We start from the raw sequence: 72,089 nt of genomic DNA on the forward strand, positions 1-72,089 counted from the left end.
CAGATGTCAGCCATGATAGCCCTTCTTTGACATAATCATCTAAATCTGGTTTGATTTTCTGGCAGTTCTTTAATGATGTACTGATGCAATTGTTTTTGGATTATCTTTGAGATAATGTTGAATTTTACTTAGATGTGATGTTAATGATAATCAGTATAGATATATATGAACATAGATTAAAGCCTTGGAAACCTTTTGGGGGCATGTCTACTCTGTCTTACAGGGTAGCTATGAGTCAGAATCCATTCCATGGGAAGGATTTCATTGTATTGTATAACTACAAGGTTGGCTGTTCAAATCCATCAGATATTCCATAGTTAAAAGATGAGGCTCTCTGGATCCATAAAAGTTACAGTGTCAGAAACTATGTAAAGTTGTCATGAATAAGCTCTATGGCAATGGGTTTGGAATGGGATACTTATTTCAAATAGCAATACTTCTTTTAAAAAAATTTAAAGATCATTTCATTGTGGGCTTTTATAGCGCTTATAATATAACATACATCAATTGTATCAAGCATATTTGTACATATGTTGCCATCATTAGTTTCTAGACATTTGCTTTATCTTCAGCCCTAGGTATCTGCTCCCCCTGCTTCCCCATAACCCCTTGATAAATGTTGTTTATCCCTCTGGGGTGTATGTCTATGTGGTTATGTGTCCATCATCGCAATTGGTTCCCCCTTGCCCCCATTCTTCTCCCCACCTTCCTCCTATACATCTGGCATTGATACTCCCATTTCTGTTCCTGGATTCTGTGTGTTGTGGGCTCTTATCTCTTAGCTGTACCTGTGCACATGCTCCGGTCTAGCCTGCAGTGAAAGGCAGTACCGGGGTCATGACAGTGAGGGGTGAGGCAGCCTCAAGGAACCAGAGGAATATTGTGTGTTTCATTGGTGCTTTATTGCACCTTGATTGACTCATCCCTTCCGTTACCCCTCTGTGAGGGGATGTCCCATTGTCTACAGATGGACTTTGGGTCTCTTTCCTGATCCCCCTCTTTCTCAACGATGCTTTTTTGCTTATTTGTTTTTGGTCTTTTGATGCATATTACCAGTCCTAGGGACACTTTAGGATTACACAGGCTAGTGTGCTTCTTCCATGTGGGCTTTGTTGCTTCTCTGCTAGATGGGTACTTACTTAATTTCAACCCTTTAAGACCACAGATGCTAAATCTTTGATAGCCGGGTACCATCTACTTTCTTTACCACATTTGCTTGTGCACCCTTTTTGCTTTCAGCGATTGTGCCAGGAGGGTGAGCATCACAGAATGCCGGATTGTTAGAACAAAGTGTTCTTACATTGAGGGAGGGCATGAGCAGTGGCCCAAAGTCTGTCCAACACCTCGGTGTATTGCCTTATAAATAAAGGTACATAGGCCAATACCTCTATTTTTATGAACTAATGTTTTGACATATGTACACACTTATGCTTATACCTCTACCCATAGCTGTTTCCTAGACCTTCCCTCTGTTTCCTTTTACCTTCTTCCTGCCCCACCACCACACTCATCCTACTTACTTAGTACTTACGGTCAGCAAGATTGGTACTGCTCCAACCTCCCCAGGATCTCTTCCTCCTCCTTGTTGATCTTAATTTCTCAGTTGTTCTCCTGTCTATGGCCTTGTTTACCCTAGCAATACTATCTTGATACAAATGAATGAGGCAAAATATTAAAATTGTTGATCCATCCATTCATTCATTCACTCACTCATTCATTCATTCATTCATCCAACAGATATCCACAGTCATTCTTCCAACACTTATCTATTAAGTGCCTACAATGTGTCAAGAACTGTTAGAGGTACCACACCAGTGAACAAGAAACAATTGTACCTTTTAAATATGATCTCTCAATACTATATAAATTAATTACTTTGTGAAGAGCTCTATGTATTATAAAGTTCCCCACAATGTCGACACGATGAGTTTCAAGGTCCACATTAACATGGCGATTTAAATGGAGAATCGGGTGCAGCACCAGCCTAGCAACCTAAGATCCCAACCATGCACCCTGAGAGGGTCAACCGGGGTTGGGAGATGCCACCAGCAAGATCACTTCTTGGAGCTGGACGCGCTCGCGATCATCGCTCGCACAGCGTCATGTCGCCCCCTGCTGGTCGCTCTGAGGCCGCGCACCGACAGGACCGGAAGTGCCGCGCGGAACCTGCGGAGCGTGCTCGGGGTTCCGGGGGAGGAAGGCCGAAAGGGCACGTGAGCGCGGCAGGTCTCCGGCGGCGATGGAGGCACTCGCTCTGGGCCCCCGGGGTCTGCACCTTTGGCGGGCCGCCCGTGGCGGCGCGGCCGGGTGGAGTGAGTCCCAGGGGTCGCAGGGACGGGTAGCGAGGACCAGAGGGTGGTGTCGCTGGGGGTCGGGCCCGAGGCAGGCCTGGGCGTCCGGCAGCCCGCAGCGCGGAGGTTGGAGCGTCTCCCGCGTCGCGGGCCGGGAAGGGCGGCCGGGGGCGCAGGGGCGCGCTCTTCCAGCGCCCACCCTCCGTTCCCCTGGGAGCACGCCGTGCCGCCCGCGGATGCGGGGTCGGAGACTAGCTCCACCCTCCTCACCCTCGGTGGAGGCGGACTGTGTCGATGCGGGAACCCCCGGCGCCCGGCTGTGCCCCCGGACTCCCTTTAACACAACAGTGGTTCCGGGTTACTTGTTGCCCCTCACTGAAGCGCAGACTTCACGGAAGGAATTTTTGAACTTCGGGATGTGATATAATTTATAAAGGCATGGGTCTTGGCCAACTGCTATTTTCATCTGGCATTTTGTTTAATTAGTAGTGTTTGAAAGTGATTAAGTTTACCCTCCCCCCCCAGTGCTTTTGTTTTTTTTGCAAACGGTGGGCCCCCTGCACCCCCCTTTTAAATCATTTTATTGGGGGCTCTTATAGCAATCCATGCATCAATTGTAGTAAGCACATTTATACATATGTTGCCATCATCATTTTCTAAACACTTGAATTCTCGATCTTTTAACAAACCCACCACTGGCTCTCCTACAGGAAATACTAGCCGAGCTGGAGACTGAACTAAGTTTTTTCATCTTTCCGGTTGCAAGCTCTAAGTTTTCTACTATCAGTCCAACAGATCCACTGATTGAACCACCCAAGGAATTGGGAATAGGGTGGAGGGGGCCATTCATATTCTATATCATTCATTTCCCCCAATTTTTATATTTCTTGTAATTGTCCCCCAGGATGTATAGCAACATCACCAGCTTCTCAGCTGTCACCAACTAAATTGACAGAAATGCGAAATGAACTCTTCAACAAAGAGAAAAGCAGGCAATTATCACTAACTCCTCGAATTGAGAAGATTGAAGTTAAGCATGTTGGGAAAACTGACCCTGGCACTGTCTTCGTGATGAATAAGAACCTTTCAACCCCTTATAGTTGTGCTATGCGTAAGTAATAGAATCAGGATACCAGTTTTTGACCATTTTATGACTTACGTCTAAGAGCGTGTATAGAAACGGCATGTTTAATTGCTTCCTGAACTTCTCAAAAGTACTTGTTCACATTTTTTTTTTAAGCTCTAGGGGTTCGATTCCTACCTCAAAAAACCAAACACACTGCCCTCAAATTGATTTCAATTGGTAGTGACCTTGTAGGACAGGGTAAAGTGCCCCGAAGGATTTCCAAAGCTTTACAGAAGTAGGCTGCCTTATCATTATCTCCAGCTGCAGTTGGTGGATTTGAACTGCTGACCTTGCAATTAGCAGCACAATGAGCCCCTCTGCAGCCCGGAACCTTGTGGGTATTGTTGGAAAGGGTTGTCTTGTGACTTGTTTGAATTTGCCTAAAATTACCCAAACCAAACCTGTTAAAAGTCCATTCTGACTCATAGCGACCCGTTACAGGACAGAGTAGAATTGTTGTCTAGCAGGCTTTCAGAGGGTAAATCTTTATAGGACAGATAGCCTCAATTCTCTCCCTCTGAGTGAAGAGTGGGTTTGAACTGTTGACCTTGCAGTTGAAGTGTTGCTAGAAGGGTGGGCCTAAATGCATCGCTACTCATGTGCTTTCGCTTTCTGATCTGCTGGGAGCTGTGATCCTGTAGTTGGTCTGTAAAAGATTTTGGTTAAAGGTTTTGAGACCCGGCTTCATAGTTTGTTGTTCTTTTCTTTTCTTGCTTTTATGTGCCAATTTATATTGCTTACTTGCTTGCCCTGCGCTTCTTTGTGTTTATTCTAAGCATGTCTTTACCTTTATATGTGCTTATGTGGCAAATGTGTGAGTGGAAATGGAGTGATTTTGATTGGGGTGAAAATATTTTGTTTATATCGGAAGGGGTCACTGTCCTGTGTGTATTTAGTGTAGAGATGAAGGAAGCAAGGTCACTGTGTATTGTGTGTGTGTGTGAATATTTAATTTTGTTTTAGGTGACGTTCAGTTCTCATTTTTAGCCTTTACACAGGCTGTTCTGTGACATTGGTTGCAGCGTGTCAGCATTCTTATTGTTCCTATTCTAGTTCTTTTTTCACGCCTCCAGCTTCCTCCCTGCCTTTCCTTGCTTTCTCATCTTTGCTTGTTCATCATTTGGTCTCATGTGGTTGATTGTTTCAGGGAGCACGTTCTTTGCAGGTGATATTTATTTTATAAGTCTATTGTTTGGTTAAAAGGTAACTTTTTCAAGTGGTTTATTCCAAGCTAAAAGGTATTTTGGGTTGATAATCTCAGGGATTCCTCTAGTTTCTGATCAGTCCAGTAAGTCTGGTCTTTGTTACAAATTTGAGTTTAGTTCTACATTTTCCTCCAGTTCTGTCCAGGGCCTTTATTGTGTCCCTGATCAGTATAGTTGGTAGTGATAGCTGGGCACCATCTAGTTCTTCTGATCTCGGTCTAGAAAGGTTGTGGTTTGTGTGGGGGTGTTTCTATTGATATAGTTGGTTTCAAAAGACCAAGTTCTTTTGTGGAAATGGGCATTGTCGGAAAATAGAAGATGACTGTGTCAGTAGTTAATTGTCAAGTTACAATATTGCATAACTGTCAAACCACTGAGAAACATGGCCCAGCCAAGTTGATACATAACTTTAACCACCACAGGCAGCATTACTTTAGCCTCACACCCTAACGTTCGCTATTGCCAGATGGATGTTGGTGGTGAGAAAACACGGATAGCAGTTTCTCACTGCTGCCCAAGAGAAATGTCAGGTTGCGAGATAAGTGCATTCGTGTAGACTGGTATCTTCTTGCATCTTCTTTTGAGTTGTTGATTTTCTTCATCCTCTCTTTTTCCAGATGTGTAGGGACCAATAGTTCGTTGTACCTCAGGTTACTGCGCACAAGTTATTAAGACCCCAGACTCCACTCACTAAACTAGAATGTAGTATATTATCTTTCTGAGCTATGTTTTGATGGTTGATTGAATTGTACTGACCCAGTAACACCCCCCCACAAAGTGCTTGACTCTATCTTGAAGTCTCTAACTAGGCCCCTATGTTCTTAATTTTGTGGATATGATTGTAAATGAAGGGACTCCAAAAAACTTAGGAAACAATTCCAGTCTCTTTTGATTCAAATGCCCAGGAGCCTTTTGGAGCTCCTTCCTTTGTATCACACACACATATGTTTATACATGTGCCTAGGAACAATAGTTATACATTTGTGTGCATGTACTCACGGCGGCCTTCTGCACACAAAGACATATCTACCTGTATGTCACATGCTTAATTTTTGGTTGTTACTACTATTGTTGCACAGTTGCATGTTACGGCATTTACTGAGATGGTGTTTTCTTCTCATTCATTTCTCATTGTACTCATGTACTTTGGTCCAACTGTGCTGATTTTGTGGATTGGGTGTTGCCTTTCCCGTCTGCAAAAATAACCACTGCCTAAAGCTAGAGTGTGGTTCTCTCTTTCCCCCTCCCATCCTTGGAACCCATAACAGAATGTTGCTTTCTGTGTATTTCTCTATTCTTGGCTTTTCATAAAAGTGGGGCCATACACTATTTATCCTTTTGTGGTTAGTAACCTGTTTTACTTACAGTAATGTCCTCCAGATTCATACATCTTCTAACAGATTCATGGCCTCTTCATTCCTCTTTATAAAAAACCTACTGCCATTGAGTTGCTTCTAACTGACAGCCACCCTGCGGAATCATGCAAGACTGCTGCCTAGGGTTTCTGAGACTGTAAATCTTCATGGGAGGAGACAGCCTCATCTTTTCCCCATGGAGAGGCTGGTGGGTTCAAACTACTGATTTTTGTGGTTAGCATCTGAACACCTAACCCACTAAGCCATGAAGGCTCTGCTAGTTTTTATCATCGCATAGTATTCCAAGGAGCCCTGATGTCATCATATTGGTTAGGCATTGGGCTGCTAACTGCAAGGTCAGGATTTTGAAACCACCAGCTGCTCTTTGGGAGAAAGATGAGGCTTTCTACTCCTGTAAAGAGTTACAGGGTCAAACACCCACAAGGGCAGTTTCACCCTGTTCTGTAGGGTTGCTAGGAGTTTGAACTGACTCAGTGGCAGGGCATTTGTTTGCTTATTGTGTATAGTATTCCAATGAATGTGCATTATATATTACTTACATTCAGATTGCTTGTATTATAGCTTTGATAAAACTGGCAGTACGTAGTTTGAAACGTCCCCCAAATAGAGCTTGGCATAGATGCATGAATAGGTACACACGCATGCGCACTGTATCGTTTTAACTTGGAAAACAGTAATGATTCCATTTATGTAACAGCTTTGGTTACCAGCTGCCTTCCTTTCCTCTGTTTCCTTTTATTTCCAGCTCTTCAATTAGTTCTCGTGGTAATTGTTTCTTTATTGGTTTTGAGTATTTATTGAGCCTAAGTTATGCGACAGGTGTTAGTGTAACAAAGGAAGCTAACACGAAGCTTAGGCCCTTACAGAGCTGTGTACACATTACATGTAGAGAGGAAGCATTTGAACCATTCTCAGTGTGTCCTGCACCTTGAGATTTGTCATTCGTGCTTTTAACCATTCTGTTTATTGAGCACCTATGTATTTGTGCTCATCACTGAACTCAGAGTACACTGATTAGACCTGGCTTTTGCCTAAATGGAACTGATGCTAGAAAACGAACAACCAGCTGAGCAGCTGCCATTGTGTCAATTCCAACTCATGCCACCATCTATAGGGTGTCAGAGGCTGTAAAGTTTCATAGTAGAAAACGTCATCTTTCTCCTGCAGAGTGGCTAGTGGATTTGAACTCTTGGTCTTGCAGTTAGGAGGTCAACACATTACCCAGTAGGTCACCAGGACTCCATAGAACTTACAGAGTGACTGATAATGTAGACTGTATAGTTTGACTGCCTCTGTAATTAGCTGTAAGTTGGTGTCAACGTAATGGCAGTGAGTTTGGACTTTGGTTTCATGTATACACAGAACATCTCACCAGGACTGATGCCATTCTTGGTTTCTGGAACAGACCAGAGCTGGCTGCCTATATTTGGATTCACATTAATAACTAACACTGGTAACTATGAACGTGAGCATAAAGAAAACAAGATGGTTTGGGAACAAAGCCTAAAGCCCATATAGACTTACTGTGGGTCTATATGAGTATATACCAGATATACTCATGTATAAGCCGAGTTTTTCAGCAAATTTTTTATTTTAAATCATTGGAGGCTTGTACAACTCTGATCACAATCTATAGGTACATCCATTGTGTCAAGCACATTTGTACATTCATTGCCCTCATCGTTCTCAAAACTTTTGCTCTCCACTTAAGCCCCTGGCATCAGCTCCTCATTTTTTTGCCCTCCCTCCCTGCACTCCCCTCCCTCATGAACCCTTGATAATTTATAAATTATTATTTTGCCATATCTTGCACTGTCCGACGTCTCCCTTCACCCACTTTTTTTGTTGTCTGTCCCCCAGGGAGGAGGTTATATGTAGATCCTTGTAATTGGTTCCCCCTTTCCAACCCACCCTCCCTCCATCCTGCTGGTATTGCCACTCTCACCATTGGTCCAGAAGGGATCATCTGTCCTGGATTCCCTGTATTTCCAGTTTCTATGTGTACCAGTGTACATCCTCTGGTCTAGCCAGATTTGTAAGGTAGAATTCGGATCATGATAGTTGGCAGGGAGGAAGCATTTAGGAACTAGAGGAAAGTTGTATATTTCATTGTTGCTACATTGCAACCTGACTGGCTCATCTCCTCCCTGTAACCCTTCAGTAAGGGGATGTCCAGTTTCCTACAGATAGGCTTTGGATCTCCACTCCGCACTCCCCCTCATTCACAATGATGTGATTTTTTGTTCTTTGATGCCTGATCCCCTCTACACCTCGTGATCATACAGTCTGGTGTGTTTTTTCCATGTAGACTTTGTTGCTTCCGAGCTAGATGGCCACTTGTTTGCCTTCAAGCCTTTAAGACCCCAGAAGCTATATCTTTTGATAGTCGGGCACCATCAGCTTTCTTCGCCACATTTGCTTATGCACCCATTTGTCTTCAGCCATCATATCAGGGAGGTGAGCACACGATAAGATTTTTTGGTTCTTTGATGCCTGATACATGATCCCTTTGATACCTCGTGATCACACAGGCTGGTGTGCTTCTTCCATGTGGGCTTCGTTGCTTCTGAGCTAGATGGCCGCTTGTTTACCTTCACACCTTTAAGACCCCAGACGCTATATCTTTTGATCTCTGGGCACCATCAGCTTTCTTCACCACATTTGCTTATACACCTACTTTTTCTTTAGTGATTGTGTCGGGAAGTATTCTTGCATTGATGGAATACTTGAGTGGAGGCCCAATGTCCATCTGCTACCTTAGTACTAAATCTACAAATATATGCACATAGATCTATTTCCCCATCCGCATATATAAATATATTTACATATGTACGTGCCTTTATTTAGACCTCTGTAAATGCCCTTTGTCTCCTACCTCTTTCTTTTGTTTCCTTTGACTTTCCTCTTGTCTCACTATCATGCTCAGTCTTCATTTGGGTTTTAGTAATTCTTTTTGGTAACTTTACCCTCGATCAGACCCTACCAGATCTCCTACACCCTCCTCACCACCGATTTGGATCACTTGTTATTCCCTTGTCCCTGGGTTTGTTAACACCACTACTTTCCCCAACCTCCCCCACTCCCATGTCCCCCCGGAACCTTCGGTGGTCCCGTGGTTTTCTCCTCCAAGAATGTTCATCCAGCCTATCTTATTTAGACAGACCTGTGGAGATAATAACATGCACAAAAACAAGACAGCAAAACCAAGCAACAAAATAAAACCACAGCAACAATACCCAACAAACCAATGACAAAAAACAAAACACAACAAGAAAGAAAAACTTGTAGTTATTTCAAGGATTGTTTGTTGACCTTTAGGAGTGCTTTCCACTCAAATGTGTTGGGGCACCATGCCCTGGCCCCAAAGTCTATTTTTGGTATTCCCTGGAGACTTCGTTGCTGTGTTTCCCCTTGCTGTTATGTTGCACACCCTTAGTGTTTTGCCTCGGTGTGGTGGGATCAGATCAGACAGAATTCCCACACTGTGTCTCCAATGTTGTCCCCTGTAGGGCTATGAGTCATTCATAGATTTTGTGTCTTGTAGTGGGGGCCGGCCATGTGGTCTTCTTTGTGGATTGGCTGCTCTGAGCGGGAATCTCATTGTCAAGGCTTGGTGGGCCAGAATGTGCTCCACTATCTCTTCCTTCCCCTTCATTTGTTCCTGTGTCTTAGCACATTTTGAATGCCAATTTTGTGGTAAAATTAGGTGCCTTGGTTGATATTTGGGTCAGCTTATACTCAAATATATGTGGTATTCTTTCCCAAATTGTGTATGCAAATATCCAAATATGAGGGGAGTTCAAAAAATTTGTGGAAATATTCCATTATCTTTTATTTCTGATATGCCTTGAATTTTCTGTATATATCTTTGTGTCTGTGGATATATCTCTCCATGTATATCTGAGTACTGTTCTAGTAATATTTAAATATGCAATTTTACATAATTGTCTGATGTCATTGAACTATGGAATGATATATATATATATATTTACTTCAAATTAAATGAAGTTAAATTAAAAATTGAAAAAGCTCTTCACAAGCAAACAAAAACCCATTTAAAAAATCATCAGAATTTATATACAGCTAGATTTCTTTTGTTAATATTCCACATTTTGGGTATGTTGGGTATTACTGATTATGATGTAACCCGTAATACATTTCTCCAAAAGACAACTTGTAAAATCTTGCCTTTTCATTGGTTTATTTATTAATACAATAGTTAAAAGTGTAAAACTTCACTTTGAGCTTTGATAAATTTCTCCATCCATTTTAAACTTCTAGATTTAAGTGAGTGGTACTGCCAAAAGTCTATACTGGCTCTTGTTGACGGACAGCCTTGGGACCTGTATAAGCCTTTGACCAAATCCTGTGAAATTAAATTTCTAACTTTCAAAGATCGGGATCCAACAGAAGTGAATAAGGTATTTTTGTCTGTACATCTCTTCCTTCCCACCCCTCACCCGTTTTATTCCATTTGTAAAAGCTCATTTTCTATGGCATATTGTATTAGTCTGGGTACTTCAGAGAAACAAATTCACAGCAAGCCATGTATAAGAGAGAGTTTTATATACAGGTTAAGTGTGCATCAAGAAAACATACCAACACGGTGCTGCCCAAATCCACAAGTCCAACATTAACCCATATGTCCACTCCCTTAAGTCTATACTGGCTCTTGTTGACGGACAGCCTTGGGACCTGTATAAGCCTTTGACCAAATCCTGTGAAATTAAATTTCTAACTTTCAAAGATCGGGATCCAACAGAAGTGAATAAGGTATTTTTGTCTGTACATCTCTTCCTTCCCACCCCTCACCCGTTTTATTCCATTTGTAAAAGCTCATTTTCTATGGCATATTGTATTAGTCTGGGTACTTCAGAGAAACAAATTCACAGCAAGCCATGTATAAGAGAGAGTTTTATATACAGGTTAAGTGTGCATCAAGAAAACATACCAACACGGTGCTGCCCAAATCCACAAGTCCAACATTAACCCATATGTCCACTCCCTTTAACATTCAGTCCCAGAGAGGAGTTTTCTTCGTGGTTCCAGATTTTTTCCAGCTTCTGACAAAGACTACTGGTTCCTGAGTACTCCAGAGGACTGGGTGGGGCATATCTTTTCAAAGCTTTCTTTACAGGCATGGCCTAAACCAATCTAAAGACCAAATTTTAATGGCTCTGAGCAACTGGGCCTACAAACTCTTCTTTCTTCCCTTATTTTCCCCAGAAAACCGAGTAAATAGTGTGGCTTTATCTGACCTCTGGCTAGACAAGAAAAACTACCACAAGGGAGAGGTCAAACAAACATCTTATGATTTGTTTTTCCAGTACTCCACTCCCAAGGTACCATAAGGGATAAATGGCTCAGTGAGCCTTGCCTTTCGAGTTCTTTGGTCTCTTGCTTTCTGATGGTTGGACAAGGATGTTGCTGCCTTAGCCAGTTCTCTGCTTTAGCTGGCAAGGTTCACTTCCTGCAAGACATCCCTGAGGAGAAGCCACATGGACGTACCCTGATGCAGCCCTGGGTGCTGGAGCAGCCGTGTGGAGACCTCTGCCAGTGCTGAGATGTTTACACATTCACTGATTCTACTTTCCTCCTGCAGTCGGCATCATAGTGTCTGTTTTGTGAGATGGAGGAGGACTTTGTGGATTGGTATCGGACATATGGGCTAATGGATTAATGTTGGACTTCTGGATTTGGGCAGCATTGGGTTGGGATGTTTTCTTGATGTGCACTTAAAACTCTTATACATGAGTTTCTGTGGATTTGTTTCTGTAAAGTCCCCAGACTAACACATATGAAATGTTAAAACATAGCCAATGGTCAAATGTCTTACACTGGATAGTCAGGGTTTCACTTGTTAGGCTTCAAAGAAGTTTAATAACATATTAAAAACACGGGCCTCAAAATAAAGTTGTGCATGAACAGTAACGCTTTCTGTTGATTTACAACCACTGTTGTGTGTGGTAGCTTTTACAGAAACATGCCCACAGCACGAGCCTGGCACTTCTTTTGTGGAGTTTGCTTTTATGAATAAAAGTAGAAGTAATGCCAGGGCCCGATGCTAACTATTCATACAGTTTGAGAAATATTTCTTGAGTCAAAGTTGATCCAGATTTTTAAAATGAAAGAAAGTATAGTGAATCTTAGTGCGCGTTAAATCTGTTCTCTTCCTTTCCCTTAGGCTTATTGGCGCTCTTGTGCCATGCTGATGGGCTGTGTAATAGAGCGGGCATTTAAAGAGGAGTATGTGGTCAATTTGGTCAGAGCTCCAGAGGTGCCTGGTATGTATGAAAATATATATAGACCTTCTGTAATCCTTGAATATAATTTTAAATAAAATATTCCCACACACAGCTTGCATTTTTTGTGGGTAACTGAATCCACCATATTGATGTGAGGTGAAGAAATTGTTCCCACTGCCAGTGTGACAAATCTGACTCATTGCAGGTCAGCCATCAGTGAAGAGCATTGTCTTTGAATGTGTGAAGCCGGGGGCCTAGGAGTCTAAGCAGGTTGCAGGCATGAGCTGTTGGTGTTATTTTATAAGAAGCACCCATGATGCTAGAAATGGGCTCCCCTGGAAGGTTGTAAGGTGGAAAGGTGGACTTTTCCGTGTTCTGGTTGGTAATCCATATTAACTTTGCTAATGCAGATGCCAACGCTTTTGTTAAAGACCATTTGTACATGCATATGGTAAACACTTAATAGAAAACGAACAATGTGAATGGCAGTTTCCAAATTGAAATACTTAATTTCATTTAAATGACATAGTCACCACCAATAAGATAACTTTAGCAGATTGATAAAAGTTATCTTTGATGACAGCTGTTACTGACAAAGATGTGACAAGAATATTACTATACACAATTGGGTGGAATTTGAAAACGGTGTGCATTAAGTCCCTGAATGAAGAATTGTCAGACAGTTTGACCTTGCCCTTTTCTGTTTTGTAAATCTGTGCTCTCTGAAACAGTGGCGCCAGCCCTTGCCATTAGCAGCTCAGGGCTCTGCACTGGCCCTACTTCAGCAAATTCTTCCCCACAGTCACCGTTTAAATCATTGAACCTTTTCTTGCACTAAAACCTGTTGCCACTGAGTCTATTCTAACTCATCGTGACGCTGTATAGCGTTTCCGAGGCTGTAGAGTTTATGGGAGCAACAATTCTATTCTAACTCATCGTGACCCTGTTTAGCGTTTCCGAGGTTGTAGAGTTTATGGGAGCAACACGCCTCATCTTCCTCCCTCAGAAAAGTGCGGGCTTTGTGTCTAGGAGCCCAATGCATATAACACACGCACACCACCAGGGCTCCTTATTCTGCACTATGTACCATGTGCACCTGTTCCAACTTACCCACAGATTCTTAAAGACACAGGAACATGTAAGCCAGGGATTGCCTTAATTCTTTTTGGCTTATTCTTTGTTTTACATTAAAAGTGTACCTATTTGTTTTATAGTTACATAAGAAGTAAAGTGATATGAATAAAGATAATAATTAAGATATTGAATACCCAAACCCCAAAATAATATAAATGTGCACACATGGGGTTTTGAATAAATAAAACGTGATAAATCATTTTCGGTGGAATACTGTTTGACTACCAAAAAAATTAAATAAAACTACTGGTACAGTTATTGTGTGATGCTGAATTGGTTCTGATGCATAGCAAACCCTATAGTGATCTCTGTTTAAGATCTCCTGAAATCAAGATTTACAGCAGCATGTAGAACAGGTCACATTTTTTAAGGGGGAAGTATATACAACAAAAATATTTGAAAGAAAGGCAAAAAATAATACATAGGTGTTGATTTTTCAGGAATGGGAATGATGGAGAGGGAACTTAATTTTTCACCTCTAACTTTGAATCCTTTTTGCTAATGTGAATGTGCATATATTTTTTCTGGTTGCTTTTTTTTAATCATTGGGAGCTCTTACAGATATAATATTGTGTAGGTCAGTCACATCAAGCAGTGTTGCACAGTTGCTTCCTCAGTTTCAAAACCTTTTCTTCCTGATCTCCTTAATAATAGCTCCCCTTTATCCCCTCCCTCCCCTAAGCATACACTTTTATCAAAAGAAAAAATATTGAAGACATTTAGAAGATTTTAAAAAGAAACTTATTCAGCATTTCATGCCCATTTATTATCTACTTATTATAGACTGTTTTCGTCCCCTATCTACTGGGAGATACGTTCCACGACACTCAGTGGCTGCTGGAGACCATGCCTAGCACTAAACCCTACATGTACTATGCTTTTTATCTCATACACACACACCTGTGACAACGTCTAATTCATAAGCACCAAAAGAGATCAATAGCAATGATAATGAAATAGACCAATTGTAACAATATTCTGTAGTAAAAGTTTCATGAATGTGATCCCAGCCGGGAGCTTTCACTTTTCTCTTAAGAAAGTGTGACTCTCAGCTTCTCTGGCATTTTCATATCACCAACTTCACCACTTTTGAGCTTTGAAACAAGCGCTGCTCCCTAGCTAAGCTTACTCAGTGACCAGAGTGGGGAGTGCATACCGCATGGATAGCTGGACAAAAGGGTGATTCACAACGCGGTGAGATTTTGATGCAGCACAGAGATGATTTTTTAATTTAATATAAATTCTCATGTAAACTTTCCATGTGTCGTGGGTAACTTATGAACTGTTTTTTTGGAAGTTTTCATTTAATTTCAATTATGGGTGACCCTGGGTAACTAAAACCATGGAATGGAATATAAAGATAAGGGGTACTACTTATCATTCCTCTTCTTGTCCCTTTGGGATTGTTATGTCTAGTGACTATTTGAAATTTCTGCAGTGATATTTTCTTGCCTGCTTTACAAAATGTCAGCCTATTGGGTATCACCAGAGGGTGAGTTAATCTGGTGGGGAGGGAAAAACATTCAGAGCTCTGGCGAGCCGGGCAGTGGCAGCCGTTTTAGAATTGTTGATTTGGGAGAGATCACTAATCCTTCATTGTTGGATTTTCAGTAATTGCTGGAGCCTTCTGCTATGACGTAGTTTTGGATCAGAGACTCGATGAATGGATGCCAACAAAAGTAAGCTCTTTAATTCTGTATGGTATTAATTTTAGTGCCTTTCTCTGTTAGAATGAAGCCTGTGTTGATAGCATTGGGTTGTAATGCGTGTTAGGGATGTTTAAAAGAACATGTTAATGTTTGTTTTTCACTGTAACTGAGACAGGCATGAGAATGAGTATATTCACAATTGCATGGTCAGTTGCTTATAAGTTTTATGCTTTATTTGACTTTTTCCAAAAAGCCTTTTTTATTATTCCTTAAGATAGTGGCCTTCAATTATTACAGTAGATGCTGAGAACCTAGCTCAGGGATGCTTAGCTCTCTTAGTCGAGGTGGTGGACCTGGAACTGAGCTGCTTGGAAACCCCTGCGTGAAGCATTTTGGACAGTACGCGTTCCTTTGTAACAGAAAGGTCCCGTGTGGAGAACTGTGTGGAACTAAACGAGTCAGACTACTGATAAAGCTGCTCCCTCACACAGCACCAAGTAGCCAGCTTCCTCTGTGGACGGCCTTCCTTCGTCGTGTGAGGCGCTCCTCTGTGTTGGCTTGGGAGAGCAGTAGCAGCACCAGTTCCCGCCGCTGTCAAGTTGGTTCGGCCTGGGCGTGACTCCTTAGGTGTCAGAAATGGCTGGTTTGGGGAAGCAGATCACCAGCACTGCTCACTGGGAAAGTCTGAACCAAAACTGCGCCTTAGAGAAACTGGCAAGCAGAAAAAGGATGGTGTATGGCTGACTGTATCTTATCAATTCCCTGGATTATATTTTATCAACTCCCCATTTCAATGTTTCCAAAAACAGAGGCGATCTTACAGTGGACATTTTATAATTATAATTGGTACTCTTTATTATTGGTAAATTTACGATTGTTGACATAGTGTGAAGTACTGTAGTTCTTAAAAAACACAGGCTTTAGAGGTAGGAGAGATCCAGGGTTAGAGTCTAGCTTTGGAATTATATAATCATGCTCATGTTAGTCAATATGGAGAGGAAGGGAGGAAGGAGAAAGGGGGGGAGGGAAAGAGAGTGGCTGGAAGGGGGCCAGGGAAAGGATTGGAAACCTTTCTTCCCGATCCCTGGATTCTTGTCAAATGTAGCTGCTTCTTCCTTTTATGGCCCTGAATAGAAGAGAAGATTTTTACTTGGACATGATGGCAGTGGATTTGAAGTACAGACTCATTAGTCAAGATTCAACTCTTGTTATCTATGACACTAGCTGCTGCTTTTTTCTTCTTTTAAAGTTTTCTCTGATAAATGTACTAGCTAATTACTGATTGCATGGGGTGAGTAGAAGGCATAGAGAAAGGGCAGTTACATTGAAGTAACACATGTATAAAACCACGAATGTGGATTTGTTCTGCAGTAAACTATACCTTTAAGAATAGGTGACAGTTACTTCGTATGAAGACTTCTAATAGGAAATTCATAGAAATAGTTTGATAAAATTTTTTATGCAAAAATTGTTTACACAATAGGGATTGATAACAGAATAAAACGGAAACTTTTCCATTTTGGTGAACAATAACCACAATATCCCCATGGCTCAGTTTTCAGCCAAACACTATTGAGGGTCTTCCCTTTTCTCAACCCTCTGCTTTGGTGTTAGGTGCCATTGAGTCGGTTCCAGCCATAGAATCTGTGCGCAGCACAACGAAACACTGCCCGGCCCTGTGCTAGCCCCACAATTATTCCATGCCTGAGCCCATTGTTGCAGGCCTGGTGTCAATCCGTCTCACGGAGGGCCTTCCTCTTTGTCATTGCTGCTCTACCCAAGCATGATGTCCTTCTCCAAAGACTGGTCTCTCCTGACAACATGTCCAAAAATGTGTTATCGAAGGTGAAGTCTTGCCATCCTTGCCTGTAGTCTAGCCTTACTTCTTCCAACACACATCTGTTTGTCCTTTTAGCAGTTCATGATTCTTTCAATATTCTTCTCCAGCATTGCAATTCAAATGCATCTAATTTTCTTTGGTCTTCTATATTCAGTGTCTATAACTTTCACATACATACGAGGCAATGGAAAATACCATGGTTTGGGTCAGGTGCACCCTGGTCGTCAAAGTAACATCCTTGATTTTCAGTAGTTTAAATCTGTGCAACAAATTTACCTAATGCCACGCTTCTTTTGATCTCTTCACTGCTACTTCCATGAGCATTGATTTTGGATCCAAGCAAGTTAAAGTCCTTGACAACTTCAATCGCTTCTCCATTTATCATGATGTTACTTATTGGTCCAGTTCTTTACACGGAGCTGTAATGCGTCGTAATGCGTACTGAAGGCTGCAATTCTTGTTTTTCATCAAAAGTACTTCAAATCCTACTCACTTTCAGCAAGCAAGATGGTATCTTCTGCATATTTCAGATTTTTAGGAAGTCTTCCTCTAATCTTGATGCCACATTCTTTTAAATTGAATTCAGCTTCTCTGGTGATTTGTTCAGCATTCAGACTGAGTAAGTGTGCTGAGAAGATACAACCCTGACACATACTTTTCCTGATTTTAAACCACTAGTATTCCCTTGTTCTGTTCCCACGACTGTCTTGATCCGTGTAGCGCTTCCACATGAGCATAATGTAGTGTTCTGGAATTTCCATTCTTCTTCAGATTTGTTATGGTCCACACAGTCAAATACCTTTGCATAGTTAATGGAACCAAATACCAAAAGGGTGTTTACTTTTGCTATTCTCTACTTTCAGCCGTGTTCCATCAGACATCAGTCATTAGATCCTCTGCTCCACATCTTCTGAGTCTGGCCTGTCATTGTGGGATGATCTTCAGCAGAAGTTTACTTACTTGCATGCGATAACAATGATTGTGTTTTATTATGGGCATTTTGTTGGGTCACCGTTGTTTAGAATGAGTACAAATATGGATCTCTTCCAGTCAGGTGGCCAAATAGCTGTCTTCCAAATTCCCTGGCACAGACAGTGAGTGCTTCCAGGGATCAGCTTGTTGAAATGTTTCAGTTGGTATTCCAACAATTCCTGGAGCCTTGTTTTTGGCTAATGCCTTCAATGCCACTTGACTTCTTCCGTTAGACCTTCTGCTTACCAAAGGTAATGTCCTTTTCCAGGGACTGCTTCCACAACTTGATCAAAGTACATGAGACAGACTCTCACCATATTAGTTTCTGAGGCGTATTCTGGTTGTGTTTTCTCTAAGACAGACTTCTTTGTTTTTCTGGCAGTCCCGGTTAGGTTCAAGATTCTTTGGCAACACTGTAACTCCTATGTATCAATTCTTCTCTGGATCTTCTGTCCTCATCTCACTGTCCAGTGTTCACATGCATAGGAGCTGGTTGAAAATACCGTGACTAGGGTGAAGCATACCCAGTCCTCCAAGAGCATCTGTGCTTTACAACTTTGTAGGGAAGCCTTGTGTAACCGATGTGCTCAGTGCAATGTGTCATGCGATCTCTTGCTTGCGGCTTCCGTGAGCACTGATTGGAATCTGAGTCAGGGCCCTTGACAAAGCCACTCTCTTCCCTGTTCATCATGACGTTGTCTGCTGGTCCAGTTGGGAGAATTTTTGATTTCTTTACCCTGAGTTATAATCCATATGGAAGACTTTAGTGTTTGATCTTCACCAGTAAGTGCTTCAAATTCTCCTTGCTTTCAACATTTGCTCTTTCAGAGTTTTAACGAATCTTTCTTCTCACATTATTTTCTCAGCATAGAGATTGAACATGTACAGTCAAGTCCGATGCACATTTCCTGGTTTTAATCTCTGGACTGTTTCCTTGTTCCTTGTGAATGACTGCCTCTTGGTCTGTCTAAGGTTTTACAACTAAGTGTACAATTGAGTGTTCTGGAATTCCCATTCTTTCAGTGTTCTCCACAGTTAAGATCCACACAGGTGAACACGTTTGCAGAATCAAAGCCAAGCACCAGATAAGTCTGTTGGTGAATAATAACACTAGGGAGGGGGGCCCGCGATTTAGAACAATGAGCCATTCAAGATCAAAAGGCAGCATTTGACCACGACCGAATTCAGAAGGCAGTAAGAGTTAAGGCTGGAAATGGGAAAAACAGGAAGTGGGATAAGTGATGTTACATTGTGAGATTTGCAACCAGTGACAGTGTATATGAATTGTTGAATGAAAGACTGATTTACTTTGTAAATCTTCGCCCAATTCACCATAAAAAGTTGAAAATATGTAATAGGCACATACAATAAAACATACATTCTTACAGCAGTTTGTACATGTTTCGTTGTATTATTAGACACTTTGCATTGTGTCACTGTTCTGACTAGCTCTGCCTGTTTCCACCACCCCCCTTCATCTCTGCCTCTCAAAGTGTTCGCGTGTCCATTAGAGTTGCTTTGCCAGTTGGAAAGGAACCTTGGTAGTCCAGTGGGTTAAGTATTGGCTTGTTACTGAAAGAGTGGCGGTTCCAGACCACTCCCAGTCTGCAGGAGGAAGATGTAAAGACTTGCAGCCTGGGAGCCCCAAGGAACGGTTCCACTGCCTCAGAGGGTTGACACAAGTTGGGATCAACTTGATGCTATTGGATTTGGCTATTTGATTTCAACATAGATAATTCGTTAAAAGAGCACGATGCTCTCGGAAAACACTTGATTGAGTTAAACTGCTAAACTGACTTCTGAGATAGTTTCTGGTCAAGGTTGAAAAGTTACTTTTATGGATCTCATAAGAATTTGAAGTTCTGTAAACATTTTCCCTTTTTTGATGAAGAAACATCTGCTGAGTTCTTGATCGAATGTTTTATAATGGCAGATGGCAGCTGGACCAGTGCCGCTGTTCCCCTCCCAGAAAAAAGCCCCAGATTCACTGCCATCGAGTCGATTCTGACTCATAGTCGATACCGTCCGGTTATTCTGGGGTCACCATGTCATTTAGACCTGCGGTCCTTTTCCTTGTCCTGCGGGTCTCTTCCTTTTTCTGTCACTCCAGCCTCAATCATAGTTGTTTTTTATCAAAAAATTCATAAACAATGTATAAAGCTGACATTTTAATCAAATAGGGTTATAGGGGGGGGGATATATATATTATTTTGGATGGGACCAAAATGACATTTACATTTTCTAGTGAAATTTCTGAATCATGTAAATAATGTTCCCACTTACTATAAAGACTTAATCATATTGTTAACACAATTTTTGGTGTGTCTTGCTACTTATTTAACATTTCTACTTGTCACATCATAGTTTTAATAAATGCATCACTATATAATTTGCATGAAATGCTACTTAACAGTGTAATTGGATTAATTTTGAGTATTGTTACTTGGTGAGGCTGACATCTTCATCACAAGTATTTCATCCATAGAATTGGGCCAGAATACAAACTTTGTATTTTATGTTCTAAATTAGTAATTTCCTCTCCTTATATATTTGAGACCGGAACCCTGGTGGCATAGTGGGTTATGCAGTTTGAAACCACTGGCTTCTCCTCTGGAGAAAGATGAGACTTTCTACTTCTATAAAGATTTACAGTCTTAAAAAAACCCACAGGGGCAGTCTTGTTCTTCCCTATAGGGTCTCTCTTAGTAATCTTGTCTAATTTATTGAGAAATACTTTGAAGTCATGTATTCTTAAGACTAATCTTTTCATTTTTTTAAAGGAGAACCTGCGTTCCTTCACAAGAGATGCTCAAACTTTAATTTATAAAGATCTTCCCTTTGAAACTTTGGAAGTTGATGCAAAAGTAGCATTAGAAATATTTCGGCACAACAAGTAAGTGTTAGTTTCCTTTGAACCAATAGTAAACTGCTCAAGATTATATGTAATAAAATCCACTTTTGAAAATTCCTATATTGGATATACATATGACACTGTTGTATTTTCAGCTTCAAGGTCTTTTTTTCCTGCCCCCACCTTTTAACTTTTATTCCCCTAATTTTGTTTATTTTACTGAGAAGAACATTGTCACCAAACTGACTTCCGCGTTTGTTAGGCCAAATATCTCCACTTGGCCTTACTGTCTTTCCTTTTAACATGCATTCAAAAACTTACTTTGTAAAAGGAAATAGAGGAAAGAACTAGGAGGCAAAGGGCATTTAAAGAGGTCTAAATACAGGCATGTACATATGTAAATATATAGGATGGTGGGGAAATAGATCTACGTATATTTATAGGTTTAGTATTAAGGCAGCAGATGGACACTGGACCTCCACTTAAGTACTCCCTCAATGCAAGAACACTGTTCTATTAAATTGGCATTCCATGATGCTCACCTTCCTGACATGGTCGCTGAAGACAAATGTGTGCATAAGCAAATGTGGCGAAGAAAGCTGATGGTGCTCAGCTATCAAAAGATATAGCGTATGGGGTCTTCAAGGTTTGAAGGTAAACAAGAAGCCATCTAGCTGAGAAGCAATAAAGCCCACATGGGAGAAGCACACCAGCCTGTGTGATCATGAGGTGTCGAAGGGATCAGGTATCAGGCTTCAAAGAACAAAAAAACCATATCGTTGTAAATGAGGGCGAGTGCAGAGTGGAGACCCAAGCCCCATCTGTAGGCAACTGGACACGGGCAACTGGGTCGCGGGGAGGAGATGAGCCAGTCAGGGTGCAGTATAGCACCGATGAAACATACAATTTTCCTCTAGTTCTTAAATGTTTTCTCCCCCCACTGTCATCCCAATTCTACCTTACAAATCTGGCTAGACCAGAGGATGTACACTGGTACAGATAGGAAGTGTTCATGAGGGAGGTGGAAGTGGGGGAAATGAGCTGATATCAAGGGCTCAAGTAGAAAACAAATGTTTTGAGAATGTCGATGGCAACATATGTACAAATGTGCTTGACACGATGTATGTATGGATTATGATAAGAGTTGTATGAGCCCCCAAAGAATGATTTATAAAAGAAAAAAGAAACTTGCTTTGTGTGCTTGGCAGCCATCCCCTGCCATCGTTCCTTCTTTGAATGACAAGGTTAAGATTGAAAATGCAAGCAGTTTGGAAGCTGATGTAGTATGTTTACGTGCCAGGTCTTAAGTCTTTTGCATGTTAATGAACCATTTGGTAGATTTTCTTTTCAACATTTTAAATACTGCGTAGCATCCCAGTTTCCTCTTCCACTCAGGGAACTTCACCTCTACTAATTGTATATGCTAGTCAAATTTTAATATCAATCTAATTGAAAATTAGAACTAATTAGAAACGGGAATCTGCGCTACAAAAATTTTAACATAAGAACTATATCCAGAAGTTAAAATATGCATTCCCAAATTGTGAGTGTTTATAAATTACAGTTTCCTTAAGTAGGTAGAAATTCAGTCACACATTTTCATAGGTGTAGTTTATTATACATAGGTTCTTGTGTTAATCCACAAAGTCCCCCTTGATACATCCTTTAGCTCAGTGATTCTAAACTTTCCTAATGCCGTGACCCTTTAATACAGTTCCTCATGTTGTGGTGACCCCCAAACATAAAGTTATTTTCGTTTCTACTTCATAACTAATTTTGCTACTGAATCAGGCAATCCTTGTGAAAGGGTCATTTGACCCCCGAAGGGGTTGCGACCCACAGGTTGAGAACCGCTGCTCTAGCTTATCATTTATCAGATGGATATCCTTCAGATTAATCTTCTGTAAGACATCATTTGGTATACTGAAAAAGTTGTGTTCAGCTAAGAGTAGAGCACTGTCATAAATTTAACAATCATTTTTAATGTACTCATGCACACTATATCCAAAGTACATATAGAAAATAATATATTTCCAATTGCATATGCTTAGGTCACCTTTTTCTTGTATTATTAAGAAATATATTTTTAATGTAGATCAAATGTTGACATGATAACAGGCTATAGTAGTGGTTACATGTTGAGCTGCAAACCACATGGTCAGCGGTTCAAAACCGCCAGCTCTTCTGCAGGAAAGGATGGCTTTCTATTCCTGTATAGTTATAGGCTCGGACGCTCACAAGGACAGTCCTACCCTCTCCGTAGGGTCACTGTGAGTTAGAATCAACTTGACAGCAGTGAGTTTGGTTTTGGTTTTATGAAGGGTCTTAAAGAACCCTGGTGTCAGCCTGTGTGATCACAAGGTGTGATAGGTATCAGGTACCAGGCATCATCAGAACAAAACATCTTACCATAGTGAATGAGGTGGGGAGTGCGGAGTGGAGACCCAAGGTCCATTTGTAGGCCACTGGACATCCCCTTACAGAAGAGTCTTGAGGAGGAGACGAGCCAGTCAGGGCAATGTAGCAACGATGAAAAATACAACTTTCCTCTCGTTCCTAAATGTTTCCTCCCCGCCCACCCTCCCCTCCTTGCCCCTCACTGTCATGATCCGAATTTTACCTTGCAAGTCTGGCTAGACTAGAGGATGTTCACTGGTGCAGGTGGGAACTGGAAACATGGGGAATCCAGGACAGATGATCCCTTCTGGACCAGTGGTGTGAGCGGCAATACCAGGAGGATGAAGAGAGGGTGGGTTGGAAAGGGAGAACCAATTTCAAGGATCTACGTGTGACCTCCTCCCTGGGGGACAGACAACAGAAAAGTGGGTGAAGGGAGACGTCGGACAGGGCAAGATATGACAAAAAATTTATAAATTATCAAGGGTTCATAAGGGAGGGGGGAGTGGAAAGGGAGGGGAAAAAATGAGGACCTGATGCCAGGGGCTTGGGTGGAGAGCAAATGCTTTGAGAATGATGAGGGCAATGAATGTACAAAAGTGCTTTACCCAATTGATCTATGTACGGATTGTGATAAGAGTTGTATGAGCCCCTAATAAAATGATTTAAAACAACAACAACCCTAGTGTCATAGTGGTTATATTTTGGGCTGCTAGCTGCAAGGTCAGCAGTTCTAACCCATCTGGTGAAAGATGAGGGTATCTGCTACAATAAAGATCGACAGCCTCAGAAACCCACACGGGCTGTTGTGCACTGTCCAGTGGTGTCGCTGTGAGTCGGAATCTACTCAGTGGCATTAGGTTTCTGAAGGGCCTCGGATAAGCTCAGGTTAGGGACTGTGAGGGTGTAAAGTACTTGTGGAACAGCCTAGAACATGGTCAGAAGGGTCTTGGGTGTACATGTGGATTGAGGCTATGGGGGCCTAAATGCGTATGTGCTAATTACAGCTACACACACCAGGTGGCTAGCCTCGGGAGAAAGGAGATTGGCAGAGCGGTAGAATGCATGTGGGAGGGTGTAATAGAAGCCTATGGGAAAGAGGAGTGATGGTGGGCAGTGAAAAGGAAATGAAGGACAAAACTGCGCCTTCGGGGCTGTTGCTTTGGTGGGTAGCGCCCTGGGCTGTGGCCGATTCAGAAGAGACAAGCGGGTGGGAAGCAAGAGGGGAGCCCCAAGGACAGACTGCATGTTTGCAGAAGTGCGCCGAAGAAGGAAGTGAAAGAAGGTAACTTTAAATAGCTTTTTGCATAGCTAGAATTTTGTTTGTGTTTCTTTGTTGCTTCTCAGGTACAAAATAGGTTTCATAGAAGAGAAAGCATCTCAGAACCCCAAGAGAATAGTCAAGTTACACAGGTAAGCAAAACTAGAAAGTCAGTCCCTCTCAAATTCATAGTAAGACTTAATTATTAATTAGCCTTTTTGTTACTTAAATGAATTGTTCAATGGAAATAGATGATTTTGTATGCTTATTTTGTTACGCTTATTACTTTACTTTTTATTCTTTTCAGTGTTTTAATATTGAGGACGTTGGTGGTTTTAGAATTGTTTTCAGCCTTCATTTCTATTCCACATTGTTATTTTTATTTCTGCAATGAAAGAACTGAAAAACCATGAATAAACATCCTACTTTGAGAGTTTTTTAATTTTCAAATGGCATAACATTCATTGTTAAGAATTGGACATGGTAGTTCATGTGTGTACAGAAATATGAATGTCTAATTACTTACTGTGCATGAACATACGTAAAGCAGAATGTGCTTTCTGAGGTATGGATGAGCAAGGCCCTTGTGCTGCTGATACTCTGCCATGGAGAACAGGCCCCCCACCCCCACACCCACCCCCGGCAACAGTTAGGCACGGCACAGCTGACCTTGTGGCCTGTCTGTGTTGCCTCAGTGCCGTGTTTTATGAATCTGACCTTACTTTTCCCCTCGGGAAAGCTGCTCTTTTTAAAGCTATGTTTACAATGCGTTGTGGTGAGGTTATAGGATACCAGTTTTATGTACTGGATACACTTGGTAATGTGATGTGGTCAGTGACGTAAAAACCCTCAAAGCTTTATTCATGCTTAGCAAGAAAAGGGTCACTTGGCTTTAATTTTCAAGGTTTTCATCTCTCCGCGAGAGCTCATTATGCTAGCTTATTTGAGACCAAACTGGGCCATATAGAATGCTCTTTATCAGAGACATAGCTGCAAAGAGAATGAATAGCTCCCCCCCCCCCACCAACACACTGACTTTTGTTGTAAATGATTTGATTTCAAGGTTCAAGGTTTGGTATTTTTATTTTTAAATCAAATTAGATTTGGTGACTTCATCGATGTGAGCGAAGGCCCTCTTATTCCGAGAACAAGTATTTGTTTCCAGTATGAAGTGTCAGCAGTTCACAGTCTTCAAGCCACACAGCCGGGTCTTGTACGAAGATTCCAGGGCCTCTCTTTACCTACTCACTTAGGAGTAAGTAAAACGTCAAGTCCAGTGGCTTTAATTTGGGTGGGGGTATATTTCTTGGCGTGATTTTATACAATATGAAAGACAGATATGTTAATTTTCACTAAATTGTTTGACACTACAAGCTATAAACGTGGGTTTATCATTAAAAATATTTTCTCCATGAAGTAAACAGATAATTTATAAAACAAAGAATGGGAAGTATCAATCACGTGGAAATAGCACTTTTAAATTTTCAAGCTAGCACATGTGAGAGTGGATTTAGAAGATACTGAGGTGTATGTTGGGAAGACCCATGAGGAATACCTTTTAACCTTATATTCAGTTGCGCTTTCCCCCAATTTTAATCTATTTCTGACCACAAATCTGTCAGGTTTTATTTTGCTTTCACGTCTTGCTAATTCTTATTTAGAAAGAAACAACTTAATTTTTAAAGATAATTATGGATTCATAAGTAGCTGTAAGAACAGAGAGATCCTGTATTCCTTTTCTAAGTTTTCCTAAAACTACAGTACTCTGTCAAGGATCCTGTTGGCAAATTGGGCTGCTACCTGCAAGGTTGGGGGTTGAAACTCATGAGCTGCTCCACAGGAGAAAGCTGAGGCCTTCTGTTCCTGTAAAGATTTGCAGCCTCTGCAACCCACAGGGGCAGCTCTGCTCCGTTCTGTAGGGTGCCCATGAGTTGGAATCCGTTCAATGGCAGTAAGTTTTTGGTATGTTACAAACTATGTTACAAACAAGATAGAGTTTTTACAGTAAAGAAAAAAACAGTTGTGTTGTCCCCAAATCCTCTGTTGTTGTTCAATGCTGTGAAGTCGATCCTGACTCATAGAGACCCTACATATATGTAACGGGATGAAACCCTGCCAGGTCTTGCACTGTCTTCACAACTGTTGTTATGCTTGAGCCTAATGTTGCAGCCACTGGTTTGATCCACCTTAGCACGGGGCTTCCTTTTTTTCCACGCACCTCCACGTTGTCAAGCAGGATGCCCTTTCCCAGGCCTGACTCAGATGTCTGTGGGAAAGTGGGGCAGCGTTTTTCTTTCACTTCTTATTAGAAGGAATACATTCTATGATGTAAATGATTAAGAGGGACAAGAGAGAAAGAATGGTGTATTCAGTTCTAAGCTCTTTTTTCCTAAATGACAAGCCTGTGTCCCTTTCCTTACTCTGACCTGCTCTGATAACCACTTAGCTCATATGTACTGCCTCACTCTTAATTTTTGTCTGTTTGTTTAAATCCTGTATCAAGATTTAGACCTTTTAATTATGATCTTGTTTAATTCATAGTAAATATTTTCTCTTTAAGGCACATTTTACAATCTGGGGTAAGCTATTGGAAAGATCTCGGAAATTGGTAAGTGTTTTTGACAACTGACAAACACTCTGCTCTGAAGAAATATTTGTCATTGAAATTAAGCAAAACCAAAAGAAATAAGTTAGTTGTCTGCTGTGGTTGTTAACCTCAGTAGTATTTTGGCAGAAGGAAAGTTGTAGATTGGAAGTTCTCTTTTGATTTTATTTGTTCGGGTCATGAAAAGGATAACTGTAGAACTTGAAGAGAAAGAAGATACTTCCATATAGTAGTAAAAGTTCTTATTGATTTTAATGGAACTAATTAGATCTTATAATTTTAAAACTAAATCTCTGGAACATCTAAAGGAGAAGATACTTTAAAGATACTTTAGGATTCTATACTTTAAAGCCGCCTTAACTGTTGACATTTTAATTGTACACATATCGTGAAAAAGCAAATTTACTGTTCAAGTGTCTGTGTTTACTCTGTCATTAGTATTTAGATTTCACATGTACAAAGGGTTATATTTCTGACCATAACTATCTCTCTTTGCTGTTTCATGTAAGTGTTCATCTTTTCTGTACACTACTCCATAGCTACCCAGTGTAATCAGACCTCATGAATCCTTTCCAGATACTTTAATTTACCTACTTCCTACTATTTACCTTAAAATACCTGCTCCTCTGCAGACGTTCTAGTCATGCTTGTAAGCACCCTCATGATCACCCGTCAAAATTACGTTCCGATGTGTTTGTTTGTTCCCGACAGCCCTGTCTGAACTCTCCTCAGCTCCTTCCCGATGGGCTTCCCCGCATCCTACTCCTTTAATGTCTCATCTTCTCCATGAAGCGTGCTCAGAACATTAGCTGAGCACATATTACCCATTCATACAGTTCGTTGCTTGATTGGATACCTTCTCATATTCCTTTCCTTGATGATACATTTGCACTTAGCCTATTAATCTATTCAGGCCTTAAGTCTAAATTTTAACACATTTGGCACATGATGAAAATTACGTAATTAATACTGTTGCTTCATAGTGAAATGTAAATCTGGGGTTCATTAGGAAATTACAAGTAGAATTTATTGTTTATGACTAACCTACTAACCTAATATACCAAACCATAAAGCAAACTCTGCCAGTAAGTCAATTGTGATGTATAGCGACCCTATAGGACAGGGTAGAACTGCCCCTCTGGGTTTCCCACACCAGCATTTTATGAGAGTTGTGGAACGGTTATGTAATTTTTCTTCTCAGAAGATAATATCTTTGGATAGAATAACTCTCCCTTTGGTCACAATGATAATTTTATTTATTTGTGTTTTGGGTCTATATTCATACAAATCTCTCCTTGTGGTTGGTTATAATTTTCAGTTTGTCAGCATTCTCATTATTTTCACTGTTTTTTTCCCTTTTCCATTGATCTAGCTTCATGCCCCTCCTTGCCTTCCCATCTTTGCTTTTGGGTAAATGTTTCCCGGTTGGTCTCAGCTGATTGTGTAAGGGAGCACATACTCAGAGGTGACAGCTTTGATAAGCTGATCCATTATTTGCTGGCAGATGGCATCGGAGTGGGGGCAGTCCTGAGTCGGGGTATCTTAGAGGAATCGTCACAGGAGGTTCTCTAGTCTTCTCTGTCTCTCTCTCTCTCTCTCTTTAATCTAGTGAGTCTGGCATTTTTTAGGAATTTGAATTTTGTCCTACATTTTCCTCTCCTTCTTTTTGGGACTTCCTAAGGAACTCTGGTGGCGTTACGTGGGTTTTGCATGTTGGACTGCAAAGCACAAGGTCAGCAGTTTGAACCCAGCAGTCGCTCCACCGGAGAAAGAGAAGGCTTTCTATTGTAAAGATGTATAGTCTTGGAACCCCAAGGGGGCAGCTATACTCTGTCCTGTAGGGTCGCTAAGCATCAGAATTGTCTAGATGGCAGTCAGTTTGGGGTTTATTTTTTTATTTGAGGCATCTTACTGTGTCCCTAGTCAGAACAAGTAGGTAGTGGTAGCTGGATACCATCTAGTTCTGGTCTCGGGCTTGAAAGGGCTGTGGTTTATGTGAAGTGTTAGTCCTCTGATTTCTTCTTTGACTCTTCTGTTTTCTTCATTCATTCATTTGCTGCAGACAAGTAGAGGCCAAGAGTTGCATCCTTGATGGTGCTCACTAGCTCTTCAGACCATGTGCTACTCACCGAGCTAGGGTGTATGACATAGTCTTTGTGAACTCTATCATGCCAGTTGACTAAGTTGGCATATGAGATTACAGACCCAAATCCTACAAGGCATTTGAAGATGTCTAGGAAGTCTTTGTAGCTGTATTCTCTCTCGGCTTTATTATAGTTATGTGAATATATATGCAGTCCCACAAATATACATGTACAAAGGGACTTCAGAAAGTTTGTGGGAAAAATTCATTGTCTTTGTGTTCCATTTTCCCATGAGCTTTTGAAGCTTCCACACGTATATTGTTGTGCTCACGTATTCTTTCCTTTCCACGTAGGCCCATCACTGTGTTGTTATCAAAGTCAGAGTTATTACTGTTGTTGCAATTAGTGTCTGGTACAACGTCTACCAAATTGTCGCTTACTCTCTGGTCCTCCTCGGTGTCTTCGTTGGCCCTGCAGACTTCACCCTCCTTGCCTATTGCCTTTCCTGTCACCAAGTCACCAAACATAACAAGTCAGTTCTCTAGAAGTCATCTCCCTCCCATTCCTGGTAGCCATCAGAGAACAGTGCTTTGTGTGTCTCCCTTTTTATTTGTCCTTTTGTGATTGTACAGTGATCATTGTAGATTAAGAAACCAAAGATAAAAAACCAATAGCTAAGAAATATCAAGGAATCATAGGAAGCAAGAAAATGAGAACTGAACACTGCCAGGAAAAATGCTGAAGAAGAGTAGTGACAAGAACCTAGAATAACTAGTAGAAACAGTAATAAGCGGTTTTTGAAACATTCATTCTGATTTAACGGTCTTCTCTCATTGTCCATTTGGCTAATCCTAAGGGAGTAAACACAATACTTGCCTATTGATTCAGCGAACACAGATTGGATGTTTACTGTGTGCCAAGTACCATTGTGTTCTGGATAAAAATCAACAAAACCTACTGCGCTGAATGAAGTTAGTGCAAGCAGATAGGTCAGATGGATGTGCGGGGTTCAGGAATAGGAACTCATCCACGCCAGATGTTTGGTTAAGAAAGGTCCAAGAGTTGATGACTTTTAACTTAGTTTTAAAGGATGAATAAAAGTGGGCCAAGCAAATCTTCTACTGGGGGTAGTTTCTCAGAGGGAACTCTTTGACAAGAGGGCTGGGGATGGAGAATGGTGCATTTCAGAAGAATGTGAGGGTACATGTCACATGTAGGGCGGCAGTGAGTAATGAAGTGTGGTGGAAGTAGAATACGAGGCACTCCTCTTCCATGCTGTGGAATTTGCAGTTTCCTTCCCTAAAGATGATAAGAACCCTGGTGGGTAAGTCTTGGTCTGCTAATCGCACGGTGAAAGGTTCAGACTTCTTTGGAGAAAGATAGGACTGCCTGCTCCCGTCATAGAGATGGCAGCCGCGGAAACCCGGTGTAGGACTGCTATGAGTTGGAATCTATTTGATGGCAGTGGGTTTGTGTGTTAAAACTGATAGGGGGTAACAGAATTTTGATAAGGGACATCACATGATCAGATGATCAGCTATTTCTAATCAAAAGTTTACTCTAGGGGCAATGTGGAAGATAGCTTTAAGTTAAGCCAGAAGTTCCTTTAGGGGTATTGAAAATGATATGGTCTTAAAGTTCAACCATGATAGTGAGCATGTCATAGTTTCTCAGGTAGCGTTAGTTAGACGAGTCTGCCCCCTGGGAGCGATCGAGGGGCTGCAAAGGCACCTTCTCCTGCAGGATGGGCTATAGTACAAGAATTTTCATTACCAGGGGAGTGCTTTGTAGGTTTTGTTTTCTTTCCTGAAAAGGAGGCTGGGGGTGGGGTGGGGGTGTGGGGATAGACCAAGTTTGGAACCCATGAGTTAGACTATTGATAATCTTATGCAGGTGAGAGGAGAGTGGTTCTCTGATTCATATAGGCAGCTGCTAGAGACCACCTCTGATCGAGAAGGGGTGGACAGTTTTTGGAGTAAAGAGGAATTCCATTTTATCCCTGTTTGTTTGATTTTTCTGAATGGCATACCATAGAAATATGGATGTGCTTGCAATATGCTATGCTCAAAATGTAATTGTACTTCCTAAGAGAATAGGTTGACTTAAAATAACTTGTAGCACTTCTGATCATATATATATATATACATATGACTTCAAAAATTTGTGGAAAATTGAATGAAAAGATAATGGATTTTTTTTCCATGGACATGTTGAAGCCCCTTTGCATAGTAATGATTTTTGCTTCATAAGTGAACTATAAAATGACACATTTGAGAAGATGAGGTATAATCACTCAGATTATATTTTTGAAAGGAATTGCATTATTTAGTTTATGTTGGTAATGTGCCCTGTAACTCTTCTCATCCTATATAATAATTCCTATAACATAATCGTAGCTTTCTATAATAATTATGAATGCAAATGACACGGCAATTATAACAGGATAGCTCTGGGATGATTTAAAGTGGTGGATAATTGGTGAAACTGTTTTTATTCTAAAGTAAAGTTATGTTTTTACAGGTAACTGAAGATCAGACCAAGCCTACAGAGGAAAGTGCATCTACCTAGAAATGTCCTGCAATTTACGTAAAAATGTATAGTAAATTAAAAGTTTTTTAATGTAGTGTGCTTGCGAAGATTTATATCATTCTTGACTTTTTCCAGTCTCTAAAGAATAAAACAGTTTTCGCGTTTATAGTAAACATCTCACACAAAACCTCCCCCCTCATTGCCCATTTTATTTTTTCTTTCAATACTTTATTTTTAAAACATGTATGAGCATATGTATACCTAGACAAATTCTGTCTTCTAAAAACATCTGTGTTATGTACTGGGCATTGTGCTGAGTCCTCCACAAGGAACCTCCTAAAGCCTTACAACCACCTCTGGGAAGTTACTTCTGTTTGTAAATAAGACGTGCAGAGTGGAGCGCTGGAGAACAGCACCGCGTAAACTCCAGTGAGATTGCCTGGGCTTCAAATTCCCGCTTTCTCGGCCTGAGCCTAGTGGTTGGAGTTTCTGACCTTGCCGTTAGCAGCCCAGTGCACATCTCACTGCACCACCCACGCTCACTGGGTCTTAGTAGATCTTTCCATTTTGACATTGCCAGCTATTTAGACATTTTCTCTTATTTTTTTCTTTTTGTTCTTTTTTTTCCTAATGCTTTTTGAATTTGGTTTGGGGGCTTTTATTAATCCTTGAGAAAACGGCATGGAGGCGCATCTTTCCTCCACTGTCGATGAGAGGAGAATCTGCCTCCACAGCAACCTAAAGCCATTTGTCAAGGCAGGGGTCAGACATGATCCACCCTCTTTGACATTTTTCTGACATAGTTCATTCCTCCCTAGCACTCTTATGTCCCCAGTGGGTTTGGTCATCTGTTGCAGTGGCCATAAAGAAACTCACAGACCCTCTTTAGGATTATGGGAGTTTATTAGGGATGCTAATCAGTTACCACAAGCCAGGATCAAAAAACATTTAGGAACCTTTTCTGCACAGGAGTGTGCTGCTTCAGCCAGCAGCCAAGTTTCTCTGGTCTCCAGCATCTGGGTCAGGCAATCTCTTGGCCTCTGGTCTCCACGGGTCCACTTCTCTACAGGTTTTTAAATTCCTACCCCTTAACCTGTCCTTGGGGAAATGTTTCCCATTTGATCTTAAAGAGTTGATGATTCTGGCATGGAATTTCTTTTTTTGTTTGTTTGTTAATTGGATCTGGTTGGTGTTTAACAGTTGCAGTATTATTGTGAATTTTTCCAAATTGTCATTCATGTCCATGTCTAGTCCATGAATGTTCTCTTAACTCTGGTGCTTTATTTTTGGGGGTCTCATAGTCTTTCCTGTTTAGGCATGTTTCAGCTGTCTGGGAATGGCTGGTTGTGAATGCTGAGTGGAGAATGTGCATGTAGCCAGGTTGAATGGTAGTGTGATATTGATAGGATTTGGCTTCTCCATCATTAAGGATGAATAGGTCAAGCTGCCTGTTCTGGAGGTTTTCTAAATGTTAGAATGAAAAGGACTGATTGATTGCCAGTTCTTCCCCGTATTTTATCAAAAGTAGCTTCAGTATTTTGCCTGGTGGCAGCTACCTGGATTCAGGCCTTTCTGATAGCGTTTGTCCTCTGGTCCCTCTGCATTTGGAGATGGCAATATGGGACAGAAGTGAACTGGTTTCTACTAGACCTTTAATCTTTATTTTTAGCCCATGTCTGTCTTCAAGGAGCTCTGGTGGTGCAATGGCTAAAGCACTCAGCTGCTAATCACAAGGTTGGCTGTGGGCACTCCCCAGCATCTCTGCAGGAGGAAACTAGCAGTCTATGTCCAAGATTTATAGGTTTGGGAATCGGGGGTATTTCCATTCTGAGTCACTGAGTCAGAATCTGCTTGACGGCCGTGGAGTCCCCTCTCCCATCTCTGCGTTTCTCTTGGTTCAGCTGCGCTTCTCTATGTGCTAGGTGCTGGCATCTACTGCTTCCATCATCACTCGGTTTACATTTTTTCTACTGCTGGTTTTCTCTCCCATTCACTGTTCATTTTTTTTTTATATTAGAAATACTGCGAGCATACAGGAAAATACAGGGAATGTAGAACAAGTCCTTATTTAAATGACATTTTCCTTGCTTTGTAAGGTACAAACACTGCTTGAACACCAATGTCTGGTGATTTCCCACCTGTGAGTACTGTTTCACCAATGGAGGGGTGAAGCATAATTCTCTACCCTTCCTCCCTGCTAAGCTCTGACAGGTAACCCAGACTCACCACGAACACACACCGTAGTGCCATGAAGACACAGGAATACGCGATCAATTTTGTTGAGAGGTGCCATGACTTTCAGAGGCAGCAGTAACGTCTCAAGTTGTGGTGCAGTGTGGGGCTGTCTGCTGTCCTCTGCAGCTCTCCAAGGGGTGAGCATTTTTATAGCTCTGTTATGTGAACTCCAAGAAGACGTCTCTCAAGCGATTTCTCTTTTAAAAGTGGCTGGAGGGCACACCACATCCTTCACAGGCCACACCAGAAGGATTCCATGCGGAAACCACACTAAGTGCACTGGGCGCTACCTCAAACTCACCTGTAGCCCTTGGACTTGGGGCTGAAACTCCCTAGTGTGAGAAGCAGATTACTGCTACCCTAAGGGCATAGAACTGATGGAGGGTAGAATTTGGTGTGGATTTGAAGCCTTGAAGTAGCCCCATGAATGGTGGGCTTGGAGACCATATACTTACAACTCGAGTGCCCTTGTTTTATTAGGACGTGGATTCATCTGGTTGGTGCGGTTCTACCACTGCCAATGAATATTGAAAGTTTTGCCTTTTCGCCATTGTTTGTGTAAATAGTGTCCAGTCACTTAAGAGTTTAATCTGAATAAGTTATCAATTCATGTCACGGTTCATAGCCAGTCAATACTTGTATAATTTCCTTTTCTCAACTGTCTTATAAATTCTATACCACTGACTAAATTAATGATACTATCAATAGAATTATGCCCCAGAGAGGTGATTAATAATGTTCTCAAACATAAAATGACAATTATGCCTCAAAGATGAACCAGAGACATAACAATATCTTATTTGATCTCTTTTAACCAATTCAAAAGTTGTTTCCATTAAAAAAAAAAGGGATGGGGAAATAGATGCGGATTGAGCATCTGATTAATTCCCTCTGGCCACAGACCAGGGATGCGAGCAGCCTAGCAACCCTGTAGAGAGCGTTGGAAAGTGGATTGTTGCAGGCGTTAGATTTAGATGAAAATTTAACCCCTTATTCGAGCTCCCTTTTGACTCCTTTTAAATTTGCTAGCTTATAGTATTGTCTTGGGGTATAGCAGGGGAGGGTGGGGGGAAATGAAGAACTAATGAGTACAAGAAAGAAGAAAATATTCTAAAATTGATTGTAAAACTTTTAATATGATTGGAGTATTGGCTTATGTGATATGTGAATTATGTGCCAATAAAACTTTTATAATAAATAATATATTCACTGTTATAGATACAGTTAGGTTATAATTTAGCACCCTATCATTTGATCTTCCTTATGATCCATTTATAAGTAAAGAACACTGAAAGAATCAATGCATTTGAATTGTGCTATCAAAGAAAATTGAAAGGACTGCGACTGCTAAAAAGGACAAACTCATCTGTTTTGAAAGGTGCATTGCCAGAGTGCTCCTTAGGGAAGGATGGTGAGACTTCATCTTACATACTTTGGACATGTCAGGAGTGGTCAGTTCCTGGAAAACCACATGATGCTTGGTAAACTAGACTGGCTGTGGAGTAGAGGCAGGCCCTCAATGAGATGGACTGACACAGTGGCTACAAGAGTGGGCTGAAGCACAGGAGCATCTGTGAGGATGGCACAGGACAGAGCAATATTTCATTCTTTTTTTCCTCACCCTAACCCTAAGCAATCTTTCATTCTGTTGTTCATTCCGTCTGCTTTCTTTTCTGTTTGGTTTTATGTTTTACTTTGTTAGTTTTTTTTTTTAAGTTTTCTGTGAATGAATGTATTAGGGTTCTTTACAGAGATAAAACCAGATTGCTGATAATTTATATATATATTTGTATATATATAAAGATAGATATATAACAAGAGAAATGAACTGTTAAATTATAAAGCAGAACAAATGGCTCAGTGTAACTCACTCCCGTCTTGAGGGCTACCAGGAAGTCCTCTAGAGAGAGCTAGGTTATCCAAGCACAGGCAGCAAACAGCAAGACAGGTTACCAACTGTCAGCCAGGTCAGCCCCCAGCTCCAGAGATGTACATTCCAGTGGTGTGGTCTTAAAGGGACCTCAACTTACAGCGACACAGCCCGCAGGCTAGGAATCCCACAGGTAGTGTAGCCTGTAAATTGAGGCACAGAACAAGCAAGGCATCTGCACACTGGTCCGATGATCAAAGAGCAAGAGACAAGAAAGGCACGGCTCACCAAGCCATTTATCTCTCTGCCCTTCAATTAATCCCACTTGTGTATATCATCCAGGCTGGCACAATTAACTGTCTCAATGAACTCCAGCATAGGTACATCTATAGCACAGTAACTGGGTTAATGGTTCCTTGGGGCGTGGCAGAGGTGGCTGGGGGAATAGGGAGCTAATAACAATGAGTACAAGAATGAAGAACATGCGACAAAATGATTGTGGTGATGACTACACTTTTTAAAAAATTTAATCATATTATTGGGATCTCTTACAGATAGAACATTTCATGGTTGAATTAGATCAAGCATAATTATACAGTTGCAACTTTACAATTCTCGATGTGACAGAATGGTTGAATTTTATGATAGTGAATTATATGCCAGTAAAACTGTTGAAAAAAAAAAAACCCAAACATCCATTGAATGTTTTCCCAAGGTTATATTTTTCCTCCTTTAGAAGAACCTAATCATATATTCATGCATTTTCTTTCCCCCATTTTATAATTTGACTACAATTATACATTTACCTTTCCTTGTGTTTTAAAGTGTGTTCTCTTGTAATTTATTTCACACTACGTATCCTCTTGCAACATGCCTCTATTACTCAACATTGTTTTCATTTCCAGCAGGCTAATGAATGCAGCTTCAAGTTCTTTATAGCATGTTTTTGTCTGATTAATCTCGTAACCCGTTCATTCTCTCACGGATAATCCTTAAGGACATTAATTGGCTTTTTGGTGTCATGTATGGCAGGGGAGCCGTAGAATGGACATCTGCACTAAACAGTGTGAGTTGGCTTCCTCAGAAGTTGTAGGCGTTTACTTCCTCTCAGCTGTACGAGAGTCCCTACTTCTCCACCCCCTACCCACACTCATGACGGTCAGACATCCAGAAAATCAGTTTTCTTGGAGATGCATGGTCCTATCTTATTTAGGGAGAATGACGAGGTTTTCTACGCGTGTAAAGAAAAACAAATAGGAAGTTCCTTTTTTTTTTTTTTTAAGGAGTGGAAGGGTGAGGCAGTTTATTGTCGGAAGTTCTTTTCTTATGAGTCAGAATCAACTTGATGGCAGTGAGTGGTGATGGTGGCATTTCACTTAATTCTGAACACATGGTGATGGATGAACATAATCTTCCTAAGTGTATTATTCATTAAGGTTTCCTCTGCGAGTTAGTTTATAGCCTTTGTTTGCCCCCAACCCCACCTTTCTTTTTAAGGTACATGTTTATACTAATAGGAGATCTTTGTATATTCAGAAAATGAAATATTTGTCATTACAAGTAGCTTTTCTGGTCCGACTCATCTTTTAGTTTTGTATATTCTTTTTAATTTTAATGTGACCAAATTATTCTTTTCTATTTGAGAAATTTAAGAAAGTTGTCCTTATCTTGAGATTGTAAGGCATTCCTCTATTGTTTAGCATTTTAAAGTCTTGTTTTTGGGGCGGGAGGGAGGGGGAAAAAGAGCTGATAACTAGGGCTCAAGAGAAAATAAGTGTCTAGAAGAGAATGAAGGCAACATATGTACAAATATGCCTGATACAATTGATGTATGGATTGTAATAAGCATTGTGAGAGCCCTCAATAACATGATTTTTTAAAAGTCTTATTTTTCATATCGAGATACATAATTTATTGGGTTTATTTTTGTATATAGAGTGAGCTTGTGAGGGAAGAAATCTAATTTTGAAAGCCTCTCTTCACACATATGGATGGTCAGTTATCCCAACCTACTTAGTCCCTCTCAGGTCTCAAAATTTCTGCCACTGTTTATCAGGTTCCTTTAAATTGCCTGTCCCGAATCATGTATCCCAGTTTTAATTACAATAGTCTCACAATACATTTTGATTTCTATCACAGCATTGACTCAAAATTGGCATGCTATCATAGCATCAGCTTCTCAATTTCTGAGCAAGTTATCTTAAAATTTGTTTTGTCTAACACTGATTTTTCTACATCAGTTTCATGAGATTAATGATAATTTTCCATGCCTTACAAATATTATGTTTCATGTCTTTTATGTTTTATGAGGTCTTAAAAAAAGAATGCTTCAATGAATGACTGTGTACATATATGATTCCACATATGTGCAAGTAGATCTATAATATAAATTGTTTTAGGTGACCCTATAGATCTAGAGTATGTATAGCCTACATTTTGATGAAATAGAGTAACATCATTTTAAAGTTAAATTTGTACACTAAGCAGATTTTATATATTATACTTGGTTAACCACCCGCAGCTTCTTGGGAGAAAGACTGGGCTTTCTACTCCCGTAAACAGTTACAGCCTTGGAAATCCACAGGGGTTTGTTCTGAGTCAGCATTGACTTGGTGGCAGAGAGTTTGGGTGTTTTGGTTTAAGTATATTGAATACTGCTACTCCAATCGCAATGTTATCTCTAAGTGATCTCAAAGTTGTGGTTAGGTGCCATCAAGTTGCAGCCATCTCTACAACAGTGAAGCAGCCAGGGCCTGCGCCCTTCCACGCTTGTTTTTATGTTGGAACGCAGCTGGAACGCCACTGTCAGTCCACCTTGCTGAGAAGCTTCCTTTTTCATGCCCCCACTACTGTACCAAGCACGGACTTGTCCAAGGTACGTGAGACCTCGTCTCGCTATTCTTTCACTCCATTTCTTCCAAGACAGACCTGGTGGTTCTTTCGGCAGGCCATAATACTTTCGAGATTCTTCACCGCACCTAAATTCAAATACACTTATTCTTTGGTCTTCCTGATTCAATGTCGAACTTCCACATTCATATGAGGCAATTTTGAAAATACCATGGCTTGGGGCAAGCATACCTCAGTCCTCAAAGTAACATCCTTGATTTTCAGCACTTAATAAAATTCTTGTGCAGCAGATTTACCCAATTCAGTGTGTCATTTGATCTCTTGACTGCTGCTTCCATGAGTATTGATTATGGATCCAATTCTGAAGAAATCGTTGGCAACTTTAATCTTTTCTCTGTTTCCTGTGATGTTGCCTACTGGTGCCGTTGGGAGGATTTTGATTTTCTGGATGCTGAGATGTAATCCACATTGAAGGCTGCAATCCTTGATTTTCATCATCAAGTGCTTCAAGTCCTCCTTCAGCAGGCAAGGTTGTGTTATCTGCATATTGAAGCTCGTTAATAAGCTTTCCTCCAATCCGGATGCTGCATTCTTCTTCATATAAGCCAGCTTCTCAAATTATTTGCTTAGCATGCAGACCAAAAAAGTATGGTAAGAAGTACAATCCCGAAGCATACCTTTTTCTGATTTCAACCACGCAGCATACTTATTCTGTCCTCACAACTGTGCCTTGATCTCTGTACAAATTCTTCATAAGCCCAATGTTGTGTTCTTCTCAAAGCTAGCCACAGTTTGTTACGGTTCACAGAGTCAAGTGCTTTAGCATAGCCAATAAAACACAAAGAAACATCTGTCTGTCATTCTCTGCTTTCAACCAAGATTCATGTGACATCAGCAATGTCAACCCGTGTTCCACATCCTCTTGAATCCAGCCTCAACGTCTGAAAGTTCCCAATGTATTGCTGCTACCATGACTGGATAATCTTTATCACAATTTTACTTGCATGTGATATTAATGATATTGTTCTATAATTTCTCTTGGGTTACCTCTCTTGGGATTGAATATAAATATGGATCTCCTCCAGTCAGTTGACCAAGTAGCTGTCTCCCAAATTTCCTGACATAGACAAGTGAGTGCTTCATCAGTTTGTTGAAACATTTCACTTGGTATTCTATCAATTCCTGGAACCTTGTTTTTGGCTAGTAATTCCAGTGCAGATTGAACTTCTTCCTTCAGTACCATTGGTTCTTGCTCATATGCTACCTCTTGAAATGGTCGAACGTTGCCTAGTTCTTTTGGTACAACGACTGCATTCTTTACATCTTCTGATGCTTCCTGATGCAGGGATATTTTGCCCATAGAATCTTTCAGTATAACAGCTCAAGGTTTGATTTTTTTTTCTCGAGCTCTTTTACTTTAAGATATTTTCAGCATGTTCTTCTATTTCGGTTTTCCCACCCACGGTGTTTCCACATTTCATTATAATATTTTACTTTTGTCTTTTCAAGCTACCCTTTGAAATGTTCTGTCCAGTCTTTGACTTCATTATTTCTTCCATTTGCCTTAGATATTCCAGATCAAGAGCAAGTTTCAGAATCTCTTCTCATATACACACTGTTCTTTTCTTTTTCTTTGTCTTTTTAGTGACCTTTTGCTTTCTTCAGGTATGATGTTCTAGACTAGGTCTCACAGTTGATCAAATCTTCTGTAATTGGTGTTAATTGCATCAAATCTGTTCTTGAGATGCTCACACAACTCAGGGGAGATAGACTCAAGTTCATATTTCAACTCTTGTGGATTTCCTTGAATTTTGCAGCTTTAACCTGAACTTTCATATGAGCAATTGATGACGCCTAGTTTCAGCTACTAATATTGAGCTTCTCCATGGTTTCTTCCCACAAATGTAGTCAATTTTATTTCTGTGATTTCATCTGGAGAAGTCCACCTGTATAGTCACCTTAGTGTTGAAAATAGCTATTTGCTATGAACAAGTTGTTTTGCAAAGTACTATGATGCAAGATCATATTTTCTAACTATTGCTCTGCTTTGTTTCCATCTTTTGTATTACAATGGACTATAATTATGAATCCTTCATGATTTTATGTTTGATCAGTTTCAGACTGAAGACTGGTAGACTTTCAACTTTTGCGTCACTGGCTTTGGCGATTGATTTGTTGGGCATTAGTCATATTGACCGGATTTCCCTGGAGGTAGATAGCTATCACCCGATCACAGATAGATTGCACTTCCAGGGAAACCTTGGAACAGAAGTTTTTGAAGACGAATGCAATGCCAGCCCTCTCGACTGTGCCGTTCTCAGCATAGTACATAATAGGATTTTCTGATTCAAAATGGCCAATGCCAGTCCCTTTCAGTTCATTAATGATTAAGATATCAATTTTAAGCATTCCATTTCATTTTTTACAGCTTCCAATTTTCCTAGATTCATACTTTGTACTTTTCAAGTTCTAGTTGTTAATTGATGTTTGCAGCTTTTCTTCTTATTTTGAGTCTTGTCTCATCACTGTATGAAAGTCCTGTGGGCTTTACACCCACAGGCATTACTCCATCCAGCACATTATGGTTGACTCTACTTGGAGAAGACAGCTCTTCTTCAGTCTGATTTTGAATGCTTTCAGACCCGAAGGGGTTAACTTTTGGCCACTCTCTCTCAGAGAGCGCTGTTTCTTTTCAGGAGATTGTCAGGATGTGACAGTGTTTCAATTCTGTCCATAAAGGTTTAAGTGACTTACCCTTCAGAAGTGGGCAGCTGATGCCTTCGTCATTGTCTGTTCTTAGTTGAAAGCTCCACGGAAACGTGCACTTTAAGGGGCTGTCCTGGCACTGGAAATATTGGTGACACAGCTTCCAGCATCATTGTGACACACAAGGCAGCAAGGTATGACAAACTGACCGGTCACTTGTCTGTCAGTTTGCTGCACATCTCCAAGTTAGATGTTACTATATCAAGATCACATAAATAAAAAATTACCAAGAAAGATTTCCAAACTTTTAAAATCAAGACAGTTTCTTAAATTTAGTGTTGGAGACTTCCACCAATTAAAGACCGGGAGATTTAGGGGAATCAAGGTTTAGTTTGAGCTAAGGAATTCATACATGTCAACTTGAAATGGGAACACACACAAAACAACTTGCATTTCCAAAGGCAGTGGAAACTCAACATGTTTGGCTCCCAGTCAATTTAAGCAACTGGGCGGAAGGCACTGATCTGGGTAAAATACAAAAAAGCTTCAAATAAGAATGCTTACCTACAGAAGCTCCTACCTCTCATTGCCATGGGGTCAATTCCGATGGATAATAACCCGATAGGACTTACCCTGTGCATTTCTGAGACTGTCACTCGTGGCGGGAGGAGAAAGCCTCAGCTCATCTTTCTCTCACAGAGCAGCCAGTGGTTTTGAGTTGCTGAACTTGTGGTCAGGAGCCCACTGAGCAACCCACCACTCCAACAGTCTATGGCCGTGAGGAAGCAGGTACAGGAGCTCATGTTCTAAAGGAGGTCACACGTGCACAAAGGGCTGAAACATTGTATAGGAATGAAGTAAACTTAACCTTGGGGCGGGGGGGGGGGGGGGACAGAAGAGAGCGGTCACTACCGGGGGCCACCCTTTTGGAGTTTTTTGGTGGATGAGTCAAACCCACCAGCCACTCAGGTGAGACTATCCGCTCCCATGTACCGACAGCCTCAGAAATACTACAGGCCACAATCAATTCGATGGCTTTTTTCTTTCTTTTTTTCCTGTGTGGTAGGCATGGGCTAAGGAATTCACCTGAGTTGTCAGTATTTGGGAAAGGGTAGTTCGGGGATGGTGGTCTGGTGGTCTGTCTTACAACCTTGTCATCTCCATCAGAAATCTCAGGCTTGAAATGTTCACTGATCGCAGAGGCTAGGAATGGAGCCTCCTTCATCCTGGTTTCTTCTTGCTCCTCAGCAAGACTCGGTCCCTGTGTGGAGTCTAATGAGCACTTCTTTGTTCTGCTTATGTGTGGTGTCACAGGCACTTAGACTCCCTCACTGCTACTTGTCCTCCCTGGGGAGGGAACAAGGTCTCTCAGCTGCCCTGGGAAAGGGGAATCTGAAGGCCACCAGCCGTGCATGGGCTCTGGACAATGACTGGTGTTCTTTGGAAGGCTGATGCCCACCATGAGAGCTCATCTTGCTCTGCCTCCTCTCTTTGTAAACCTTGTTCCCTCCGATGCCTCTGTGTAACTTGTGCCTTTCTTGGTGACCATGCATCTTAGCTAGACAGGTAGGATTGTCATTCAGTGTAAACTGGCTATAATGATTATTGAAGTCATGGCAGCACAAGAGTGCTTCAAAGTTATGATAGGGTGGCATGACATGTTTTGAATGTTCTACTAGTCAGCTCTTTGCAAAGCAGGAACTGTCATCCAGTCCCTTCTCCCTATATTTATTACTACTTGATATAGTTAAAGTTTATTGTGCCAACTTGGCCGATAGACACATGTGGGGTTAATTGAAGGGTGGAGAGATAAATGGCTCGGTGAGCCTCAGATCTCTTGCTTTGTGGTGGTCGGATCAGGGTGCAGCTACGTTAGCCAGTTCCCTGCTTCAGCTGGCAAGGCTCACTTCCTGCAAGACATCTCCAAGGAGAAGCCACATGGACCTACCCCAATGCAGCCCTGGGTGCTGGAGCACCCATGTGGAGACCCCTGCCAGCGCTGAGATGCTTACATGTTCACTGACTTGGCTTTCCTCCTGCAGTTGGTATCATAGTGTGTGTTTTGTGAGATGCAGGAGGACTTTGTGGATTGGTGTCGGACATATGGGTTAATGTTGGACTTGTGGGCTTGGGATGCTAGCACTAGGTTGGGATGTTTTCTTGATGCGCACTTATCCTTTATATAAAACTCTCTTATACATGAGTTTCTGTGTATTTGTTCCTCTAAAGTGCCCAGACTAATGCACAACTGAAAGCAACCGAAATTAGGGAGTTTCAGCTGGTGGCAGACAACGGGACAGCTGGTTTCATTGGGTGACATTCACCTCAGGTGGATATTATTGAAATGATTAGGATGTTTTTGGCAGGCAAAGCGAATGAGATATGAAACTTAATTGCTTCATATCCTCAGCAAAGTCAGGTGTAGGGGTTTTTTGATCAATCAGCCCAAGTTAGTCTTACAGAACCAACAGCGTGTAAACAGAAATGAACAGAAACCTGTGTATAAACCACTGTTTCTCAGAGTTGGTTTATGAACCACCTGCCTCTGGTTCACCTGGCTTGCTTTTTAAGAAAAAAGAAGCGTAGAATCTTCAGATCTGTTTCAGGATGATTTCTTGGGGTGTAGCCTGAGAAATGTATCTTTAGACAGTTAGAACATTTTTAACCTTCCCAGGTGGGAATCAATTTTCAGACACTTATTTTCCATAATGAATTTTTATTTACCAAATATCACCTGTTTGAGCCAACATGTAGCAGCAAAGTGAAATATTCAATGTAACCCAGTTTCTTTTTTTTTCTACCACAAAAATTGGACTTGGGAAAATAATGATGTGATAAAGTTAATAAATCTCTGAGTGGGATATGACTGTGCAAGCTGGTGGTTCAGTTAGTACCGCAGGGCGATCATCCACATGCTCAACACAAAAACTTCTGACACAGCAAGTTCACTGGGAACCCCAAAATCTTTTGGGGATGAGAGGACGAGAGGCTGAAGATAGAAAAGATGTCATCGAGATGACACTCAGAAATTTACCTAGAGAAAGTCCAGCACTCACTCGGCTAGGAGTGGATCCACTAGCCAGGTGAGTACTAATTCTGAAACATTGAGATTTGTTAAAAACACTGTAACAATGGGGAAAACATCAACAACAAAGCCCTGTAGGTGAATAAAGGTTTCTGTATCCTTATCAACACAGGAGAATTTCAAAGTCACAGTGGAAAGTGCAACTTTTCCCACTGCCCTCATTGCTGTCCAGTCCTTAGTGGAGAACTACACAGAATTTAGTTTGGGTTTCTTCAAAAAAATTCATTTTATTGGGGGCTCTTACAGATCTTATCACAATCCATCCATCCATTGTGTCAAGCACCTTTGTACATATGTTGCCATCATCATTTTCAAAACATTGTCAACTTGAGCCCTTGGTATCAGTTCATTTTTTCTCCCTCATGAAGCCTTGTTAATTTATAACATTTTTATTCATGTCTTACACTGACCACTGTCTCCTTTCCCCCACTTGTCTGTTGTCTAGCCCCCTGGGAGGGGGTCATAATATGTCAATAATTGTGATCAGTTACCCCTTGCACCCCCACCTTCCCCTTCCCCTCCTGGTATTGCTACTCTCATTGGTCTTGAGGGGTTTATCTGTCCTAGATTCCCTGTGTTGTGTGCTTTTATATGTACCAGTGTACATGCTCTGGTCTAGCCATATTTGTAAGGTAGAACTGGGGTCATGATAGCTGGGGGGAGGAAACATTAAAGCATTGGAGTAAAGTTGTATGTTTCATCGGTGCTATACTGTACCCTGACTGGCTCATCTCTTCCTTGTTACTCTTCTGTGAGGGGATGTCAAATTGTCTACAGATGGGCTTTGAGTCTCCATTCCACACTCGCCCCCACCATTCACATGGATGTGATTCTTTGATACCTGATACTTGTCCCATCAACATGTCATGATCACACAGGCTTCTTCTATGTGGGCTTTGTTTCTTCTCAGCTAGATGGCCACTCGCTTATCACCAAGACTTTAAGATCCCAGACACTAGATCTTTTGATAGCTAGGTACCATCAGCTTTTTTCACCACATTTGCTTATGCACCCATTTGGTCTTCAGTGATTGTGTTGGGAAGGTGAGCATAACAGAATGCTGTATTATTAGAACAAAGTATTCTTTCATTGAGGGAGTACTTGAGTAGAGGCCCAATGTCTGTCTGCTGCCTTAATATTTAACATATAAATATATGTACATAGATCTATTTCCCTATCATTTTACATATATATATTTACATAAGTACATGCCTATATATCGTGTGTGCCAATACATGAATGCAACACTGCATGAAGCAGTGAACACATAGAGAGGTCTATGGGGCCGGCCCCGATCCCAGCTACAGGGACCTCTCCCCGAATAACGCACTTAAGAGGAAAGCACTGAAGCTACAGCTCAGGGAGAGGAGGCATTTCAGATCAGAGCACACAGGAGCAAACGAAGAGGGAAGGAGAGAGAGTGGAACACACATCCTGGCCCACCAAGCCAAGAGGATGATATTCCTGTTCAGAGCAGTCAATGCACAGGGAGGACCATAGGGCCAGCCCCACCACGAGACATGATTGATGTCCCTTACTGACTCATAGCGCTACAGGGGACAACACTGGAGGCACAGTGAGGGAACTGTGCCCGATTTGATCCCCCACACCGGGGTGGAACACCAAGGGCGTGCAACAAGGCAGAAAGGGGGGCAAAGAAATGAAGTGCCCTGGTAATACAAAAAATAGACTTTGGGGCCAGGGTCTGGCACCCATGACTCAACTGGAAAACACTCCTAAAGGTCAATAAACAGACCTGGAACTATTTATAGGCTTTCCTTTTTTTGTTGTTTTGTTTTGATTTATCTTGTTTTTGTGTTTATTATTGTCTCTGCATGTCTATATAGATAAGATAGGCCGGGACAAACAATCCAGAGGAGAAAACAATGGGACTGGTGGTTCCTGGAGGACACAGGAGAGGGAGAGATGGGGAAAGGAAAGGGGTGGGATGGGGCAACACACCAGGGACAAGGGAACAAGTGATCCAAACTCGATGGCGAGGAGGGTGTAGGATGTCTGGTGGGGCTTGATCAAGGGCAATGTAGCCCAGAGGAATTAGTGAAACCGGAATAAAGGCTGAACGTAATAATGGGACAAGAGGTAAGTAAAATAGAGGAAAGAACTAGCAGAATTTGGTTTTCTTTAAGGGTTTCCCATTTATGCCCACTGGGTAGAACTGCACCTATGGGCTTCTGGGACTATAGCTCTTTGAGGGAGTAGAAAGACCAGTGTCTCACCTGGAGGGAGAAAGGGGCTGGTGGTTTTGAATGACCCACTTTGTGGTTAGGAGGTCAGCACGGAGACACTGCACCACCAGGGCTCTTGCTTCCCATGGTTTGGCTCCAGTATTTGTCTTCAAGTTCCTTTACTCTCTTCAAGTTTCCTCACTTTCTTTGAGGAACTGGTTGTCTTCTATATTCAGACCGTTTCTAATATTCTGATTTTTTTGTATGTTATTCAAACTTCTGGCTTCACTTTCCCCCTTCTTTTAGAAAACAATTATTTATGTTTAATCTTTAGTGACTGAACTTATGTAAGTGCTACAGAGAATAAACATGGCAGGCTCCTGATTCAGCAAGTTTCTGGGGAAGTGGGTCACACCCTAGTTAGTCTTCGCTTCGCTCCTCAGTTGTTTTTAAAGCCGCCATGTCCCGCAGCAGTTAGCACTTCATTCCACTGTCCTCTGAGTACAAAACTCGAGTCCACAGCCCACTGAAACCACTTTCACTTAAGTCACCCCAACCTTTTTTACACAAACCCCAACACGTCTCCTTGATGAGTCTTTAATCTTTCCCCAGGAGCTCTGGTGGCACCGTGGTTAAGTGCTTGGTTGCTCATAACTCGTCTACAGTTGGCACCTAGCAGGTATTCCACAGGAAAAGATGGATCATAGGAACTCCGGCGTGATTCTACTCCATCCTGCTGCTTTGCCAGGTGTGGTAGTTACACAATCTGGTGTCAATTTGGGACGAGAGGATTAAGAGTGAAGGGGTGGAGTTGAGTCTGTCAATCAGTGATAGGCAATGAGGCCTGTGTGGGCATGGCTTCCCAGCTGATGCCCTGGAGAGACGCTCTACTGACAAGACACATGGCACTACCCTGATAGACCCTGTGCCCTGGGAACTGGAGGAGCCACGTGGAGACCCCTGCCAGCGCTGAGATGCGTCTACCGCCACTGGATCCACTAAACTTTGAACCCACTGTCCTGTGATCTTCCTGCATTTGGCATTAATGCACGTGTTTCTTGAGTCTGAAGAGGACTTTATAGATTGGTGTAGGACATATGGGCTAATATTGGACTTAATGGACTTGATCTGGACTGAGCTGGGGTATTTTCTCAATATTCAACTGCTCTTGCATATAAAATTCTTTCTTATGCACATATGTGTGTTCATGAATTTGTTTCTCTAGTGTACTCAGACTGACACACCAGGTTTTGGAATCAAAACTAAAGCAATGGGTTTATTTAGAGGTTTTGGCTTGCCTTCCCCCAATTCAAACACACACACAACTCGGCTCAGTCACGCTTTAAGACATTTTGGAATGTTGGATAAATGATTTTTAGTCTGAAGGAACCCAGCTCAGATCAGACCGGGAATTAGATGCCTTGGAATGTTGGGCAACACTGAAAGAAAATAAACAACTACTGGGTGACCCTGCATGCACCTCGGTTCTCCAGAATGCCTACCCAGGGTCACGGTGTTAGAGCATCCTTTAACGATCCTTTGATCTGTCCAACATTGGAAAGTCTTTTTTTTTCTTTTAAAATTTATTATTTCTTCTGTTTGCTTTTTAAACAACGGCTTCTAGAAAAAAATACTTTCTGTTTTTGGTGAAAATAACGACAGCAAAACATATAGCCATTCAATTTCTACATGTCCAGTTCAGTGACATGGGCTATGGTCTTCATATCGTCACCACCCTCACCGCCCTCTACGGTGTGGTTTCACCCCCAGTAATTTATACCCACTGTCTCCTGAACTTGTCATCCATGTTTTAGAGTTACATTTTAGAGTCCAGTCAACAACAACAAGATTTCAGCGTTTTAATACTAGTGTTTACTTAACACAGCATTTAACAGACATTCCCTCACTTACGCTTATCGGATCCTTACAATTTACCGAGGAGGAAACAGCTGTTTAAGACAGTAAGCAACTTTGTCATAAATACAAAAAACAAACAAAACCCACCCACCCAGTTGACATGGTGACACCACCGACTCAGGGTGCTCTGTCGGGTCCCATGGCTGAGCAATCTGGAGTAGATCGCTGGGTTCTCCTGCCCAGTTGCTTCTGAGTGGGCTCAAGCACCCACCCGTGGTTAACAATTGAGCATGCGGACCTTTGGTACCGCTCAGGGCCACCTTCCGGCAGGCAGCGCTCTTCGAAGGCGCATCTCCCAGCCCAGCTTTCCTCAGCCGAGACCTTCCTGATACTCACAATGGTTGGTAGACCAGCGGGAAGGTGTTCCCAGAGTGGCCTGTCCCACCATCCTAGCATTCTGTGGCTCTGTGGGGTTTTGAAGAACTAGGACTCAAAACAAGGACTCCTCTCGGAGATTCTCCTTGAAGACCCAAGAAACACTCTTGAGCATGACAGGGCCTCGTGTGGGGGCCCTATGGAGCCACATGTTCATCTCACAGGTAGGAGGAGAAAATGAATCTTGACAATCAAGACAACTTGAATAGAAAGGGGAGTGAAGCCAAGGGGGTCCCTGTAGATAAAAATCCTGTGTTCTAGGAGTCAGCAGGCACCCTGGTGGAATAGGGGCTCTGCCTTTCGCTGCTAATTGCACAAATAAAAGATGAATCATTTCAAAATGACTAGCCAGCTCCTCAGGAGAAAGATGAGACTTTCTATTGTAAAGAGGTACAGTTGTGGGGCTGGAGAAGAATTCTGTAAGTACCGTGGACTGCTCAAATGACAAACAAATCCGTCTTGGAAGATGTATGGCTAGACTGCTCCTTCGAGGCAAGGACGGTGAGATTTCGTCCCACATGCTTTGGGCACGGTCTCAGGAGTGACCAGTCTCTAGAGAAGGACCTCATGTTTGGAAAGGTGGAAGGGCCATGAAACAGGAAGGCTGTCAGGGAGATGGGTTGACACAGTGGCTGCAACAACTGGCTCAAGTAGGAATAATTATTAGGATGGCACAGGACGGGGCAGTGTTTCCTTGTGTTGTGCATACGGTCGCTATGGGCCAGGACTGACTCGACGGCACCGAATGACAATAAGAAAGAGCTGCAGTCTCGGAAACTCACAGGGGTAGTTCGACCCTGTCCTAGAAGGTTACTCTGGGTTCGTAGTGAATTAGCTTTGTGTGTGGAGGAGTCAGCAATGTTCCCCGCAGTATCCTCATCATTTTCCCCATTGTCTTTTTCTGTGTAAATCTCTTCTGAAATGACAAGTCCTACTTTGCCAAGGAAAAACACCAAAACAATAGCAACAAAAAGAAATGACTTCCAAACAGCTAAAAGCAGCTCCAAAACTTATTTGACAGGAAATAACTGCTTGGCAAAGTAACTAAGAAGAACTAGAAACACAAGTATACATTATGTTAGCTTAATTACAATTAGGCAATACATCTTTAAGTGATAAATGATTTTCGAGAAAGACTGCATAGAAACCCAAATAGTAAACATTTTAATTCGATCAAACCACTGGCCTTTCTCTAGGAAAGCGTAGGGACTGGTTCTTGGATAAATTTTACTACATCATTACTATAGTGCTTTATATTTTACAGCATAGTTACTTCATACCTACCCTGTAAATATGCCCCTTCTACGGACTAGGAAACAGGCGTACAGAGAAAACGTAAATTCATTTATCCCCTGGCTTTGTTATGGGGCTGAGATACTGAACTTAAAGCTCAACTTGGAAATTCCTGTCAAATCCATTCCTTTCATTAAACCTTTATATCTTCTTGGATAGTATGAACCAAATTAATGGTTAACAAGCTCTGCTTTAAAAAAAATTAAACCAGTGGCATAGTCCTTCAATGACTTCTTAAGAATGAAATAAAAATAATCACTTGTAAACTGTATATCCCTAAATAGAAAACTGTTACCTAGTGGAAAATACCCACTACTACATCTGTTTTAAAATGCTGCCAGGCCACCCACAATATAACTGGAGACGGGTAATCTTTATAAACTTTTAACTTTAATGCTATCATACACATTTGTTTTAGGGTGTGTTTGGCCCAGGTTTCTTCCAGTTGAGTCACTGAAAGCGCTAACACATAGTTATTTAAAATGAAACCATAACGTTGAGCAAAAGAAACCACAAATACATTTTCTAGTACGGATAAAAATGAAAATGCAGGCTTGAAGATTAAAGTCATTAAGAAAACTTGCGGTTACATCCTTAAAATGACCTTAATCTTCAAACCCAGTGACCAGATTATTATTAACAAATTAAAAAGTAATACAGCCTGAAGTCTAAGTTTACCCATCAGGGTGACTCATGCTTCTTTGTCACGCTCCCACGCAGCACTGTGTTCCATGTGAATGCTAGTAACAGGCGTCATACCCTGTTAATGCTAACACGTAGGAGTCGGTCGAGGTAAAACCCCTATCACGATTAGCATTAACAGCATACAGCCTTCAGCCAGCCGCCAGCCCACAGGGGAGGAAGCAGATAGATTTCAAGCCACAGATTTCCCCTTCTTGCTCTGCACCACCTGCGAGAAAGAGAGAGAGGTGTTGGCACATGCAGTTACAAAGTGAGATTGAGTTGCACGTAAATCTGAAAGTAAAAATCGCCTTTTCTTTTCTTTTGAAAGAAATACCAGCACCAGTTGCTGTTAAATCCCTTCGGTCTCCTTGTTGAATCCCTTTGGTCTCCTTGTAAACCCATGCCTGTGCTCCATAGGGGTTTTCTCTGGCTGATTCATCTCATGTGCATTGCCAAGCCTTCCTCCTGATGCACTGCCAGGTGAACTTGAACGTCCAATCTCTTGGGTTAATATCAGAGTGAGTTCACCATTTGTAGCACTCAGGGAACCCTTTAAAAGAAAACCCAAATCAATGCAAATCTGTTGTCACTGCGTCAGTGCTGACTCATGGCGTCCCCATGTGTCCCAGAGTAGAACTGTCCCGTAGGGTTTTCTTGGCCGTCACCTTAAGGAAGTGGATTGCCAGGCCATGAAATCCTAGGAAGTAATTCATGGAGAGAGTGAAGAAATGGGCAACTGCAAAGATGATCTTTTTCCTTTTTCATGTATTTAAAAATTAATGTTAAATATAATTCAAATGGAGTTGTTCTGAATGATTGACATATGTTATCATCTTCCTTTACAGGAAAACCAGAACACCACTTTCAAAGGTCCCAAATGCTGTCACGAAAGGGCAAAGGAGGGTGGGTTTGTCTTCATTCAGTATTATCTTTTCTAATATATCACTCATATGAGAGCTAGAAAACTTAATAAAAGGCCAAAATAGTGAAAACAGTACGTTAGGATTTCTGGCAATCCAAATGGAATGAATCTGTTTCACGAAGGTAGGGTTCTGTAATACCTAGCTGTGGTTTTACCTCTATGCTTCCTGGAAATGTGATACCGGCCTTGTTGCCCACAAGTACATCCCTCTCACAATCGCCCCCCCCCCCCTGCAATGGAGAAGATTCCTTTGGGGAAAGCACTACTCAGTGACTGGTTTTGAGCTACACAAAGGAAGTCTGCCTTAGAGAATGCCACGTGTCTTCAACGAGTTGAGTAAAAAAGAAAAAAAGATGAATTTGATACTTCCTGTAAGAGTCTGATTTTACTCACACAAGTGACATTTCTGCCACAAGCGCCTTTCTGGTTTCAGTGTTACTATCACTGAACCTAGAAGTTAGAGTCCCAATCAAGTGTGTGGTCTCCTTCAGCCCAAGAGGGGAACCACCTTCTCTTTTATTTAATAATGAAACCAATCCGATGTAAAAATGTGATTAAGTTCAAAAGAAATGTGTGAAGTTAAAAATTCCCCAATGAATGTACTTTTTTTCACAGGGCAGAATATCGTGGTTTGGAAATTTCCAAACCAAGGAAATATATGCGTATGCTTCTTACTGATAGTATTTTTATCTTTAAACTGCGCTGTTTTCTGAGATGAACTGGATTCACGATGAACAATTTATAGTTAAGAGGTATAAACCCAGGATTTGAGTTTTAAGAATTTTAAAGAATTTCAATCAACAATGATTGTAAGGTCCTTAAAAAAAAAAAAAGGTCCTCCCCCACCGTCCACACTGCCCTGAACCCAGAGCAGATGTTCCATATATATTAACTTGCAGTGTCACTTTTGTCTCTATTTGACAGAATTCAACACTTCATTAAAAGGATATGTTTAACTAATATTAAGGTGATTGATTGGATACTATTCTACCAATAAGTTTTATGTCTGTTTTTTAAAAGAAACCTCTAGGAACAGGAATTACAATAATTATATTTTGTCATAATTGGAATTTCTTTCTCTTTCATTCTTTTACAAAATTATAAATATGGATTGCCTAGTTGAGTTACTCACAAAAGTGGGAGGTTGCTTTGATAATTAAACGATTCAGACAGTTTTTATTTATTTTATTGGTTAAAACTCTAAAGGTATGTTGAAATGGAAAGCATCACACAATCACCCTTTTTGTTTTCAGTGATCAAACAGAAACTCTGTAATACTGTCTGTCATCTTCTTATGAATACTGAAGTCCTACAGTTGAGAGAAATGAGCAGTTTGTCTCAACACAATTTCAAATGCCATTGAAAACCAATGACAGATGGAAAACATCAACCCCAATAAAGAGGATCAAGGAAAGAATATCCTAGAATATAACCAGTTGGTTTCTAGACGGTAGAATAACTGGGAAGGTCATTTGTCCACCAGTGGTGAAGCCACGCGCACACTCAGATTTTGGACTGGGTTTTGCGAAGGAGGTGCAGGAGAACTAACCAACCATAGAATGATGCTACATATCTGAGTGGGAATTCGTAATCCCAGACCACAAATACTGACCCATTAGCAAAAGAACTGGACAAGGGAGACGGTCAGGAGCTCTTTTGGGACTCAGGAGAGCCTCCCAGCTGGCTAGAGGGGTAAAGGGAGAATTATACACAATTATAGATCCTATAAAAATGCCAACTAAATTCACTGCCACTGAGTGAATACCAACTGACAGTGACCCTGTAGGGCAGGGTAGAACTGCCTCTATGAGGTTCTGAGGCTGTAGCTCTTTACAGGAGTGGAAAGTCCTGCCCTTTGCCCTGGGATCAGTTGGTGGTTTCAAATGGTCTGAGGACTGCAGCTCAACATATAACTAATAAGCTTAAGCCCAATAATCATGTATAAATATAGGCAACCAATATTAATAACCAAGTGGACAAGACTATGACAAACATAACTTACAAAGTGTAGCAATTCAAAAGGCATTTATATGGATTATACATTATAAATGAGCTTGGGGAGCCTACCTAGGGTTTTTCTGCAGATTTACCCCAAACCTCTTCATGCCACAAACTTATAGGCATATGAGATAAAATAATCACTGTCAATAAAGGCTTTACTCTTGCACAGTTCCTTTCTGGAGCTAAAATTGGATTCTAAGATCAATCTAGGCTCCTTGAAAGAATGCATTCTTTCAAGTTTGTTTGTTCTTTCATGTTTGATTATCAAAACCATTCAGTCTCATCTTAGATAAAATCTACCAAGAGAAAGTATAGCTTGGGCCCAGACTGCTATTTTTCACTACCCGGCACGCTACTCTTAGTCTGGTAGTGCGAACTAAGCTGAAAGCACCATTCCAAGATTGCCCGTCAATTCCTGCTTCTCTAAACAATAGCTTTTTGGGGTGGGGTGGCATATGATTTCAATACAGTCATTTATTCTTATCTTATTGATTTGACAGAAAGACAGCATCAGTATATATTCCTACTTTTTCTCAGTCGGATGTTCTGCTGAAATCTGTCAACGTCCTCAACATGCAAGCCTCCACTCACCAATGGACCGTGGCTGCACGTTAGGTCTACCGGCATCGGACTGACCCTGGGTTTGGCAAGAATTCTACCCCATTCTGGGTCGGTGGTTTGAACTCACAATAGAAGAAAACCTGGGGACCTTCTTCTGTCAAGATCACAGCCAAGAAAACCTGTGAAGCACTTCTACTCCGTAACACACGGGGGCCCCGTGAGTTCAAACCAGTTTGATGGCAACGGATTTTGTGTTCTGTTTTCTTGAATGAAGCCTCCTCTGGGCAGTTTAGTTCATAGTGTTTAGCCTCAATCTTGAAGTCCAATCAAATGTGTCATCTAAAATTTGTTAGTTATATGTACGGGGACCCAGATATCGGGCCTCATAGGAAGCATTCACTTTCAGATTTCTATAGGTCATAGTTTATATATGAGAGAACTTCAAAACGTTTGTGGGAAAATTCCATTATCTTTTTACTTCATTTTCCCATAAACTCTTTGAAGCACCTCTTCCACGTACTTAAAGTTGCTCCTCAAACATGGACCTGCCCATTGCCATATGGTCCCTCTGCTTCAGTTCTGTCTCTCAGCTGGCAGACCCCTGAGTGAGGCATGTTCCTCTACTCCTGGGCTAACCCTCCCTGCGTGTCTCCCCTTGGTTCTCTTTCCTTCCCTGGCTCATTTGTGTCAAGTCTCTGTCAGAATATTCATTGCAGTGAATCCAAACCAAACCAATCGCTATAGATTTATTCCTGATCCACGGCCCCCCAAACTATCCCAGAAGAGAACTGCACTCCAGGGGCTTTTCGGTGACTGTGATATTTTAGAAGCAGATGGCCAGCCCTTTGTTCTGACGTGTTCTGGGAGGATTCTAACAGAACAACCTTTTGGCCAGATCCTGTGGGTCGCGACCCCTTTGGAGGTCAAATGACCCGTTCACAGGGGTCACCCTATTCATTACAGTAGCAAAATTACAGTTATGAAGGAGCGATGAAAATAATGTTATGGTTGGGGGGGTCACCACAACATGAGGAACTGTATGAAAGGGTTGTGGCCTGAGGGAGGCTGAGGACCACTGGGCTAAGAGGTGAGTGCTGAACTATTTGAGTCCCCAAGAGACTGCTTTTATCAGAATACTTTGTAATTATTTCAAGTCTCTTCTGTGGGACCGAGGTGGATTTGAGGTCAGCCTTTGGATTTGACCTTAGCTAACGTCTATAAATGCTTCGAATAAATGCGTGAGAGAATCAAAAAGGCGCTTCCATTCATATTTGACAATGGACCATTTCCATGAGTGTCAACTAATGTGCAGATTCTTGGAGAATTGGTATAGTTGAAGCTTGTGAATGTGGACATATATGCATGAGATTTATTGCTATTTCAAATTAGTAAAGAGCCCTCTCAGAGCATCTCTGGCTTGGATCTGTCTAAGGATACTGCAAGAAGTGATCCACGTTGTGGGTACAGGTTGATTTTGTTTGTCTAAGTTCCCTTGCCTGTCAGTGACATAGTTTGGTTGTGCAGGTGTATGTACTTGTTTTTAGGAGAGAAAGGCTAAAATGAGCTGTTGTGAGGTGCCCTTGAGTCGGTTGCAACTCTAGTGACCCTGTGCACCAGAGAAGGAGGCCCTGACCAGTCCTGCGCCATGCTTCCATTGGTCTCATGTTTCAGCCCAACTGCGCGATGCTTTGTCTGCATCCAGTCACGCACTCTGGATGCGTTACCAGTCCCTGCAGAAGGACATCATGCTTGGTGAAGTGGAGGAGTGTCGAAAAGAGGACTGCCCTCGGCGAGATGGATTGACACAGTAGCTGCAACAGTGGGCTCAATATAAAAATTGTGAGGATGTTGTCAGGCTGAGCGGTGTTTTGTTCGTTTGTACATAGGGTCACTCTGAGTCTGACCTGACTAGATGGTACCTAACAACAACAACAACAACAACATCCTCATGAATCAAAATGAACTCAATGGCAGTGAGATCCAATTTCAGGGAATGAGTGAGCTCATAAGACTTAAAATCAAAACAAATAAACAAAACCCAAACCCATTGCTGTTGAGTCTATTCTGACTCATTCCCCTAATCATAAAACTAAAGCCCAAACCCACTTGCACTGAGTTGATTCCAATGCAAATGACCCTATAGGCCAGAGTAGAAACATTCTGTAGGATTTCCAATATTGTAATTCTTTATTGGAGCAGACAGTCTCATCTTTATCCCATGAAACAGCTGGTGACATTTCCAGTCATAAGACTAGTGAAACAAAATAAACACCCCCAAACGACAGGATCTATTTTCTATAGTCATTTAAATGTGTACTAGTACTTACTCTGATTGTCTTTGGCCAAAGCTGTTTGTTATCTGCCTTGAGTTGGCCCTCCATTTACAGTGGAGACTATCCATTCACTAAGTCCAGCTGTGTCTTAGAAGATTTCTGAAAGTGGGTTGGATAGTCACCCTGGAATCCAATAATTTCATCAGTTTAGGGGACTTCAGAAACATCAGTCCCATTCACCCACTGTGGAGAGAGGGGAGGACAGGAATTAGCAGAGAGTTGATACCAGCAATACTCCATAGTTCACAAACTGGTCCTCTTCCCACAGTCCCAAGCTCCCACACTGTGGGATGGAGTCCTACCATGAGTCCATGAAACTATTACAATCAGTAACTTCAGCTAAGGTGCAGCCAGGTTCTCACAGAAATGCAGAGACACCTGCTAGCCGCAGTCAGAGGTGTTTGGTAACTAACTTCAAGTGATTCTGTTTTCCTAGCTCGAAGAAGTGGGGTATGGAGCTCACATCTAGGAGGGCCATGTCAAGGATTCAAGGAATCTTGGATCCTGCTGACAACGGATACAACATTGTGTGAGAGAATTTCATTTCTGGGAAATGAGCTCTTAACTTACATTTCATTTCCAAGGAGGTTGGAAAAAGGGGGTCAGAACTAGTACTCAAAATGAAAAAGTACACCTCCTTTAAACTGAATGGCAGACCTTAGTCATGAAATAAAATAGCTGATGAAAAATCCTTTTAAAACTTGAAAGCAGGCGTTGTTGAGTGGAGTTTTTGATTCACAGAAGACAGATTTGATGAGAAATGAAAAGATAAAAGATACTCATTTTCCACATTTGCACATGGAAAGTAAAGCAAGGCTAAATGCATTGCACATTTTAATTATTTCGAGTTATTTATGTGATGAGAGTTAAACAGTCATCAAATTTCATATAAAAGTACTGTTAGCTTTTACTCTAACTGTTAAGATCTACGAGGTGAAAACTGTCCCTATAGATCCCCTCTGTTTTGCCAGCATTCACCAGGACCTGGCATAGGCCGAGCATGATGATGGCCTTCTCATAAAGAGAATATAGATTTTAGGGATAAGACCAATAAATCATATTCTTTATAAAATAACCAGGCAACAATTGAGAAGAAATGTGTACAAACACCAACCACGGTTCTGACCTGAAGTGGCTGCAGAACTCAACCAATGCTAATGTTTCTCTTTCAAATTATGTGTGGTTAGGAAGTCTGCTTCATGGGCCAAGATGAGGTAACTTCATGGAGAGCAAACTCAAGCCAAGAACTCAGGAGTAGTCCTGGCAGCACAAGTACTTACTGAAGATGGTCAGCTGAAGATGCACGTCCAGACCCTTCACTCCATCTAAAAGCAGGCGTTCACTGGGACCTTATCAAAGGGCTCAGAAATAAAAAACAAAAAAACTAACTCACTTCCACCAAGTCAATGCTGACTCATGGTGACCCCACGGGACCCTGCAGTATGTGAGTTTCTGAGACTGTAAGTCTATATTGAGTAGAAAGCCTCATCTTCCTCCCATGGAGCTTCCTGGTGATTTCAAACTGCTGACCTAGCAGTTAGTAGCCCAATGTGTAACCACTACGCCACGGCTCCTTTATTAAGGAGTAGTGGTAGAATGTTTGCCTTACACGTACGTGGGAGACACTAGTTTAATTCCTGGCCAATCCAGCCCATGGGTAACTGCCAGCCAGATGTCCATCAGCGGAGGTTTGACTGTTGCTATGGTGCTTAACAGGTGTCAGCAAAGTTTCCACTTTAAGATAGACATAAACTTGGGAAAAAAGGCTTGGGAAAAAGGCCCATGAAAGCCCTACAGATCACGAGAGTCCAGTTGCAATCAAGCATGGGGAGAGTGTATGACCAAGACTGGACAGCACTTCATTCCACTGTGCATGGGAGCCCTGTGAACTGGAGACTGGGTTGATGGTAGCTAACAATCTCAGTGACCTTATTAGAGAAAATATTCGTTGGTATGCAACTGGGGAACACCACTTGCGCATTGCATATCTCGGTGACTACCAAATTAGATAACAGACAGGAAATTGCTTTAAAAACTTAATAGTTTGGATCATTGTTCACAAAGATAATCAATTTTCTAGTCAAGAATGCAAGTATTAATTTTTAAAATATTAATTTTTAAAGTATTAACTTTTAATAATCAAACCAATGATTATTAAAAGTTCAGTTGCCCCAATTCACCTAGTTTATACATTTTGCCAGAAAACCAGATAACCCAAATTTGTTGCTATCGAACGGATTCTGACTCATGGCAGCCCCACGTGGGACAGAGATGAATTGCTCCATAGAGTTTTCTTTGTCATACTCTCTAGAGCAGTTTGCCAGGCCTTTCTTCTGCAGAGCAGCTAGCTGTTAGCAGCTGACTACAGACCACAGTAAAAACAAACAAACAAACAAAGCCATCTAAAAGATGCTCCACGACAGAGATGGTAATGATAGAGGAATTTTGGCTTTGAAATATCTATATGTTTCACATTAAAAAGCCAATTTCCATTTGATCTCATCTGCTTGACACAAAATGTAAACTAAATTGAGACTCATTAGAATACTATTGGGGTCTACAAACCACACAGTACTGGATTTGCTGTGTGATGTTGACGAAGTAGTTACACCTCTCTGGGCCTCAGATTACACACACACACACACACACACAAATCGAATGGATTCTTTGTCACTATCAACGTCAATAATACAGGTTATGTTTTATTCACAAGATCCTATGTCCCAATATGCCTCTTTTAGATGTTAGGTGGCTTTCGCAGGAACTATAAAACACCAAAGTCTTGTGAGAATAACAAAAGTCAGCCAATGTGCTCTGAGGGACCAGCCAGGGCACAGGGAGCACACACCAGGGGTTTCAAAAAGGACATGGACAAATGGAATGAATAAAATAAGAGCCTTTTCCCAAAACTTTTTGGAGGTCCCTCGTGCATCCACAAACGTGCTGGACTTTTGCTCCATCTTCGCATCTACTAAACGAAGGCATTGGTATCCTAACATGTTACGATTCCAAACATTCTTGGTGTTGTTTATCCCTCCACTTAAGGCACATTGTAAATAACTTAATTCTCAAAAGAAACCAGCTGAGGCACAAGCTTGGGAGCCCCTCAGCGCTGGCTGCTGGCTGGCAGGTCCGCACCAGCTATGCCAAGGGAGAAAGGTGTGGCAGTCAGCCTGCCTAAAGCTGTCGCCTTGGCGCCCCTCTGCTCTATGGGGGAACTATGAGCCGGTGTCCCCTGCACACCCCCAGCTTGGTTTGGGCCTGGCTTGTGTGTTTGCCAAGGTCCTGTCTCTGGCCACTCTGACCCTGCAAACGAGTGCAGTGCCATGTCACAGGGACTGTCCCCGCTCTACCGACCAAGAAAACTTGGCGATCAGACGCACCTACCTCTCTTCTCTGCCACCCGCTCCCCCATGCACCCAGGGCGGCCTGTGCACCCCTCTGAAGCGGAGCCCTCTCCCTCCGAGGGGGCCGAGCGGGCGCACGCGGGCCCCGGGGCAATTCCGCCGCCCGTGCTGTCCCGGGCCGAGGGCCCGCGCCCCCCTCGGGCTCCCCGGCTCCCCACGAGCGCGCGGAGGAGGGCCCCGGACGGGCAGGAGCGAGCGGGGCCGTACCTGTGAGCTCAGGAGCGGCTTCCTTCCTTCCTTCCTTCTTCGCTTCCGTGCTTCCCGCGCTCCCTTTGTTGCGCGCCGGGCGCCGTGGCCCCGCTGGGCGACTGCTGGCGCCCCGAGGTGGCCCCGCGCCGCGCCCGCCGGCCGGGCCGCGCACAGGAAGCCCGCGCCTGCGACCGCGCGACCCTTTTATAAGCCACCGTGACTCATCACCCGGCAGACGCCTTTTCTGAAAAAGCCCCCGCCTCGCCCCCTCCCGCCTCTTCTTGGAACCTATGACTTCAAAAAAAACAAAACTTTCTTTTCTTTTTCAAGGAAAAGTCGAAAAAGCCCAGCGCCCGGAGAACTGGTGCTTTCCCCACTCCAGTCCCGTCCCCAGGGGTCATTGTCTCGGGGAGGGGTTGCGGCGTGTCTGCCTCCGACACAGGCTGCGGACTTTCCTGTCCCCACGCGGCGCGCCTCCAACCTGCCCGCTCCGAGGAAGGACACGCACTCGAACGCCCGCCCAGACGCGGCCGGCCCGAGGGCTCGGCTGGCTGGAGGGGAAGTTGCTGCTTTTGCCACTGGGATGTCTTGAATTCTCAAGAGAAGAAAGGGGGAGTCAAGTCCGGCAAGTGCAACGCTATTTCCTCTCAAAAGAATCAACCAGGGGCGAGCAGGTCCCGCAAAGAGCAACAAAGGTCCCCGCAAAGACCCCCGCCCCCCAGGAGTCTCAGAAATCTACTGGCGGGGTTCTACCCTGTCCCATAGAGTCACTCCGAGTAGGCATCCACTCGATGGCAGGGAGTTTGGTTTTGGGGGTTCTTGCCCTCCATCCCCCTACAAGCCTCAGGGTGTAGAGTTCAGGATTAGACTCAGGAGCTGAATACATTGGGGCCTTGCCTACTACCCTAAAGTGCACTTGGAGCCAGGAGGCTGCGGTTTGTTGTATGGCCACTAAGCTGAGGTCCATCCATACCGAAGGTATAGGCCTGGGCAGAATGGTATAGGCCCAGCCCCTCCTGGCAGCTGTCAGTCGGAATTAACAGGAGCAACCTGACAGTAGAGACAACATTTATGGGTGTAGCTGGAACGCTGGGTCTTTTCTTCCATGGAGCTACTGGGGGGCTTGGATCGCTGAGTTTTCTGTTAGCATCCTTCCGATCCACTGCCAACTAGTTGATTTCCATTCAGAAACCTGTGTAGGGTTTCCCTGGCTTTTTACTCTTTCTCCCACAGAGGGGCTGGTGGGTTTGAACAGCCGGTGGAGAGAGCCACCAGACCTCACCAAGCGCTCACCACCACTCACTTCTACCGCCTCCTGGGGGCCCCTCCTCCCCGCCCCTTCAACCCAAATAGTCTATTCCTGGAGCATATAGGACTCCATTCTTATTCTGGCTTCATCAAGCCTCTCTACCCTCACCAGCCTACCAAAAAAGGGCACATTTTCTGGACCAAGTCCTTTGACACATTGCATGGAAATGAACAAATCAATCTAAAGCACGGCAAGTTTATTTTGCAGTTCTACTTCAGCCATTTGTTCATGTGCCTTGGATGAATAAACTTTTAGACTTTGAGGCAGAAGAAAGATATGTGTTAGGGAGGGGCAGAGGCAGGCAGGAGTAGGCCATGTTGTGACCACCACGTCTGACTCATGCCTTTCTGTAGATAAGAAAGACACAGTGCTGGAGCCCAGGGCAAGTCCCCTATTCTTGGACCTTCCACCCCGTGGGCAGGAAACGTTTTCCAATAGTTTCTATTAGATGAGTGTCCGTGAATCAGTTTCTGGAACACCCATAGTCTTTAATTTACCCATGGTCCAGGTTGGTTAACATTTTAAAAGTTGGAAACTTTTTAAAAGATGCCAACCTCTAGGTTATATGTCCCCTCTTCTTTATAATTTAAAAAATGAGTATACCGATAACAACTCACATTGGTAAAGCATTGGCCACTTGCCAGGCTGGCTCTATTTTAAACCTCCCGGAAGAGCCACTTCCTTCATTCCTCATGACCATTGATCATCGGAGGATCCTAGCGGGGTGGGAGTGAGCATTATTAAATCTATTTCCAAGAGAAGAAACAGAGTGATATGTAAGTGCAGTCCAGATCTAGACTGCTTTACACCATAATTCAATTCAGGTGATGGCTACATTCACAAAGGTGCTAAATGTCCCAGAGGCGGAGGAAGGGCAAACAGGTAGTGGGAGTGAGGTGAGTAGCTAGCCCAGGGGAAGAAGCATGATGCTCTTCCGGGTGGTCATTTCCTGTTAGTTTTACTCACTGCCTACCAGTTGATGTCATCTCATAGTGACCTTATTGGGCAGAGGAGAAGTGCTCGGTAGGGTCTTTTCAGAGGTTATAAATCTTACTTTAGTTTACATTTTCGTAAATCTTCATTGAAGTAGAACACCTCATTTTTCTCCCAGTGATCAGCTGGTGAATTCAAGCCACTGGCCTTCCCATTAGCACGCACGGTTTAATCTACTACACCAAAAGATCTCTTTCTGCTAGTTCTAGACGACTGCTGAACGTTTCCAAAGTTTTGTGGAACCACACGAAAGTGTCACCTCCGTGGTATCAGTTTTATATAGCTCAGTGTATTAGAAGCAGAGGTTATGTTTTTCAGTAAAGGAGCCAATTACTCCCCAGATCAGATGAAAATCTGCTCATTTCAGTCCCTGGTTTGTGATATCCAGGCCAGTGGACAGAGAACGAGGATTTGACATTTGAAGCTAGCTTTGGCTGTGGGATCTGGGGCTTAATGAAAAGTTAAAAATCTTGTTAAAAATCGTTCAGTCATGATGTCTTAGTTACTTAGTCACCTAGTAATTGTAACTTAAGTATCCCAAGTGGGTGTCTATAAAGAACAGAATTTCATTTTTTCACAGATACGGAGGCTGTGTCCAAATCAGGGTTTTGACTGTCCATTTCTTTCTTGCTAGTGGCTTGGCTTTCCTTAGTTCCTTGCCAATAGTCACGTGGCACTCGTCTCTGTTTTGTTTCATATAACTCTTGTGATTAAATTTACGAACCACCCTACAGTGATAAGACTTTCCTTATTTGATTGATGACATTATACGAGGGAGCTTCAAAAAATTTATGGAAAAATCACACTATCATTTAAATCTATTTTTCTTGGGACTTTTGGAAGACTTCTTATTTTAGATCACGTAGGATTACATCGACAAGTACAGAGGCCAGGAGACAGATTCAATTCATATTTGGGCCAGGGCCGGGGCAGTGAGCAAAGTTCAATCCTTAACAAGGGATATAATAAATAAGGAATGCAGTGCTTTTTCCCAATAGTAGACTGAAAGAGTGAGGGCCACTTGCTAGCAACTAGTGACCAACAGATAAGAGTGTTGTTTCTTGGTATTATTTATCACTGATGCTAAGATTATGGTAACTAGTACCGTTACACAACAAGAAGTCTTGCTGAAGACACCATCAGAACCACAACCCCAGTTAGTGTCAATCCTGATTGAGAGCAACTCCAAAAGTGTCCGTAGAACTCTTCTCTACAGGGTTTGGGGTGGAGTTGATCACCCGACTTTCCTTCCAAGGCACTTCTGGGTGAGTTCGAACCTCCAGTCTTTCAGTTAGCATGTAACTGTTTATCCAGAATTTCTCACAAATTCTGCAGCAATCACAATAATTACAGGGAGTGGTTTAGACCTAGAATCTCTCGCCTTAAAAGAAATAAGTTTTAGAAAAAAAATCCCATCAACCAACTACCACATGCATCCTGAAGCTCAGATCTCTGGTGTCATCCCTCTCATGAGAAATGTTTTCACGAGTGCATAATACTTTTCACGTGGAAGGGGAAGAAATGGACCTACATTTCAGTTTGGACCAGCTATTTAATATAGCATCACGTTTCAGTCCTGTATTGAGAAATAAAATGGAGAAAAGTAATTACTTTGTGAACTTTGGGACATTCTCGGTCCCTCAGGATGAAGTGGGTTGAACTGTTTACCCTGGACTCCATCGGTGGCGCAACCATAATTGACTCCTGGGGCTGAAAATGTGGCCTCCACAAGCTGCTTAGACTTAATAAAGAGTGTGTGCTTTTATTTTTCATAAACAAAGCATCCGAGGTTGCTCTGGTTCTATCTTAATTTAATTTTGATTCCTTTCACTGTTTGTAACATTTTGGAAGTCCAAATCTGAAGTCTGTGTTTTCTGTATCCACATTTCCTCTGTAAATGGGTTACTGGTTTAGAGTGTTATGTGATACCTTCAAATGTTGGTATGTCATTCCCTTCTGGGCTGAGGAGTGCTCCCCCCACAACCTGCTCCTGCCTTCAGTGGAAGTAGTTTTCCCATTGCTGTTGTTACGTAGTACCACCGAGTCAGTTCTCACCCGTAGCCGCCTCATGTGCAGCAGAAGAAACACTGCCTGGTCCTGTGCCATGCTCGTGATTAGTGTTATGTTGGAGCTCATTATTTTAGCCACTGAATCAACCCACCTTGTCAAGGATCTTCTCCTTGTTCACTGCCTTTCCACTTCAACAAGCATGATGTCCAGAGAGGGCTTCTCCTGAGAACATGGCCAGAATACAGGAGATGAAGTCTCACCATCCTTGCTTCAAGGGGGCACTCAGGCTGCATTTCATCCAAGGCAGACTTATTGGTTCTTTTGGCGGTCCTGGTACTTTGAATACTTTTCAACAGCAATGTAATTCTAAGTTTTCAAATTAGAGAAAAAGAACCTTTCCGCCTTATTATTTCCTTATCCATTTACCTCTTTCAAAATAACAACAGTGGGATGAATGCAAAGTCTGCACGGCAGTGAAACCTTTACAGCAATAAGTTACGGGCTCTGGTCAACATGTCCTTGTCTTGTCTGTACTTATTAAATGTCTCATGAACATTCTTATGTCGGTGCATTTTCTACCTTCTTTTACAAACATTGAAACTTTTTGTCAATCAAAAAAATTTTTTTTAACCCCAGGTCGATTTCTGTTTTTTTATCTCCTTTATGTATAAGCTACTGGAAACTTCCATGAGCTACTGGAAATTTTCATGTAATGTGGGAAGAGGTAGGGTTTGGGGACTGAACCAAGATTATCAAAACATTTTGGTTCCTAGTCATGTTGGTAGGAGCTACTCTGCGTCCATGTTTACCTTCATTGAATATGGAGAACCTTGCCCCCATGGCACTCTCTTATCTGACCTCAGCCAGGTTCTTATCTCAACGGACCTGGCACAGTGTTCTCAGCTTCTGTTGGTGAATTGATGAGTCACTTGTAGTAAATCACTCTCCATTTGTCTTTCTTTCTTTCTTTTTTTTTAATTCCTCCTTGATGGGACTGGGGAAACTTCTCTGAACTCCTCTGCTGTCTGTTTCTGTGTTCTACATTCGGCTAATGAGAAGGGGCTTTGGTGGCGCAGCGGTTAAACTCGGGGCCACTCACCTAAGTTTTGCCATTTGAACTGAAGAGCCGCTTCGCAGGACAAAGACCTGGGGCTCTGCTTCCAGAGAGACGCAGTTGTAACCCTCTGGGGCAGTATATAAGGTTTCTCTGAGTCAGAATGGATTCAAGGGCAGTGGGTTTGGTTTGGTTTCCTGCCTTACCATCACCTTGCAGAATAAGCCCGTCATCTAGAAACAAACTAAAAACCCGGCGCTACTCTGTTGTTATTCATTAACTATGATAATGGTGTTGGTTTTTTCTTTTAATTTCTTGAATGCTTCTAGTTACAATAACCTCAGTCTTTTCTTTACACAGCTTTATTTGTCATTAGTTTAAATGTCCGAAAAGGCTCATTTGAACTCTTTTTGGCTTCTTCAGGCCTGTTTGAAAATTTGACACCCACAACAGCTCTGCATGACCCCAAGACAGGGCTTGTTAGCTGCCTACAAGTCAACCCTGACAACCAGACACAAGAATGTCCTGTCTCGGGCCAGCCCCAGCATGGGTTGGGAATTGGATGATTGCAATGCATTGAATTTTCACCAGTCACTTTTCCTAAGTAGATTATTAGACCCTTTCCCCCAGTCTGTCTGAAAACTCCACAGGAAACAGTGCAGCCTTAGAGCAACACCCAAGCCTACACTGTCAGACAGGGGATGGTTGCACATTGGCTAGGAACTGAACCCTGATTTCTCATAAGGAAAGGCAAGAATTCCACCACGGGACCATCACTGCCTTCGGGCTAAGCCTTGGACGTGCAGAAAGTGAGCCCTAGCAAGTAGCACAAGTCACGATAATAAATGGTAGAAACGGCAACAGCTTTTCAGGTGTAAGAATATCGCTCATAGCAATACACGGGTCATAAAATAGTACAGATTATCCAGAATGTGATTCATCATTACTATATTTAGCAGAAAACCCTGGTGGTGTTGCCCAGTGAGTGTTGCACTGTTAACCACAAGGTCAGCAGTTCAAACCCAGAGTAGCCTGAGGAAGACATATAGGCCAGTCTGCTCCAATACAGGTGTACAGCTTTGAAAACACTGTACAGGGTCACCAGGAGTCGAAATCGACCACTGAGTTGCCAGTTTGCTGTTTTGTGTGGCTTGCACATTGCCGTAATAGTGTCATCAGTATTTCAAACACTAGTCACGCATGGTGTGTTAGTCCGGGTGGACCAGAGAAACAAATCCAGACACTCATATGGGTTGAAGAGAGAGCTTTATATCAAAGAGTAATTGTATATTGAGAAAACATCCCAGCCCAGTCCAGATCAAGTCCATAAGTCTGTAATTAGCTCTTATGTTTGATACTAATCCATAAATTCCTTTTTAGACTCACGCAGCACACGCAATGATACCGAATGCAGGAAGATCACAGACAGGTAGGTGGAAAGACTTGTGGACCCAGTTGTAGTGGAGGCATTTCAACACTGGTATAGGTCTCCACGTGGCTCCTTCAACTCTGTAAGTGTCTCTTCTCCAGGGAGAAAGAGGGGAAATTCCCAAAATCCTCATGAGAAGTTCGTTCCCACATCATCAGCTTAGACTCCACCCCTCCACTCTTAATACCCTCAAGTTGACATGAGATTATTTAACTACCACATATGGCGAATAGATTTCAGTGGAGAGCCAGACTAATTCTACAAAGAGGAAATAAGCTGACCATTTCTGAGGGATTACCAACTGAAACCCTTATGAATTGCAGTGAATGGTACTTTCATTATTCTTTTCCAACACAAAAATTAAAATACATCATTTCTTCTTTGGTTTTCCTGATATATTGTCCAACTCTCACATACTCAAAAGACTTTTGAAAATACCAGGGTTTGGGTCAGGGGCACCTTAGTTCTCAAAGTAGCATCTTTGCTTTTTAACACATTACAGAAGGTCTTGTGCAGATTTTCCCAGTGTAATATGTTGCTTAATTTCTTGACTATGATTTCAATGAGCATTGATGTGGATCCAAGCCAAATGAAATCATTTCCAGCTTCAAACTTTTCTCCGTTTATCATTATGCTGTCTATCGGTCCAGTTGTGAGTTTTTTGTTTTGTTTTTAACCTTGCTCTCCAATCCACACTGAAGGCATTCATTGGTATTCCATGCCTTCAATGTGGAATTTCGTTAGCAAATGCTTCAAGTCTTCTTGGCTTTCAGCAGGCAAGTTTGTGTCAACTGCATATGGCAGGTTGCTAATAAGTTTCTTTCCAACCTAGATGCCTCATTCTTATTCATATTAACCTGCTTCTCCGATGATTTGCTCAGCATATAGATGAAATTAGTATACTGAAAGGATACACACTTTCCTGATTTTAAACCATGCAATATTCCCTTGTTTTGTCTCTTGACGGGTGTCCAGGTTCTTCATGAGCATCATGAAGTGTTCTGGGATCCCTATTCTTCTCAAGGTTCTTGTGGCAGTTACATAATCTGTCGATTTAGGAAGGGGTGGAGTCTAGCCTGTCAATCAGGTCATAGCCAATGAGGCCTCTGTGAGGGCATGGCCTTCTCCTGAGGATTCTGGGGACTCTTGTCTTCCTTCCTGGAGGCAGGACACACACAATCTCTGACTCTCTGCAAGACATTCCTAATGACAAGCCAGATGGAGCTATGCTGATGGAGCCAGAGCCCTGGAGCTGGAGGAGCCACGAGGAGACCCACACCAGCACTGAGATGTTTCCACCGCCACTGAATACACAACACTTTCCACCCACAGGCCTGTGATCTTCCTGCATTCATCATCATTGCATGTGTTGCGTGAGTCTGAAGAGGAATTTATAGACTGGTATTAGACATATGGGGTAATATCGGACTCATGGACTTGATCTGGACTGGGCTGGGGTGTTTTCTCAATATACATATGGGTGTCTATGAATTTCTTTCTCTAGTCAACCTGGACTAACACAGCTATCCATAATTTGTTAAATTCTACACAATAAAATGCCTTTGCATAGTGGGTAAAATATAAGTAAACCTCTTGCTGGTGTTCTCTGCTTTCAGCCAAGATCCATCTGCCACCAGCAATAATCTCGCTGGTTCCACATCCTTTCTGGATCTGGCCTGAACCTCTGGAAGCTCCCTAACAATGTACTGCTGCTACGATTGTTGATTTATCTTCAGCAAAACTTCACTTGCATGTGATATTAATTTTGTTCAATGATTTACGTACTCTGTTGTGTCACTTTTTTTAGGAATAGACACACATGGATTTCTTCCAGTTGATTGACCAGGCAAGTAGACATTGTCAAGGATTTACATTTAGTACTGTAGCAATTGATTTCTTTATTTAGATGCAATATCAGTATTTATCTTGCCACCAAAAAATAACCTTTTCAAGAACTGGATTCATATTTTAATTGCTGCATTTCTGTTCCATGTGGGACGTCAGTGCAAGGAGGAAGACACTTGATGATATGGATTGACACAGTGGCTGCAAGAATGGGCTCACCGTTAAGAACAATGGTGAAGCTGGCTCAGGACCAGGCAGTGTTTAGTTCTGCTGTACATAGCGTCGCTATGAGTAAAAACCAACTTGATTGCCCCTAACAATGAAATAATACTTAGCAAAAGTACTTCCGGGTGTTCAGGACAAAGTAATTAATCAATTAGTCTCGAATTAAATTAAATATTGCTATAAGGGTAGCAAATGCCCATCTTCAAGTGTGTTCAAAGACATCCTACTGAGAGGCACTAGTTTGAATGTACAAATTGATGGCACAGGAAAGCTAATAAGGCATCTCCAGTACTTCGTGTATTTTCATGTATGTGAATTAATATAATTGGTGCATGAACTCATGAATGCTCTTACTTGGAGAATAACCGAAATTAGTTAATTTTCATGTTGGTAATTGGCAGAGCTGATAACTAATGTGACCAAATATATTTCTTCCTAATCGTCCTGTTCTCCGTAATTGACATCTCCATCCACTTTGTTGTTCAAACCCCTCTTGTTTCCTGCTTTATCTCACCCCATATCTACTTTATTTAACATACTAGGGATTCCACCTCTTTATCATAGCCCAACTCTGTCATTTCTTCTGCTTGTGGAGAATAGAGTTAAGTGGAAAGAGGGAGTCATTGCTTTGGGGACACTGAACTTCTGTGAAAGGAAGGTAAGAGAAACATTGGGAAATGGATATGAGTAATGGTTATACAATATGATGAATGTAATTTTATCTCTGAAATATGCTTGTAAGAAATGTCAACTATTAGTTATATGAACCCCCAATAGAATTATTAAATAAAAAAGAAATGTCAACTATTTTCAGTAATATGTATATGTGTACATACTCACATACAGTTACCATACACAAAATTCTACTGATTCTCCTTCTATATCATCTATAGACTCTACCCCTATCTACTTTCAGTTTTCACTGCTATCGCTCTTGTCCAAACCCCCGTCCTCTTTTTCCTAGGTCACTACCTTCCTGACCAAAGCCTCCCTATGCTGCTTACCTAGCCAAAGTAGTTTTTTAGGAATCTAACCCAGGTGTCCTATCCTTACTCAAAACTGTGTTCAGATTTTAAAAAAGAAAAGAAAAATACAAGGCAAAAATTTACCAATAATAATAATTTAAAAACCCTGTGTTCAGAGTAAATTCCAATCTTTCAACCTGATTTGCGAGGTCCTATAGCATCTGGCTCCCATTTTATTTTGCTTCTCATCTCTGATGCATTTTCCATTCTTACCATACTTCAATCACCGTGACTTTATTTTCGTTCCTAAAATCCATTGACACTGTTTATCTCTAAGAATTAACATTAACAAATGTTTCCTTCTGTCTTCATGATCCCTAGAAAGTAAAAGGGAAATTCCTGAGAAAATAAGGAAACAAAATAGTGGACTTGAATGCTACACTAGTCCTGGCCCTCTAGGGGAATAATCTTCTTAGTTGCCAGTAAAATAAAATGGAAGTGTCCCTTTTCTAAGGTCGAGGAGAAGCCACATGATCTCTTTCGAAAGGCGACACAACCACTTTGGCATGGCTTTACAAATAATTTGACTTCTTTGGAAGGAGATGGTGATCTGGAGGAGATCAAGTATTAATCATCTAAGGAATATAGCTTGACGAAGATTAGAATCTTGTGCTAACCACATGCTCCTGCCAAGCAGTGTAAGCAAACACCAGTGTGCTAGGTAGTTCCCAAGGTCCAGCTCAGTGTGACAGGCTCTAGTCCTTCGCTCTAGCAGTGAGCACATTTTACTCAATTTGGGGATACCTGCAGCCTAGCAGAATCCCCTGAATGATATGAAGGAGCTCTCTCTCTCAAATACAACCTTTCTTTTGTTAGGTGGCACCGAGTCAGTTCTGACCATATGCACAACCGAAAGAACCCCCATCCAGTCCCTCTACGCCCTCCCTATTCTTATCTTTGAGCCCATTGTTGCAGCCACGGTGCCAATTCATCTTGTCGCGGGTCTTCCTCTTTTTGCCGCCTCTCGACTTTACCAAGCATGGTGATCTTTCTATGAGAATAACCTGAATTTCACCCATCTCCTCAGAATTAGGTATTCCTCTCCTGGGTAAATAAAATCAAATGGATACTCTCCTTCTCTCGATGCCTTGTAAGGGGTCTGAATTCAGAGGTGATTTTTCTAGCTTTCTATTGTGAGCTGAATTGTGTCTCTCAAACAGTTATGCCCTGTTAAGAGATGGGGCATTTTCTTGTTATATTAAGGAGTTTTTAGCAGAAGCAAGTGGGTCTTAAACCTAATCCTTTCCGAAGGGTATCCTGTAAAAAAGAAACTAAGCAAAGGCACACGGAGATAGATGACACGGATTGTTGTTCTAGAAGCTGAGTGACAAAGAAGGACCTTTCCCCAGAGCCAACAGCCTCCATTTGCATGTCTACTGCCCTGTACTGTGAGACAAGGAATTTATGTTTTTTACGTCGTACACTTCATGGTGTTTTCTTTTTACAGCAACACTAAGAAACTAAGATACCCCAGAGTGATAATGGGATAGCTCTCTAAGCATATTTGTGCTTGTGAAGAGGGTTACAAATTGTGGGAGGGAATGTCTTTTGTGGTCCCCACATTGTATGCCAGCAACACAGTACTAGAACACCTTTAGACATTGCAATAAAGAGTTTTAGCTCCATCACCCATAAAACAGAAGCCTAGGTAAATCTACAGCAGGGTGGCTACCTGGAGAGGCTTGACCTCTTGCAAGCTGCTTATATGAAATAAGACAATGTCTCACTGTGATATCAGTTTATACCACTAAGCACTTCTTAAAAATATTATTAATTGGGAGTTAATACATATATCATATCATTTCATAGTTCAATCGCGTCAAACAGAAGTGCACAATTGCTACCAGTTTTCAAACATTCTCTTCCTTCCTGACACCGACTTCCTTTTACCCTCTACTACCACCCCCGAAGACTTATTCTACTTGCTGTCCTTTCAGGTTCATCAATCCTGAGTCTCAGCTACTGAAACCCAGAAAAGCATATCACACAACTTCACGAGGGTGACCTGTAGTGACATAAC

At 42.0% G+C, this 72,089-nt stretch overlaps 1 protein-coding gene and 1 long non-coding RNA gene across 2 annotated transcripts; one reads left to right on the forward strand and one right to left on the reverse strand.

Moving 5' to 3' along the window:
- The first annotated feature begins 2,183 nt into the window (after positions 1-2,183).
- On the forward strand, positions 2,184-31,659 carry MRPL39 (mitochondrial ribosomal protein L39). The gene is made up of 10 exons (XM_075542415.1): positions 2,184-2,312; positions 3,196-3,402; positions 10,280-10,419; positions 12,183-12,282; positions 14,989-15,056; positions 20,619-20,731; positions 24,434-24,499; positions 25,449-25,602; positions 26,908-26,955; positions 31,557-31,659. The coding sequence occupies exons 1-10, from the start codon at positions 2,240-2,242 to the stop codon at positions 31,602-31,604; spliced, it is 1,017 nt and encodes a 338-aa protein (XP_075398530.1). The 5' UTR covers positions 2,184-2,239; the 3' UTR covers positions 31,605-31,659.
- Positions 31,660-50,455: 18,796 nt separating this feature from the next.
- LOC142439800 (uncharacterized) lies at positions 50,456-57,086 on the reverse strand. The gene is made up of 2 exons (XR_012782875.1): positions 56,578-57,086; positions 50,456-50,992 (listed from the first exon to the last, which is right to left on the reverse strand). It is a non-coding gene; the product is annotated as an uncharacterized LOC142439800 (long non-coding RNA).
- Positions 57,087-72,089: the final 15,003 nt, after the last annotated feature.

The sequence above is a fragment of the Tenrec ecaudatus genome, chromosome 2 (assembly GCF_050624435.1).
Source record: "Tenrec ecaudatus isolate mTenEca1 chromosome 2, mTenEca1.hap1, whole genome shotgun sequence".
NCBI classification, from domain to species: domain Eukaryota; kingdom Metazoa; phylum Chordata; class Mammalia; order Afrosoricida; family Tenrecidae; genus Tenrec; species Tenrec ecaudatus.

Coding starts and splice junctions, on each gene's coding strand:
- MRPL39 (XM_075542415.1), top strand. CDS start 2,240: ATGGAGGCACTCGCTCTGGGCCCCCGGGGTCTGCACCTTTGGCGGGCC. Junction 3,403..10,279: donor CCCTTATAGTTGTGCTATGC/GTAAGTAATAGA, acceptor TTAAACTTCTAG/ATTTAAGTGAGTGGTACTGC. Junction 15,057..20,618: donor ATGAATGGATGCCAACAAAA/GTAAGCTCTTTA, acceptor ATTTTTTTAAAG/GAGAACCTGCGTTCCTTCAC.